This window comes from Varanus komodoensis, unplaced genomic scaffold (assembly GCF_004798865.1).
Source record: "Varanus komodoensis strain SLA01 unplaced genomic scaffold, ASM479886v1 scaffold15, whole genome shotgun sequence".
Lineage (NCBI taxonomy): Eukaryota > Metazoa > Chordata > Lepidosauria > Squamata > Varanidae > Varanus > Varanus komodoensis.
Window position 1 is genome coordinate 17,011,186 of NW_025335440.1, and position 72,089 is coordinate 17,083,274.

The window sequence follows — 72,089 nt, forward strand, 5'->3', positions numbered from 1 at the left end:
CCTGCAAACTTATCTCCAGAATTTGAAGAATGATGCTTGAGAGATATGGAATTCATCATGTACTTGATTTGCTTGGAGCATTCATCGCTCCATTGTCCAAAGCTACTGCACAGCATGAATATTTTCCTTTTGAATTCAAGCCATAAATTGTGCTCCCTTTAAATGACAGCTGCTCATTAGCAACACAATCATGCTACTTTCAGGCAGGGCTTTGGATGACTCAGAGATCTAATCATGCTGTACTATCTAGTATGTTTGTCTAGCTTCATGCAAGTGTCTGTCATTCCATCAAGAGATGAGGTCCATGCATTGTGTGTATTGAGAGATCCTCACAAGGCCCAGAGCAGAGAGCAGCAAAAGGAGCTTTGCAGAAGAATTGGCAGACTCTTGATGTTTACAGCCTTGGCTCTGCCACAAAACGAAATGGCCTCCCAAAGGAGAGGAGAGTGTTGGAGGCCCCTTGATGTTTCTTTGGTTTGGATTAAGATTAAAATCCAAGGCGAAGAGCACTCTCAAGGCTTCACCCTTGCCCTGAAGCGGTGAATCTGGGAACGCTGCTGATGGATGGCAAACACCCACTCCACTCGGAGGACTTCCTTACTCCAGGAGGAGATGAGATTTTGCTTGCAACCGCAGTTTATTTTTGGTGCAGATTTGAATGGAAGCTGCATTCCCTTGTCGCTACCCTTTTCCGTGCAGGATGCTTTGTGAGGCTGTGCCCAGAAAAACTGCTATGAGGAGACTGAGGTCGCTTCTCAAGCCACCCGTTGGCTCAAGGGATGCTCTCTGTTCCTTCTGGTCCTAGTTAATCCAAGGCAAGTAGGGGAATTCCCTCGACACGGAAGGGATTTTCCACAGAAATACTGAGAGGCCAGACAGGTGCTGAGGTCCAGACTACATGTGATGTGCACGTGATGATCCATCAGCAGAACTCCCAACATCTTGGACAGATATGACTTTAAGGGAACAGCCTTAGGCAGAAGAAGATCCTCTGGACATCTTCCAACTAGCCATAATGTCTGGGAGATGCTGGGGATTTTAGGAACTTTTTATGATAAAAACATGCATAGGATGGTACCATAAATGAATGCCTAGCCAGCATGTCTTCATTTGTATTGATTCTAGACTAAGTGCAGGATCCAATCCATACCTTCAAAGTCCCTTATACCCCGCAACCCGAGTGCTAGGAACCTGACCTGAGCTGAGACCTGAACAATTCAGGCTCTTCCAACCCTTCCCTGGTCAACTGTGGAATCCTTCTCGCAAGTGTTCCTTTTCGGCATTGGCATTGCCTTTCATTTCATTACATTACATTCAGTATCATTACAGATTCTCAGGGAATGCACGGCTTGCTAGTATCAATGTTCTCCCTTCAAGGGCTCACCAGGGAAAAGGCCAGTGGACAGACTTGGAAGGTTCCTCTTATCTCTGTATAGATCTTCAGATCTAGGAACAAACTGTTCTCTTTTCAGAAGCAGGTGAACCCCTTTTCCCCTGTGAATCACCATGCCCCTGTTCTTTACTTTACCTCCATTCTCCCCCCAACCTCATAGCTTATTCTTATTCTTGTTACATTGCATTACATTTTGGTTCACAACATTTTATGTCACCTGTCCAGATTTTAAGCAGGCCTGACCTTGCCTAACTTCCAAAATTAGGCAGGAACAGGTACTTCAGGCTATGCAGAAGAATAGCCACAATGCGCAAACACACTGCTTAGCATCAGGGATGTACAAGTAATTGGTTTCAGGTCATTTTCAGTTAGGATTTTCTCAATTTACTCAGTTTGCACTTTTTGGAGAAAACATGATCCTGGACAAATTCTTAAACTGAAGTCCATACAGCTTCAAGCTTGCAGTGTGGTTCATAGATCAAAGATGTGTTTGGCAACATGCAACCATTTGAAAATGTGCATGAGGAAATATATCCTTTTGGAAACCTGCACAAATGCACTTCACTCAGTGGGAGAAGAATGTGCACAACTGAGGGGCTCATAAGGAAAACTACGCACAGGAATACAGATGGATTTTTGCAAGGAGTGAAAGAATAAAACTGAGAACGTGAACCACTTTGCCAAGCTCAAAGTTTACTGATTTTCATGTCCCTACTTAGAATAACTTCTCCAGCTGAAGTAGGATATTTTGCACATGTACTTGGCACCTATTCCAGTCTCCGCTTCTTCCTATTTGGCATTAGGCTCTTCCTTTCATTATCTTCCCTTATAGTTAACTAACAAATTGCTGGTTCACGTTGAATGTGCAATTGATTTTTGCTATTTTGTAATAAAACTGTACCTTCTTGATTCTTGCCTGCCATCCAAGTGCCAGTTCTCTCTGACGTAAATACAGGCTCCTGTGACTCACCCAATGCATTTTCTTCTCATATACATGAGCATAATATGTGTGGGTGAGGACATGTGGGAAGAAGTTGGAGCTGCCTTTTTTCTTTGATGATATCTTTAGTGAACTATATGTGTACGGTCATTCATAGCCGTTCTGCATTACGTACTTTGCACATTCTTTGTACGGACCTCTACCTCTGTATCCAAACGCCTGCATGGCTAGCTCAACTGTGATGAGTTTCTGTAGACCTAAATAAAGTCTAGGGTTGCATTCTTCCCTGTGTGTCCTCCCACCCCTTGAGATCTGAGGTGGAGGTCCTTCTCTGGGAGCCTTCCTTGAAAGAGATCAGGAGGCTGGCTACCGGAGCAGGGCCTTCTCTGTGGTGGCACCCCGACTATGGAATACACTCCCCAGAGAGGTTCACCTGGTGCCAATGCTTTTTTCTTTTCAGCGCCAGGTGAAAACCTTTTTATTCTCCCATTATTTTAAGTGTTAATTGGTCTTAATTGTGGTTTTATAGTTATTTCTGAATGCAGTACCATTTTTTCTTATTTTAATTGTGCTTGTTGTAAACTGTCCCGAGACATCAGTTATGGGACTGTATATAAAAGCTTTAAATAAAATTACTTACTTAATTAATTAATTCAATCATTGCATGCAAACTATGGAGTCCCATGCCAATATTGCAGGAGTGTGAAACTTGTGGTATTCTGGGTCTTTTGGTCTGCAGGTGTCATCCACTCTAGCCAACACAGCCAATGTCTGAGGGATCATAGAAGTTATAGGGATCAAAGCATCTGGAGGGACATTAGTTGTCCTTTTCTGCAATATTGTTTACTCAGAGATCCTGCTTTCTACCAGCATGCTGTTGGAGATGATTGCATCCTGCTGGAATGGTCATTTCCTCATTTTTCTGTGTGCAAAGTCGTGAGATGGGAGTGGTTCAGATTGGTGCAATTCCTTATGTAATACATACTATATATTCCTTTTTTCTGGATATATGTAGGAAGGAAGAGATCACTAGCCTGCTCAACTAATATGCTACATTTGATGTTATAATAGAACACTGTGATTATACAAGATGAAGCATGTATTTTTAAAGACCTGAACTGGAAGATTACAGTTTTATGAAGCAATTGCTTTTGGAGCTGGTTATATCTAATATTTAAATGCATCGAGTGAAGTCTGAAAGAAGTGTCTGAAATTTCATTCTTCTTCATCTGCAAAGGATGTCATCTCTACTACTGAGCTACCATTCTGTACAAATGAAAAAAATAGCATTTTGTTGGAAATAATTTAAAAGTCTCCTGATGATGATATATTTAGAGTCTCAGAGTGACTCTCACAAGGCTAAATTCTGTCCTTGACATGCCTTTTCATCTTCCAGCTCTGCTTTAATGTATTGATACTTATTTCAAGCACATACACACATGCAAACCCACACGGTCCCACAAAAACATCATCCTAAGGGAGATCCTTTTTATTAGAGTGTGTTTTGTTTGCATTTGCAAGTGTGTTTGCATGTGCATTTGTGTGTTCCTTTGCTGGTGTTTGCATCTCTGTGTTTGTTTGTGTTGTCCTGTCTTGGCTTTGTGTTTGATTTGTCCACTGCAGTCTTTCTGTGTCTTTCAGCATGGCTGTCTGGGAAATATTAGGGGTTACAGGAATATTTTCTTTTTCTATTTAAATATGCATAGGATTACACTAGGGATGTGCAAGAATTTAGTTTCTGCTTACAAAACATGTCCTATTTGCAACCCTGAATGAAAGTGTGAGTGTGAGAAATGTGTGTGTTGAAAAAAAAATGCAAATTACACAAGATGCCTTTCTTCAGGTTTTGCAACCGTTCCTGCTCTATTTGAACAAATCTTAAAATGTACCCAGTTTCATCTACTGACATAATTTGTGCAAATTCTGATATTTTTGCACAACTGTCATGTTCAATAGTTGCTTGTTTCCCATTTGCACAAAGCAAGTGTGAGTGTGTGAAACAAGCAACGAGCTGATGTTCAGAAAATCAGCCATTCATCTGTCCCTAGAGTAGAATTTTAGTGAACTATCCCTGTTATTGCATCGGGAAATGCTGTGCAATGCAGGATCCATGCGGCAAATCCAACATAAACTTAAATTTATTGGCGCTCACTAAGGCCCATTTGCCCAGGATTCTCTTCCCCCAGTGGCCAACCAGTTGCCTGTGAAAAGCCTCCAAGCAGGACTTGCGCACAATTAATGCCTTTGAGAGACCCCACTGTTTACATCTTCCCATTTATTTTCACCTTCACCTGCATCTTGTTCTTTAAGCAGTTACTGATCTATAGCCAAACCTCTCTTCTTACCCTTGACTGCTTGCTTTGCTAAGGGGCCTTTGGTGAGGCTGCTGAGCTGATGGAAAACTGATGACAAAGAACATGTAATGGAACAATGACTGGAAAAAGAGACAGGGTGCGATTCTGTCTGGACAATATTTGGAACGGGAATAAATTTTCTTCCTGTCTGGCTAGAGCAATCACCCATTACAGTGCCGGAACTGGAAGGAAGGTGATGCAATCAAACAGACCAGTTTGGCCATCATGAGAGGTCTCATCCCAGAGATTCTGGCAATGAGGTCCAAACACCATGCTCCCTACACCACTGGGGCAGCTTATAGGCAGGTAGACCGAATGCCCTGTTCTTGCTGCTCTTTAGCAGCACCGCTGCAAATGGTCAGACCGTGATCTGCAACTTTCAGGTCCAGAAGGAATTGGGCTCCGAGAATCCAGATCACCTCTCTCTGTCCTGTGAACACCCCTTGCCCCCTGCTTCTTAGGGTAGACTGAGCTGCTACCAGTCTTCTCCCATAATAACCAGATAACAAAGCTTAAGCAAAGGAGCCCCAGAAAGGTATGTGCAGAAGTGTGCAAGTTGATTGAAAGCATTTAAGGCAAACAAGTTCTTTTCTTGAGCCATCTGAAGCTGCTAATGACTGCCCCATATCCCTGCCCCTTATTTGGGGGCATGGGAATGAGGCAGGCCGTGATATCTAATCTGATAGTTGGATGATGTTTAAGCCCTTTCATGAGAGTTGAATGTGGATGCTCGTAAGGCCTGGACCCCTTTTGATGTGGGCAGTAGATTATTCATGAATTTCTACTTGGTCTAGTGTCTCCTCAGTAGAGAAGACCTTCTGAGAGGAGGAAGAGGAAAGATGGTGGCCATGCATCCTATTTTGCAGAGGAGAGTCCTTTATTTGAAATGTTGTCAGCAAATACATGTCCAATTGAAGGTGTTTGAAGGGCTGCCCACTTTAACCTGGTTTAAAGATGAAGAAGGACAAGAAAGGGAAGTAGCGGACACTGCAGAAGTTGTCCAGCACCTGGACCCAAGACTGAACAGGCACAGTGTCTAAACGGCCACAGTCTTCCCTCTGATGAGATGTGCATTTCCAGTAATTATCCTAAACTTGCATTTTTCCAGATGTGAGCAGGTCATGCAAGTCCCTGCCATTTCTTTCCTTTTTGTTAATGCTTTTGGCTTCTCTGTTTTGGTGATGCATGTCTTCTTTTTGGGAAGGACTCCAGCCACATGCTGAGAATACTGGAGACAGGCAATACTGGCCTTCTAGGAGCAGTTCTGTTATAGATGAAAATATGTATTGGATTTCTTAATTCAAAATGTGGTAAGCCAATCCTACCGCTTTTGGGAGGGGGAGTCTTCCTGCTGATTCTGCTTAGGGGTTCTTGGGTGGCTGCTCAAGTGTCCTTCCCTCAAGGTACCATGGAAAATCTGCTCTTGCACCTGAGCTGGTGTAGCAATTGAGAAAGGATGATGCGCTATATTTCCAAGTACTGTGTATGAAATGCATTTACTTTTGATATGGCAATCTGCTTCAGGTAGATATGGAAGAGAAATTACTTCTGTTCAAATTATCTAATTTTGCACTTCCAGAGAAGTATAGCAACAGATCAGTTAAAATCTGCATTGCTCTGAATTAAGCAATTGATTAGTCCAGTGGGAGAAAAAGGTATACAGAAATATGTATGTTTGGGAAAATAATTTTTAAAATGCATTATACTGGGACATTTCTAGCAAAAAATGTATACAAACTTGCAGAATTTGGAGAAATAGGCACAAAATACTGAAATTTAAAAACAAAGCATGTCCCTCTTATTGTCTAAGTTTGGAGATAATAGTCAGTGTGGGATAGGCGATAAGCTAGGACTCGGGAGATTTGAGTTCTAATCCTCACTTTGCCATGAAGCTCACTTGGTGACTTTGGATCTGAAAGTAGCTACCTCTCAGCCTGACCTACTTCACAGGGTTGTTGTGATGGTAAAATAAAGAGGATGAAACTTTGCAGGCCATGTTAGGTTCCTTGCAACAGGAAGGAATGCAAGGTATAAATGCAATGTCATAATAAAAAAATTGAGATCCCAGAAATTTTCAAATTTGAGTCAAAGCAGATTTAGGATTAGAAAAAATGAGAAACCAGCGTGGACTGATTCGTCTCTCCATGGCTCCTGGATGGCTTTCCTCTTTCTGATATATTCTCCCATTTATGTTCAGACATTTTTATTTTTAGATTTTCATGATTCCATGGCAAGGAGATGTTTACTCTCCCCACCCTCACAAGGTTCATTATATGAAGCTAAAGTGATGAAATCCTCTAGGTGATAAAACATAATGTTGCAATACAAGAGGCTTACAACATTCTGCTAATAAGATTAAGTGAAAGGAATCAAAGCCAATTTATGTTTGGTGGTTTGGGGAATAATAACATTTATGTCAAGATGCACAGTAATCATCTAAACATGGGAATAATCTACCTCCTAATTAAACAACCATAAACAATTGTCAATAGTGCACAATTGTTGGGAACCAACAGAAGACGCTTTAATGTAAACAAAGATTAAAAAGAGGCTTCAGGAGGGGAGGCCAGGAAGGGAGCCGGTGCCCATTGATGCGGAACAAGTCTAGCATGCATCTGAACAGTTTCCTGAAGGTTAGACACTCTGCCTCCATCAGGACTTTCAGTAAGAAGTGTGGTCAATATTAGCCCTCCCCGGCTCCATTTTGTCCTGTTTCTGAACACTGGGGGATAAGGAGTTCCACGCTTGTGCCCAGGGCTTCTCCTGTATCCCAAAAGAACCCTCAGATCTGCTCTACACTTCTTTGGGTGCATCTTTTATTATTGGTTCAGCTGAATTAACGCTGCAATTGTTTCAGATATTTGGAAACTGCTGAGGGTGGGGCTTCAGGGAGATTCTCCTGTATAATTCCAGCTTACGCTCTGGACTCTGGTGTGAGTCCCATTTAATACAACTGAGCTTTTGTGGGAGAGGATCGTAAAGTATTTACGATGTGCCTTTTGGTGAAAGAGCAATCCTACTCTTCCTCCAAGCACCAGCCTAATGACATCGATGAGGGTGAGGCATGCAGTGGGTTCCGAGGCTAAGGAGGGTTTCCCCACTAATCACACCAGTAGAACAAACAAAATAGATTTATAATGCGATAAGCAGATCGGTCCCTTCTTTCAAACAGAGCTGTGCACAGATGGACTTTTGAAAATCTCCCTATTTTTGGCCAGAGAAATCAGGGTGCAATTGCACTGAATGTCTTTTCCCAGGAGGAGAAATTCTTCAACGCTTTTCACAGGTGGGCCTCATGATGGGCAGGAATTGTAGCACCACAACTGCCTCCCTCTTTTCCTTTTGGCTTTTGCTTTGGACACACACCGCCAGTGCAAGCGGCAGCGGCAGCAACTGTGTTGGTGGACTAGACCCCGCTCCGCATCTCCCAGGTGTGATCTAGTGCAATGGCTGCGTGAAAATTCCTGAAGGTTTTCTTCTCCTATTAAGAAGCTTCATTTTTCTGCTTCATTCTCAGAGTGTTCTATCATTTATTATGAATTTATTTTGGTGGTGGTTTGAGGCTTACCTAATCACGGTGAGGTACCTGAGGCTGCATGTGTTTCTCTTTCTCTTATACTTTCGCCCATGATTCTGCAGCCTCCTTGGCCAACTGCAATCTCTCAGCTGAAAAATGTCCATGAGAAGAAATTATGTCATGAATTTTTCGTCAGGGCTTTAATTAGGGCTGGCTCTGTCATTACATGGATTTCAGCACCCATTTCAAGCAGTGGAACAGGATGGCAGATTTCTCTGGAGAGCCTTCCCAGCCAGGCTCTTGCTGGGACAAAGGACATGAGGAGCAATGGTTGCAACTTTGAAGGAGTTTGAACATAGAGGGGATGGGATGGTCATGGCAGGACCTCCTCGTGGGAGGCAAAGAGCAAGAATCCCAGACCCATGAAAGCTTCTCTCCAATTTTCTTCTCCTTCAAATTCAAAAGCTACCTCATTTCTAGAAAATGTGGGATAGATTCTTGGCATGGCACTACTTTAAAGTGTGTTTTACTGTACATTGTTTTATAACCTACGCAAGAATTATTAATCTTATCCTCATTTCTTATTTATTTATTTGTGTATTAAATTTCTATTCCACAAATGACCCAAGATGGTTTTCTGGATGAGTTACAAAATATAATAATATATTAACCAAAATATATACAATGGACAATAATATAAATTAAACATATAGAGTACAACAAAAAATAGTAACAGTTACAGCGGAACCCCAGAATGCACAGTGCACCTCAGCTACTTTAACCAAAGCCAAAACAACAGCAGCAACAAAAGCAACATGTTGCTGTTGTTGTTGTTGTTAGTCGCGAAGTCGTGTCTGACCCATTGTGACCCCATGGACAACATTCCTCCAGGCCCTCCTGTCCTCCACCATCCCCCAGAGTCCACTTAAGCTCACGCCAACTGCTTCAGTGATGCCATCCAGCCACCTCATTCTCTGCCGTCCCTTTCTTCTTTTGCCATCTATTGTGCCCAGCATTAGCCTCTTCTCCAGGGAGTCCTTCCTTCTCATTTGGTGGCCAAAGTATTGAGTTTCATCTTCAGCATCTGGCCTTCTAAAGAGCAGTCAGGGTTGATCTCCTCTAGGACTGACTGGTTTGATCACTTTGCGGTCCAAGAGACTCACAGGAGTCTCCTCCAGCACCATAATTCAAAGGCCTCAATCCTTCAGCGCTCAGCCTTCCTTATGGTCCAGCTTTCACAGCCATACATTGCAACTGGGAAAACCATAGCCTTGACTATGTGCACTTTTGTTGGCAGGGTGATGTCTTTGCTTTTTAGTATGCTGTCTAGATTTGCCATAGTTTTCCTCCCCAGGACCAAGCGTCTTAATTTCTTGGCTGCAGTCCCCATCTGCGGTGATCTTGGAGCCCAGGAAAATAAAATCTGTCACTACCTCCATTTCTTCCCCATCTATTTGCCAGGAAGTGAGAGGACTGGATGCCATGATCTTAGTTTTCTTAATGTTGAGTTTCAAGCCAACTTTTGTGCTCTCCTCCTTCACCCGCATCAAGAGGCTCTTTATTTCCTCTTCACTTTCTGCCATGAGAGTGGTATCATCTGCATATCTGAGGTTTTTGATATTTCTCCCAGCAATCTTAATTCCAACTGGGGATTCATCTAGTCCCGCCTTTCTCATGATGTGCTCTGCATATAAGTTAAATAGGCAGGGCGACAGTACACAGCCTTGCCGAACTCCTTTCTCAATTTTGAACCAATCAGTGGTTCCGTGTCCAGTTCTCCCTGTTGCTTCTTGACCCGCATATAGGATTCTCAAGAGACAAATAAGATGGTCAGGTACTCCCATCTCTTTAAGAACTTGCCACAATTGGTTGTGATCCACACAATCAAAGGCTTTAGCATAGTCAATGAAGCAGAAGTAGATGTTTTTCTGGAACTCCCTAGCTTTCTCCATGATCCAGCGTATGTTGGCAATTTGATCTCTAGTTCCTCTCCCTCTTCGAAATCCTGCCTGTACTTCTGGTAGTTCTTGGTCCACATACTGCTGGAGCCTAGCTTGTAGGATTTTGAGCATCACTTCACTAGTGTGTGAAATGAGTGCAATGGTGCGGTAGTTTGAACATTCTTTGGCATTGCCCTTCTTTGGGATTGGAATGTAAACTGACCTTTTCCAAACCTGTGGCCACTGTTGAGTTTTCCAAATTTGCTGGCATATTGAGTGTAGCACTTTTACTGCATCGTCTTTTAAGATTTTGGTTAGCTTAGCTGGAATACTGTCACCTCCACTAGTTTTGTTGTTGCTCAGACTTCCTAAGGCCCATTTGACTTCACATTCCAGGATGTCTGGCTCAAGGTCAGTGACCACCCCATCGTGGTTATCAGGGATGTCAAGCTCTTTCTTGTATAGTTCCTCTGTGTAATCTTGCCATATCTTCTTAATCCCTTCTGCCTCTGTTAGGTCCCTGCCATTTTGGTCCTTTATCATGCCCATCTTTGCATGAAACGTTCCCTTCACATCTCCAATTTTCTTGAAGAGATCTCTGGTCCTCCCTATTCTATTGTTTTCTTCTATTTCTTTGCACTGTTCATTTAAGAAGACATTCTTATCTCTTTCAGCTATTCTCTGGAATTCTGCATTCAATTGGGTGTATCTTTTTCCCTTGCCTTTAGCTTCCCTTCTTTCCTCATCTATTTGTAAAGCTTCCTCAGACAGCCATTTTGCTTTCTTGCATGTCTATTTCTTTGGAATGGTTTTAGTTGCTACCTCTTGTACAATGTTGCAAACCTCCATCCATAGTTATTCAGACACTCTGTCTATCAGATCTCATTCCTTAAATCTATTTGTCACCTCTACTGTATATTCATCAGGAATATGATTTAGGTCATACCTGAGTGGCCTAGTGCTTTTCCCTGCTTTCTTCAATTTAAGCCTAAATTTTGCAATGAGAAGCTCATGATCTGAGCCACAGTCAGCTCCTGGTCTAGTTTTTACCGACTGTATAGAGCTTCTCCATCTTTGGCTGCAGAGCACATAGTCAATCTGATTTCTATGCTGACCGTCTCGTGATGTCCATGTGTAGAGTCATCTCTTGGGTTGTTGGAAAAGAGTGTTTGCTATGACCATCGAATTCTCTTGACAAAATTCTACCAGCCTGTGCCCTGCTTCATTTTGTACTCCAAGGCCAAACTTGCCTGTTATTCCAGTTATCTTTTGGCTTCCTACTTTAACATTCCAATCCCCCATGATGATAAGGACATCATTTTTTGGAGTTAATTCTAGAAGGTGTTGTAGGCCTTCATAGAACTGGTCAACTTCAGCCTCTTCAGCATCAGTGGTTGGGGCATAGACTTGGACTACAGTGATGCTGAATGGTTTGCCTTGGATTCGAACTGAGATCATTCTGTCATTTTGGAGATTGTATCCCAGTACTGCTTTTCCTACTCTTTTATTGACTATGAAGGCTACTCCATTTCTTCTGAGGAACCATGTAACATTATTTAAAATAATGTCCACTGTTAAAATATTAGATAAATAAAAAGGTCTTTGCCTGGCACCGAAAAGAGTGAACAGACGGTTTCTGGCCTTGCTGAACATGCTATATCACATCACAGAATTGAGGTTAGCCTCTCTTTTTCAACCCCAACCCTAAACTGGGTATTTTCCCTAACCCTAAAATATTGCCGCAGTGGCCAGTGCCAGACAGGGATTTCCGAAGTGTCCCTTTCCTGGTGCTTGTTCTGCACAGCTCATCCTTTACTGGGTTTACATCAGACTTTTCCACCGGGGGGGGGGGGGCAGTTGAAAGGTGCCAGGGCTGGGCGCGGACCGGAAAGGGGGTGCCTGCGGGGCACATGGGCTGGCACAGGAGTGGGGGTGGGGTGCGTGGGCATGCTGAGGCGCGGGCAGGTGGGTGCGCGTGGCGAGGGGAGGCGAGGTAAGGTGGGGCGTGTCTGTGCCGCGATGCAGCGGCTTGCTTGCTTGGAGATCATTTTCTCTGAGCGAGTGCAAAACGATCTTGCAAGCAAGCCGCCACCTCCCCGCGTAGGGGGACGAGGAGGGTGGCGGCAGGTGCACATGGCACATGCGTGGCATGCCGGTCTGTGCGTGGCTCGTTGAAAACCTCTGAGGCGGGCTGGATAAATGGCCATGGCATGCCGGATCCTGCCCCCGGGCCATGGTTTGAGGACCCGTGCTTTGCAGCTTCATAGGCATTGCAGGAAGTTTAACACTAAGCCTATGCTGGGCATTAGCCCGACCCCTTAGATTTGACAAATAATGTCCATATTGGCTTTTCCAAAACCTCTCCTTCATGGAGATTAGTTTGCACAGCTCATTCTGGCTGCTTTTCCTGAACACCCCGCAGGCCTTTACAGCATCATGAGAAGCATCATTTCTCCAACCCTAAGTTTAAGCTCAGGAGTAGCCTGAACCCTTTTAGGGGCCAAATGTTCCTTCTCTCTCTGCTGGCTTTGCTCTGTACAGTTTATTTCTTCTAGTGTTGTGAGGGTGGGCAAAAGGTCCACTCTACCACAGTGTGGTGGCGGACTCAGGCATGACATGATACATTTTGGGTGTCAAAGAAGCACAGCAAAGCCGTCTATATTTTTTTTTTAATCAGTCTTACATTCTCACTGCCAAGGAGGGGTGGTGGAGCAGAGGCATTTTCTGTGCCCTCTTGCCCTGGTTGCCTATACAATTGGCTTTGGACGTTGGACACCTCGACTTGCACTAGCCGGCATTTTCTCGGTCTATCTCTGAAAGCAGAGTCAAAGCACAATTGGGTTGTTTGTTTCCTTTGTTGGAGAGACGTTCTGTACCTCGACACACCACTCCCTCACTTGCTCTGAAGTGCTCAGTGTTTTGGCTCAAATTAATCCCAGGATGTGCTGTGCTGGGCGACCCGCTTCAGTGTCCTGGTCACCTTGGCCCACGCTGAGCCGCTGCCTTGCATGCCCAAGGCCTCTGTTGCTCTTCCAGCAACCGTGCTGATAAAGCTCCCAGGAAACGTCTCCTCTTCTGCAGCAGCCATTCTGGCAAGGTATTCAGAGGGGGACGAGAGGGGCAGTAAGGCCATCCTTTTCTGAAAGCATGCTCTGTGTCACAGCTTCTCAGACTGCAAGCCTGGGGGCAGAACTGCTCACATCTTCTCTGTTCTACACCGAATTTTAAGGAGGCTATCCATGGTGATGAACCACAACCCCAGACGGGCTCCTCACCATGGAGAGCTCCTTTAAAGTTCAGAGTGAAATCCAGAGTGGCTAGGTAGCCCTGTTGACACTGAAGTCACCAGCATCTGTCTCTGATTCCTGGCTATTCTAGGAGACTTGCTGAATCAGAAGCCTTTTTTTATTATTACTATAATTATTACACCCCCTTTCCTCTCTGTCAGAGGCTTCAGGCCTGAACTAACAAAACAAATCTCCTAGCCACATTATGAATTAAATTTCACTTGGCCAAAAGCCAACCAACATACCTGGTGTTATCTGGGAAAGGAAGCCAGTAATTTTATATTTGTGCCCCACCCATTGCCCAAATCTTACACTTCTACTGTCACAAGCAGTAAACTAGGACATTTTTAAAGCTGTTTCTGCCATTTATACTGCTAACTTCCTATGATGAAGTGATATCTTTATTGCATCTGTTTTATTCAATTCAAGACCATATAGCTGTCTCTCTCCCTTTTTCATTCTCTTCTTCTTCGTCTTCTTTGGTACAAGAAATAAAAAAGCTAATGTGATAATTGAGGAAATGTGATCCTGCTATTTTGAGAGTAATTAAAATGTATCACCAAGGAGACAACAGATGTGATAACATGTGACAAGGTTAGGGACTCCATGGGTGCTATTCACAAGCATATAGATCAGCCTCAAACCACTAATGAATTTGTATTCGTAGGAAGGAGATGACATTTCACGGTGGAGCATTATCCCCTTTGATGGGAGGAGCCACATGTTGTTGAGAAGGGGAAAGAACTGGCCTGCTTCCCCCCACTTACGCAGTGGTGCTGTGGGGCAGGAAAGCAGTTCCAGCGCTTCCATCGCAGCTGGAGAGACGGTGCCACAGAGCGCCGCCGGGAGCAGATGGGCCGCCTTGCCTCAGCAATGGATCTGGGAATGAGGCTCCCCACCCCCATTGTCTGTGACGGATGAGCCTAGAAGCCCTCAGCGATAGAGCACAATAATCCAGCAGAGACTGGGGATTTCTTTCCTCTTCTTTGATGAGCTTCCTACTTCATTCCAGCATTTTCAGTGGCAACCCTTCTTTGCAATATTCAGGGCAGGCCTGAGACATTTTGCTGTCTGATGCAAAGAAGGAGAGGGTGCCTTCTCCCATGTCAAAGGCCAAAAGTGACTGGACTGGCAGTGCAATCTGCAGGTAGCACTGACAAGGGGGCTGCATCCTTCCCATGCCGGAAAACAGCAGACTCTCTTAGGGAGCATAGGATGGGTTGTTTGCACCAAGTTAATTCCTCCGTTACCTTGTTGCGGCCTCCTGGATCTGCCATCTGAAACCGCTGCATCACTCTGCTTATGGTAAGGCCAGCCCTGGTGAGATGAGCCTTCATCAAGAGCCTTCAGCAAGGCTCACTATCTTTCATGAAGTGCCCCTGTGCAGGCGGACGTAATGGTCATTCTGTTAACTTTGTCAATGGCACTACGAAGAGGTGATGACATCATGAAAACTTAACCAACCAAAAACAGAAAGTGTCGAAAATGAGCCAATAGAAATACAGGGAGACTAAGGGCAGTGAAGGCAAAGAAAGAGAAGGAAAAATGGGTTGGGAAGCAGCAACCAGATAGTAAAAGGGCTCCAAACAGTATCAACAGCAATATGGATGCTCTGTGAGGTATTCTGAGGTAATATGTTTAGAAATGTACAAATCAGCAGATCCAAAGCTCACTGAAATTCTCCAGATCCCATCTTTAAGCCCATTCTCACTCCAGTCCACATCACACTGAAGGCTTTGCATTTTTATGTGGATTTTTCCAACTGTATGAATGAATTGTGTGTGTCTTGTGTGTGAAACACTCTTCTCTCATTGATTACAGCACATCTGTGCTTTTTTCACCTGTGTGCATGCTGTCACATGGCTTTTTTGGAGGGTGGGGGGCTTGTTCACACATTTCATTGCATGCTCGGAAAAATGATGGACTTCAACCACAGATTACATCTGTGTTCAATTCAGAAGTTGAACCTGGGTAAATTGTGATTAGAACTGAACTGAACTGGATTTCACTCAGCTCCCTGTGTTCAGTAAAAGTGCTACTTTTGAAATGACTAAATTGGAATGTATTCTGGACAGCCATAATAATTCTGCACACATTTATGCACAGGAAAGATGAACGTAGGAAGCCACCTTAGAATGGGTCAGCCTTGGCCCTTCAAGAACAGGCTTGAAGACGCTGATTAGCAACAGCTTTCTAGGAATTCAGACATGAGTCTTCTCTAGACCTATTTGGAAATGATGGGAATTGAACACTGGACTTTCTGCATGCAAACGAGGTGTTCCTTGAGCAATGTTACACACCCACCCACCCCTTATTTACACACTGCTTATGAATATAAGACTTAATATATATTAAAATACCTTTGTGCAAATTAGATTTTTGTTTAAGTGGGAGCAAGGGAAACCCCAGTGATTAATTTCTTCAATTAAATGTTAGCAAGTTCATGATGCAAATCTCACATGGCATTATGTGCAATATGCCTTTGCGTTCCTTACACCTAGGCAAAGTTGAGGCCTGTGTCCTCACTTGCTGAGGACATGTCAGTGCTGCCCAGCACAATGCGATGGGCAGGTTGGCATGCGCTGGACCGTTCAAATGGCTTCAACAAATCTTGCAGGTATGCTCATTGAACGCAATAGCATGTGATAACTTTGACAGCTGCTTAAAATATGGGCTAGGAGGATCAGAGAGATTTGCCACCCAGATAAATGTCATCTTGTACAAAATAATTCAACTGCAATGAGACCTGTATTGTGTAAGCCACATTCCCAATCCAGTCAATGAATCCGTAATGTGTAATTGCAAGGAAGGTACTCAAGCTAATCACTATGCGGTGAGTCAATGGGAGCACTTTTGTTCCTGAGACTTCATGTAGGATCAAGCATCCTGCTATAGTGAGGAATAAGCTGGGGAATCCCAGTCCTTCACACATGGGGCGGTCAGTGTTTGCAGGCAGGGGGAAGAGGTAGAGGGGAAGAGCAGGTAGAGGGGAAGAGCATGGAGATTCACACATGATTTAGTTCCAGTCTTTTCTCAAACTGCATGTTTTGGCAAAACTGGCAACATGGAGTCCCTGTTTTGCCGGTATTTTATTTTTACCTCTTCCTCGTCTTCCACTTATCTGTGATATGCTTATCAAAGTGGTTTCATCACCAGGAAAATAACATGACTTGCTGATGACCAGGAGACAACCAGGCTCCTAGTTTCCAAAAGACCTGGCACTTGGGGGTTTCTTCTGCTGAAAGATGCTGAAAACAGAGTTACAGATGGTGGGTCCATGCACAGAATCACATGCTCCTTTGCAAAGATGGCCCCGCAGCCTTTCTGTGTCCAATAACTGCATACAGGTAGGAGTTTGCAAAGATATCATGGAACACTTTTCATGGGCTTTCTTCTCCCCAGCGTGCACGCGCGCGCGCACACACACACACACACACACAATTAGAATTGCATGAGGGGGAAGGCAGGGCTAATCCTAATAGCTCCACCCCTTCATTACATCCTAACTAACTGTCCCTGAGTCCTTCCACATTTTAAAGGGATAAACTCTGCAGTGGGGACCTTTCTCTAATATTTCTGATTCCCAGTCCAGAACTGTCACCATGTTTTTGGATGCTTGAGACCCTACCCAACCTCTTCCTTTCACTCATTCAGCCAATCGAGCCCTTTTTTGCTCATTTTCAAGCTTGTGGAACATCTTCTGTCCTTCTTGCACTGCTTAATGGAATCAGTTAACTGGCATCCAGCAGGACTAAGTTATTTTTAATTACAGCAAAAACCATTTTAAATTACAGCACATTTTTACTGGCTTAGAGAAGCATCACAGCACTCTGATCTTTGGCCGCTTTGTGGCCAAAAGGGGCACTGGAGTGGAGAAAGGACCACTCTGTTGGCATTCCTGCTCCCTTATGGCCAGGCCGCCATCAGGGCAAAGTTTGGCTAGAGTGCATTGCTAATGAAAGTTAGCAAGGAAAAAGACTCTAATTTAAGCTCTAATCTTCAGCCACGATGCTGCTGCTTTCTACCTGTCACAATGCTGCTTGCCCCTCTCAGGAAGTCCCTTGCAAACTGTGGGCTCCTATACCCGGGTTCTGTGCTCTTGCCCCAGCAGTTCATGTGCTCTTGAACCCTCCTTCTTCCTGGATTCAAAACAGCAGGCTGGTTACAGCAGCAGAGCTCATGCAAGGCTGCAGATATTCAGCTCCCTGATACTGACGTCTCCTTGTCCCCACTCTCCTTCGCATGATTCTAGTCATCATGAATATCAGAATGCATCAGCATCCTTAATCCAGGCTTTTAGTGTGCATCAGTGGCTTTGATCCAGAACCCTGGCACTCACCAAGCTTTGAATTCAATGCACATCCCAACGTAATCATCAGCTCTGCAATTTGGGATCCATCAAGCTGAATGCAGACACAACCTGTGTTTTGGCTTTCTGGATGCTTGACAACACCTGCTTTTTGTTCTTGTTTTTAGGAGAAGTCAGGCATCAAGAAGAAAAATGGTTGTCAAAACCCTGCTGGACAACTCTTCTTGGCTAACAGTTTGTACAGGACTTGGCAAGCCACATGCTAGAAATAGGAATGAATTCTGGTTTCGATTCTAGTCTTTTAATCCACCCTGAACTTTCCCCTTTTACATGGTGGTGTGACAGACCTGTAGCTGATCTATAGCACCAACCTTCCAATCCTCTTACAAGGAATAACACTTCTCATTAAGATTTCAGTGTTATAGGATTCCAAGCCTGGGGAGCTTTTAACTGTATGGACCAGAGGTGAAAGGTCTGCATCTCAGCAATTGCCAGAACCTTTCCTGTTTGAAATGTGGAGTGCGAGTTAATAAGAGTTAGTCTTCAATGCAGGTTCATGACACTTCACTACGGTCTTTTAACGATCAAGAAAGCATGTTATTCGTTTTCCCATGTCACAACATTTACAATAAAGCACACTTGGTTTTGAAATATTTTGCCCTCTGGCGATCTGTGTACTCCTATTGAAAAAAAATCATCTTCTCTTCTTTTCTGTGGTTCTTTTTTTTTTCTCCCTTTGGCATTTTGTAATTTATGACATTCTCTGCCTGCATGTACATGCACCTTAGCATTGCATTGCTCTCTCACCCAGATCTGGGGGATATCATGACAGAACAAGTTTGCAGGAGTATGGCAATGAGACAACTACATACAAGGTCTAAACAGAGAGTCAAAAATTGCCTATATATGGAGAGGTGGCTTAGGAGCAAGAACGGAGCAAGGAGTCAAGAGATGTTTCAGAAGTTCTTATAGTAAAATAGGCCACCTACAGACACAGATCTAATGAAGGAAGATTATTTCTCTTGTGCAGTTGGGTAAACAAGAACAACTACAATATAGGTCATATTTGTGAAAGATTGCTAGCTTAAAAATAAAGAGAATCATTGTCTTACACAGTTGCCACTTTTGAATTGGCTATTTATGGATAGTCCAGACATTCAGTGCAGCAGAGGATCAAACTATATAGGTCATTGAGGGGCTTAGTGATATCAAGGAAGGGGATCTGTATATGAGGGGGTGTCACATGGAGGTGGGTAGAGACCTGTTCTCCCCTGCAGAGGAAGGCAGGATGCGTTCCAACAGAGCCAAGCTCAAGGAAGCAAGGTTCAGTTTGGATACCAGGAAGTACTTCCTGACAGTTAGGACCCCAAGGATATGGAATGGGCTTCTGTGGGAGGGGGCTGAAGCCCCATCGGTGAGGGTGTTCAAGGATAGGCTGGACATGCACATGGTAGGCATGTCATGAGCAGAGTCAGCTGGAGCTGGGGGTCAGACTAGATGGCCTGGGAGGCCCCTTCTGACTCACTCTATGTTTCTATGATAAAGGAAGACAAGGACTAGCATCTGAACAATCAGTCAATACTTTGTGTTGGCCCCAACAGTGGTGGGAGAACCACGTGAGGTCTGCTTCAATGCCTCGAGTTCACATTGTCTTAGGTTAATGTCGGTTTTCTCAGAAGAAAATCATATTGTCTTCAACAGACCTTACTTCCAACGACAGGAACATATCCTCATGCAAGTGGTGGACGGAATAAGGGACGGACGAACGAAGGGTGTTTGACATCGCTATGGATTTCCAAACATCCTCCCATCACTCATCTTGTGCTCAGTTCCCTGGTGTGCTTGGGATCACTGGTTTCTCTATGTGAGCAGGAAACTTGTGCAAATGAGGCAGCAATCAGATGGAGATCTGTGTAAATCTGCACCATATTTGCAGTACTTTTCCTCATAGGTCAAAGCAGGACTGATTCAGTCTACTGAGGAAATACGAGTGAATCAGTTGGAGATGAAGTGAGTGCCAGCTCATGTGTGATAATTTGCAATATTTTTAGGACTCAGACTTGCAATCGGAGCTTCAAATAAGGCATGCCTGCACATTCGCAAGCAGAACTGAAATTCTGATACTTTCCTAGAGGAAAATCAGTCAAGCAGATGTCATAAGTTTCTCCAGCTGGACTTTCCCCCACCTACCACCAAAACGGCCTACCATCAACTAATCCGTTAATATTTTTATTGTGATATTAGCATTTTTACATTTGCCTGTGATCTGCTTTGGTAGGATCTGCATCTTAAAGGTCCCATTTGGCCATACCTTAACTACAACTGGCCTTTTTTGTTTTTCTTTTCATGAGTTTGGACAGGGCCACAGACAGTCACTCTTCGGGTGGCATCGTTGTTTTCCATCGCACCTCTAGAAGCAGCCGGGCTTAATCAGGCGGTGGCCTTAAGGGGTAACTCTGCACAATGCTAAGCCACGTCTTCCATACTGGGGGCCTTCAGGACCACGAGAGAGTGCCACCGCCACTAGGAATGGGTGCGTAAGTGAACTCAAGCCCATTCAGTGTCACCCAATTCCATCTTGGAACTGGTTTCCTGTCAGCTGGTCTTTTTTTCTCTTGCATGAAAATTCATGTACATTCTCCCAATGGCTCCATTTTGACATGTAGATATTTTCCAATTGTTAAATATGCAGGGGTGCATTGTAAAACCAATGCATTTTTCAGAGATACCTTATGAATGTAAATCTTCTTTTGTTCCACGAACTAAGTTCAGACTTATATGCATACTCAGAAACATACAGACTTCTGTTCCAGATAGCCTTTGGGTTTTATCTGGTTCTGCAAGGTGTGAACTGGGTAAATTCTGGTCAAAAAATTCAGTGACTCAGTTTTCTCATAAGTCTCTAATTATCCCCATGCCATAACCATGTTGGAGCCCTTAAACCATACAAGACAACTCTGATTGCACAGCACCTGGATTACCCTGAATTCTCCAGGGCTTCAGTGAGAGGCCTCTGTGCGTCATTTTACAAAGTTTCTCATGCAAAGCCCTCTCCTGAGGTTTTCTCCTTTTAGCTGCTGTTGATTGCTCCTCTTGCTGGATACAAACATTTCCTTCTTACTAAAATCAAAATCAAAATGCACACCGGGGACACTCATCTGGACATGAACAATGGGCAGGCACAAGACAGCTGCCCGTTGCATGGGCCCTGTGTGTGGCTCGTGGAACTTGGTAACCGCAACTCAGAGTGCTTCCTTCTTACATAACTCTGGCTAACTGCCACTCAGCATTTATTTTTAGAATGCCCAGGAAGGGGGCCCATTGCTTGCTTTACCAAGAGCACTGCAGGTCAGTGAAGAAGGCCTCTGAACTTTGGATGCAAATTGGGCTGCGAGATAAGCTCACTTTGGCATTTGCTGACTCTGCAAGCTTTAAACTTCTGCTCAGAAGAAACCAGAAGACAGGAAATGCTGAACTGAAGTAGTGCTGAATTATTGCTGAAATCCATAACTCAGTGCTGAAAAACATAATTCAAAGTATCATTGCTGAAATTGGTAGCACTTCCTGCTTCTTCTGGGCTCCTGTCCTGTTTACTTAAAGTCCCTGAAGCAAGACAAGGCTTTTGCGGGGCAAAGGAAAGCCGCCCAGAGGCATAAGCATATGGAACATATAAACTGTGTGAGATAGAGTCAGAGTATTTGTCCCTCAAGTGCAGAATTGCATGTATCAGTTCTCTCCAACCTGGTTCCACCCAGATGTATTTGTCTAGAATGCCAGGAATCACCCAGCCAGAATGAGGAAGCTGTAGGCCAACATCTCCAGAGGACAGCAGGTTGGGGATGGCTCATCCACATTGACTTGGCTGCAGCTTCCCAGGGTCTGAGGCTGGAATCTTTTCTACCTGGATGTAGCATGCTTTGAGGCTGGTTTCTTCCACTTTCAAGTGTATGCTCTACCAATGAGCACTGAAAACAGCAAGGAATGGTCCAGAGACCATCCCTGACAAATATCACAAATCTCTTTCAGGCATGGTGGCTTTTCCTGCACTGGAATCCATCCTAAAATGAGGCTACAGATTCACTCATCCTAAAACAAGGCTACCTGACCCCATTACTTCCAAATATGAATTTGAGTCAGTGCTCAAGACCAGCAATGTGATAATGCCACCACTTGAACTGGTGGCAGTTTCTTTCACTGGTTGGGGCCACAATTTTCACCGTGTTCAAAATGGTTCCCGTACCACCCCATCAAACTTTATTCTATGCAACTCTCTTCCCCAGCATTTGCCAATGAAGACTGTTCATGACATCTTATGTTAACCTCATTCTACCTCCAGATCCATGATAGATAGGCAACATCACCTTATAAGGAGAAAAGAATTTCCGAGCAAACTGCTGATCCATCCAGGAAGCATCTCAAATATCACAGAATATGAGGAAGGAGAAAACAAACATTAGCAGTAAACGCACATCCTTTCCTGAGTGAGTTAAAAAATGCTCTCTACAAACTAATGTAATTGAGGCTGGGCAACACTGATCTCGTCTTTCTTCTTCACTTAGATTTATCATTCATTTTCCTCATTTACCATTAAGGCAGGTCCAGTGAGGTTGCAACTAGTTTATGGCCTTTAACAAATGGCCTCCTACGCAAGCCTGATTTAATTAGGAGACAAGCCTTATTATTTGACCTTAATGGACTTCCTATTCAAAAAGGCAGCCTCTTCCACCCCTCCTCACGCCAGATAATCAACCCACTTTTTTTCACGTCTGAAGTTTTGAAGGGCTATTGAACAGCATTTGAACCATAGCACAGAGCAGGGAAAGCAATGCTAGGCTCAAGGATCAGCTAGGTAGGCCAAAGCAAAGAAACTGAGACCATGAAGAAGCGTCCTGCTGAATCAGGCCAAAGTCCAGCATTCAGATCCCACCAGAAGCTTATGGAAAGTTGAGAAACAGGGTGAGACCTCAATAGCACCTCCCCAGATCTTCCCATTCATTTCCCCAGGCAACTGGTATTCAGAGGGATATTGTAGGTAGCTATGGATGGCATATACAGACAGCATCGTCTTTTGTGAATGTGTTTAATCCCCCTTTAAAACCACCGACATTAACAAGAATGTAATAGAAGCCTTGATAGATCAGGCCAAAGGTCCATCTAGTCCGGCACTTTCTTCATGGAGACAAAGCAGATGCCCACAGGATCCCTCCAGCAGGACGGGTGCAAGACTCCTCCTGCCCAGCTCCTGAGCAACTGGTGTATGTAGACAGGCCACTCTGGTGAAGGAGGGAGCATGTAGCCAGCTGGGCTAGTAGCCACAGAGAGCCTCCTCCCTCCTGAATCCATCCCATTCCTTTTAAAAGCCATTCAGGTTGCTTGCCATCCCCACTTCCCTGTGGCAGCAAATTCTGCAATTTAAGTATATGCTTTGTGAAGAAGTAGCAGCACTACCTCATGTGCTCGTGAATCCACAGGGTGCCTGTGGACTGTATACTTTTATCACACTGGAACGTCCCACCTTTCTGCTTCAATGCATGACTTCAAGCTTTAGTGTTTTCAAGGGAGGAAAAGATCTGTCTGTTTTCCCTACGCCATGCACAGTTATATACACCTCTTACCATGTCCATCCATCATTTACTTCTTTTCTAAGTTAAACAGTCCTAGACATGTAATATTTGTTTCTAGGGGAGGTTGCATTTAGGTGCTTCTTTCTGCACCTTCCCCAGCTCTGAAACATGCCCATTAAGGCACAAGGGACATTTCTGGACACAGTATTTTAAGCATAGTTGTATCATAGATCTGAAGGAAGCATGGTGATGCTAGGATGGTAAGAACAACAGACAGTGACCAGTAAATGGTTGTCTCTAGAAATTCAGGTCACAATCTGAAATATTTTGTCCCTTGAAAAATAGGAAGGCTTGTGGGAAGGATGGGGACCCAGGAGAAAATCTAAACAAAGTAGTTTTCCCCGTACCACTTTCCCTCCGAAGCCATGCAGAACTGTATATTATTGCATTTATTTATTAAATACATTTATTCAGATGTATACTCTGCTCTTAAAACAAGTTACCAGGGAAGCTCACAATAAAATCTTTAAAATCATGACAGAGTAACTATTCCATAAAAGGAAACAGCAGCAGCAAGAAAACAGCAGTTCTCTTAAAATACCCTAACAATGCTATTGTGTGAGCTAAAATGAGCCAAATCCACAGCCCAAGAAAAGTAAAAAGTGTCTGTAAGCCCCAGAAGGACTTCAGAGCAGATGCCAAGTGACCCCCTCTAAGGGAAATTTCTCAAGCTAACTCAGTGTCCCTGTTTTCCTAGGAACCACCTGCCATATTGCAGATGGTGGATGAATCTGAGAAGAGCACTTGATGGGATCACCACGCGCAAGCAGGTGCATGTGGGAACAGGTAACCCTTTTGGTCAGACATATACACTTTGGATAGTTGAGGGGACAGAAAAAGAACATCTTATGAAATGGTATATCTTTCAGAATGATGAAATCCTGTTTAAGGAACTAGTTGAAAAGAATGCTGTATGGCCAGTTTGCATGGCCACAAATCTTTTAGAGCAATGATTATAGCATCATGGTATGACTGCGACAGAGCTATGGAACTTGGATGGATTTCAAAACATGGGCCAAGCTACATATAGTGTTAGTTGCTTGTTTACATAAGCGTACTTCGTGTGGCCACTTGTCTTGTAGGGAAGGCAACTTTGGAGCCACCAATCTGGAATGGAACCTGCAGACGTTTGCTGCTGTTGAGAATTGTCCTATTTGTTTCCAAAGGTATTGTCTGCAGTAAGCAGCACTTTGGGGGCTAACAGGAATCAGGAGTGAGCAAGTTTCAACAGAAAACCAATCTGGGGCCACCAAGCTAGATTGGGAGCATGTTCCAGGTTGGTGACCTGGTTAAGCATGTTTGCTTAAATATTGCACTAAATATATATGACTGTTGGCAGATGTGGTTTGGCTCGATGTTAGAGGAAGACTTTCCAATCCTGTCAAACACAAACCATACCTTTGTTATATATGTGGATAGAATGAATTTTCTTGACTTGACCACATGGATTCTATTCTGTCACCCTTGCACTAGCACCAACTTGATCTGCCTTGAATCAAGCCAACATACAGGCCTCTGTGTTTAAAATAGACTGCAATTTCCATTTTTAACAAGCTGAAGAAAGTTATGCAAAATTCAGGATTCCATCCTGGAATTTGCACACATTTGGTGTCCCACATTTTATACAATAATGGTGTTAAATGTCAGAAAATTCAAGGTTGTTCAGACGGAGAGGGTGCATGTGCATTGGAGGAGGGTGCTTCCATACTTCTCATGTTAAATGTTGCAAGAACAGCAACAAGACCCACGACTTGGATCTAGCAAATTAACCCCAATCTGTGCAAATGGGTGGAATTTGTATTAACTGCACTAGAGGTAAATAGATCTTAGCTCCATATTTGAGCAGATACTTTGCATAATCTCTGCAACATGATGGCAAGGCCTTTGTTAGGATGAACCTTTACTTGTTTTTCTCTTGTTTGACATCACTCCATATTCTCCATCAAATGAAATGAACTGAGGATGTTCTATTTCTATCAGAATTTTCTATCAGTTCTGCTCTGATAAGAATTTAGCAAAATTCAGAAAGTTTTGTATGTTTGGGACGAAAAAGAACATGCGGTTTCAAAAAATGAAATGTGGGAAAAACAAAACAAATCCATCGATTTAGGCCCACGTCTTTGGGTACAATGTTCTTAAAGCTAAAGAGCTGAATTTCTGCATATTCAGCCACCTTAGTTCTGAATTTGGGCTGCCAGCTCTTCATTCTGGTACACTCCTCATCACAGACAGATATATGGTGAGAATTTTTTTGCTTCATTTTTGATAGGAATTTAGGGGGGAAACCCTGAAAGATTCATATTTTGGAGAGAAGTTGTTGGAGCGTTAACCAATTGAATGTGGGAATGACTGAAACTGACAGGTCGGCCCATAGGAACATGTGTAAAGATTTAAGAAACAGAAAGGTGACTTGTAATTCACCACTTTCATTCAGGTGGCACATCAGGATAGCAATTTTGATCCTGTCTTTTGAAGCCAGAAGCCAGATCAGTTCAACTAGTTCCATGACTGGGAAGAAGGTGCTATAGTGACAGTCTGTCTGTCTGTCTGTCTGTCTGTCTGTCTGCTTCCTTCCTTCCTTCCTTCCTTCCTTCCTTCCTTCCTTCCTTCCTTCCTTCCTTCTGTTCTCCTTCTGTTCTCAAATCTACAATCCACTACCCTTGAGAAAGCCACCATGTTGCTCTACTCTCAGCCTGATTCCTCTGAAACTCCAAGTAAATTCCAAGTAAAGATGCCTATAAACTTCTGAGACACTGATTCTGATTAGAAAAATAAATACGTTAGCTTCTTTCATAAATGTGTAATTCACTGGTATCAGGCAAGATACCCTTGAATGAATATATATGTATGAATATATATGTATTCTGCTTGTTTGCCATTACTGCAACCCTTCCTCTATACAGTGATGAAATAATATTGAACTCTTCATGTGTGGTGATAAAGTATAATTGGATATCCACGTTTACGGTTACCTTTCATTACATTACGACAACATTTATTTTCTGATATTCAGTCTGGAAAGATGGGCCCTGGATGCAGAACCTCATCAAGGTTTCAAAATAAATCTTCCTGCCTGAGAAGAGCAATCTGGTGATGTGCACAGTCTAAGAAACAACTTGAATGGATGCTGAGCTCAGAGCTCAAGAACCTTTATTCCACAGAGGATAATCAATCTGTAGGTAGTGACGTCAAATAATCCATTGTTAGCATTTGCATTAGCTGGCAAGAGCTTTATATCTGATTAGATATATCTTATGTGTCACAATATTCCACCCTTAATTGTCTGTGCTTACTCAGCCTAGGCAAAATCCTTCAGGAAGTTTCCTTTCAAAGCTCCATTACATGGATGTAAGAACTTGCTTCATACCGGCTGGGTTTAGACAACATGACAAGCCATGGAAGGGTTTTTTAAAGAATTATTCTTGGTCTGTCACATTGTCTGAATCAGTCATGGTATTTTCCCATGGTAAGTTTGGCCCTTAAAAACCATAATACAAACCATGGTTTCCATGGTTTCTCTGTACCACCATGGCTTGTTGTGTTGTCTGAACTCAGAGTCATGGTTTCCATGGTCCTGGTATACAACTAAAACAACTCTGGAAAGAGTGGTGGCTGCAGGAGCTGCTTCGGCCATCCAGTTTCTAAGTGGAGACCAGTGAGGAAGAAGCAAGAGACACTGGCAGGGAGTGATGCATCTTGGGATTGAATTTCAGGCAGAGTGGCTAATGAGGTATGGGCCAACAATGGGAATGCTGAGTGAAGAGAATGGAAACCATGATAACCAAGACATCTCTTGATTATCTGTAGGGCAGATCATGGTAGAATAAGCACAAACCATGGTGGCCACACAGGTTTACGAGGTGTGCTTTTTGACACAGCCACTGAGTCCATTGTTGTGGTGCAATATTATTCATATTGACAGGTGGGCAGGCAGGCAGTGTTTCCTGGCCTACTTAAGAGAAGCTGATTAAACTTGGGACTTTCCCCACACACAAAGCAAATGTTTCGCTGCTGAGCAAAGGCCTCTCATGACAATGTTTGGCAAAGCACAAGAGTCTTATCCACGTCCCATTCATCACAATGATGCTTGCCTCACTTACACAGGATTACGCTAATTGTCTCTGGTGTCAAAGCATCAGAATTCTTTGCTGAGTATCTACCTAATCTCACCTGAACTATTTATGGTATTTTCCTAGTGTCTGTCACTATGGTATTTAAAAATGGAAATGCCCCACCCTGCAAAAAAGGAAAGGAAAAATACACTAATTTTTTGCAGGTTTTCTCCAGACTTTGCAATTCCCATCCTTCCATTCCTACTTAGGTGCTGTTCATTGACACTGTTTTCTATCAAGTTGACAGGTATAAACAGCCAAGGTAAGGATTCATTTAGCGTGAATGTGAGCTAGTTGCCTCCTGCGCCAGATCAGAACTCAGCACAACAGCTGCAGATGGTCACAGTAGTAGATCAGCGCCTTTGATAGCAACGCGCTAAGACTTTGCATGGAAGCTTTTGAAATGACACCCTTTGGTACCAAATTACACAAAAGGCTCCGCTACTCCTTTGACTTTAAGACAATGGATTCTGCTTCACCTAAAATATTAAAACTCATGTGGCACTTTTAAGCTTGACTATTTTTATTCTAAATTCTAGGTGAATTTTGATATATTAGCAATACATGTGGAAATAACACAGGAAAGCATTTTATTTATTGTTGCATGCGCAGAAAATCTTGTACTTTTCCATGGAGAAATAGTGTTGGGTCACGTATACCATCACATTCTTCCCCTTTTGAAACATCTGCCTGAACTGTTTCCTACTTGTAAAATTGTGATTCAGCTGCAATTTGCAGTTGAACTGCTATCTTCTCAAACCGAATGAAGTGAATGAATGAGCAATATTGCATATTCCACATGGATCTCTTGTAATCTTTAGCACTACTTTTAGCCCACCCTGCCTCTGGGCAGTGTACATTTGTGCAATATTTGTGGCATGGTTGCGACGGTAAATGTAGCAGGCCAGCCTCTTCCAATCTGGTGGCTCCTGATTTTTCAAACCGAAGCTCCTAACAGCCCTAGGAACATAACGATACAAGAAAAGCCATGCTGGGGGAGGCCAAAGGTCCATTCAGTTCAGCCAGCACTCTGTACATATGGCGGCAAACCAAGTGCCCAGAGGATGCTTCAAGGAGGACGGGTGCAAGACCTCCTCCTGCCCAGCTCCCCAGCAACAGGTGAAGAAGGTAGCACAAAGCCAGCAGGGCTAGTAGCCACAGATAGTGTGGCTCATGATCGGGATACCAGGAGTTGATGTCCAACACATGTTGGGCCATGGGCGTGGGACTCGGGAATAAGAGCCATGGTGAGGAACAGGTTAGCAAATGTAGAACACAGTGGTCAGTTTCTATAGGGAATCAACAGATCCCTCCTTTTTTTCTCAGATACCATGTGCTCATTCCTAAATCCCCATTCTGTCTTAATACACAATTTAAAAAAAAAATCCGAGTTCAATATGTATTCCTGAATATATTTGAAAATACACCATTTCAAAATGCAATTTCAGGTGTTTTCTGATAATCATATTAGACTTGTGTGAACGCCATTGAATTTTTCCATTCCAATCTACATACATTATTGATTCATTGTTTGGTACATTTATAGCCCTTCAAGAAGTTCAGAGCTGGGTACATGATCCTTCTGTCCATTTTATTCTCACAACAATCCAGTGAAGTGGGCTAGGCTGAGACTCAGAGATGGCCACAAAAGCACCCAGTAAAGTTCATGGTCAAGTGAGGACTAGTCTAACGCTGAAACTCTAAGTATTGTGGTCCCACTTCCAGTCCTATTCCCTAACCACAACTCCACAATGTTTTTCCTTCAAGAATACCTACACTTCTCTCCATTCATGGGATGGACAAACTGGCCAGTTTTTTCAAGTATTTCTGAAATACTGTCTTGGCTCTAGGAATGGAACTGCCCCAAACATTCCAGTTCAGGAAATTCCACTTTTTTTGATCACCGATCCCATTTTGATGACCTTTTCACAGATGCCCCATCAAGCCACATTAACTTCTTGGGATCACTCTTTATTTGAAAATAATTTGTTTTTCAAAGGGCTTTTGGCCTGGGAGGGTAAGAGGGTGGACTGTTTCAAGTCAAACAAAAGCGAGTGCAGGCATGGAATGTGTGACAGGGAAAAGGAGTTATAAACATTTTATTGCTCAGTTTCTGGAATGTCCATGTTAGTCAGGGCTCTGTTATGCAGATTTTCCAACCTGAATGTCGATAAAAACTTTACAGCTTCCTGGACTGTCAGTTATTTCTCTGATGTCCATATTTCTTTCAAAGAATCTACATATCTCTACTGTATATAGGATTGTCACAGTGTTACCATGAATGAGGAACTTGTGTGACTATCACGGCGCATGCGTTCGACAAAGGTGCAGAATCTTTTTCAGGCTCTTTGGTTCCAGTTTAAACAAACACTTCAGGGTCACATTCTAACGGTGGGCACTGACAAAGGCAAACGTGTTGCAATTATTATTATACTATAATAATATAATAATAAAAATAATAATAACAACAACATAGAAAAAGGCATCTTATTACATTAAGGGCACAATTCTAGTCATGTCAATACAGGAAAAGTCCAGTAACTCCCATGACTTGCTAGGAGATGTAGGACTTCTTTCTAAGCATGAATAGGTTTGCACCCTAAACCTTTGACTGCCAGTGCTTAGAAGAAGCATTTCAGCCTTTTAGAATGGAAGAAAAACTGCAGAAAACCCAGGAAACCTACTGGAAGCTAATCACAAGGGGATTGAGGTCATGGGAAATTGGCATGCCCATCTGGTGAACCCCAGAAAGCCAGATTGGGAAACCAGACCTGAAATTCTACACTTCAATTTATGGTTTTATATTACATTTTAATGACTTGAACCAAGGGTTGTGACTTATTTGGTAAGTTGCTTCTGAGCGCAGAAACTAGTTTACAAAGCAGATCAACAGTAAAAGAATGATGACATCACTTAGGAATTTATTGGGTAGTTCCATGTAATCTGGGCATGGATAGTTTCCCTGTACAATATTCTACTTCTTCCAAGTTTGTACAAAGGGTGGCCCTCATTGAGTAATCTCTCCCTCTCCTGTTTTCATATGCTGTTCTCCTACATCATGATGAGTCAATCTGCCGCCACCACTGCTACTGCGGCCGCCGCCGCCGCCTCCTCCTCCTCCTCTTCCAGATCACAAGAAAACTGAGCAAATTTGTCAGCTTGGTCTATAGCTGCAAATTTATTAGTCAGCTGTTGTTTGGCAACATTCTCTGTCTCTAGAGGTCACCATGCCTGTATATACATGGAGGGAATACAGCAAATAAGTCAACAAGCACTACTTTGGTGTGATAGGTTCAGAGCAAACAGTTATCATCTGATGGGGAGAACAATGGCTCTTCAGAATGCTGAAACAATGTTTGTTATTGTTTTGGAGCATGTGCTCTGGGGTCATCATATGATAAAGCATACTGATACGGAAAAGGAGTGCATAGCAGACACCCTCAGATCAGCTGTTCTTATCTAATTTTGGCAAGCACCAGAAGGAAGCATTCGGGGAGGTTGCAGTAAGCCAATGCCATTTGAACTCCATTAATCATTTGCTTCATTGTTTGTCCTTTGTCAAAGGAGTTTACTCGTTCTTCCTTCTTCCTGCTTCAGGCCTCATCACCCCTAAAGCAGGACTCCTTGGAATGAGGGTTGATTAAAGTGAGCCATGGCATAACTCAGAGCAGCAGTGTGTGCATGAAAGCTGGAAGCACCAGAAGGAAGCATTCGGGGAGGTTGCAGTAAGCCAATGCCATTTGAACTCCATTAATCATTTGCTTCATTGTTTGTCCTTTGTCAAAGGAGTTTACTCGTTCTTCCTTCTTCCTGCTTCAGGCCTCATCACCCCTAAAGCAGGACTCCTTGGAATGAGGGTTGATTAAAGTGAGCCATGGCATAACTCAGAGCAGCAGTGTGTGCATGAAAGCTGGACAATGGGAGCAGGTTCCGACCCCACTGGGATTCTGGCCAGAAATTCAGGGAGAATCCTGGATGGATGGAGCCATCGATGGAAGACGTCTGGGGCTGGAAAAGGCAGTGTGCAATTGCCAAATGCGCTTGGCATTAGACACTGTGCCAATGAGAACCTGTGCTGAGTTGTGCCACCTGGTGGGCTGTTTCTAGTAAGGACCTCTATCTTTGCATTTACTCCCTTCAGAAAATGTATAATTATTCCATCTCTCTCCACAAGTGTGTGTGTATGCATGCTACAACATCAACAACAACAGTAGTGATATTGATGGCCCAACCTGAATGTAACTAAACTAACTTGAGAGATGGACAGGCTATTTTTCCTTAGTGGGGTGTGTGTTTAGTGGGGTTTGGAAACACTGCCCTATGAGGAGAGACTGAAAGCACTGGGCATGTTCATGCTTGAGAGGGGAAGACTAAAGGGGGACATGGCATCCCTCTATAAGTACCTCAAAGGATGCCACAAAGAGGAAGGTCAAGATCTCTTCTTGCTGATGCCTGAGTGTAGGACACCAAATAATCAATTCGAGTTGTGACAACCCAGATTCAGGCTGGACATCAGGAAGAGCTTCCTCACTTTCAGAGCAATACAACAGTTGAACCAGCTGCCTGGAAAGGAGGTGGGCTCTCCCACACAAGAGACATCCAAAAAGAAACTGGACAGCCATCTGAGCGGGATGGTGTAACGTGGTGTCCTGCAATAGCAGGGGGTTGGACTTGATGGCCTTCATGGTCCCTTCCAACTCTACAATTCTATGATTCTATGATGTTGTGCATATAGTATGTTGAGAACCCCGTGCTGGGGGTGGGTGGCCCAAATGCAAAAGTGAGCAGAGCCACCCTCTTTGTTCTCTGTTGTTCTTATATTTGGTCCTTCTTGCTGTCCACATGACACATGAATGAGGGTCACATAAGCTAGGCTCAAGCAGGGCCGATATCAAGGGCAGGTAGGTACAGTTGGACACCTACTGGGGCATTGCACCCACGCACACCCTTCTGCCCAGATGCTACTGATCTTGCCCAGCCTACTTGCGTTACTGGGCCTACCTCTGACGTATCTGTTCTGTGAATTCACCAAATCAGCTGCAGTTTGGTGCATTTACTTTTATTTTTATTCATTACATTTCGATGCTGCCCCATGGCCAAAGATCCTTGGGTGGTTTACAAAGATTAAATCCTTCAGAATACAAACATTACCCAAACGTGTATATAATGTTTACTTCCCAACAATGGAAAAGTGGGCATGTCATGCTGGCAAGAAAACAAATGACATATTTGGGTGATCATTCTGCATTCTATACCCCTCATGTCTTGTCCCCCCTCCTTTTGGGAAACCTAAACATTGAAACTTGTCTTTATCCTTACAGTGTAAACCTATGCAAAATTAGAAGAAAAAAGCCCTCCAGCTCCCAGGGCTGTTTTGGTCTGAACTTGCATAGGAGAGCACCCTTATTCATTTGTGATGATTTATACACACATCGGGTTAAGCTGCGAGAAAAAGAAGAAAAGTGGTATTGATTGACCTGTCGTATGGCGTGCACTACACCGCTAGCTACCTCAGGAATGCTTCAGTGGTCTTGTTGGAAACAGCCTCTGGGATATGGTGAAATTTCCTTGACAGTGTCGGAGGTCCGTCCATCAGCACCGGCTCCTTCCATGTCATATATGCTTACCGCAGCCTCCAGAGACCAACTGAGCAGTGCACAGAATAACAACGCCTTCACGACATGTGTGAACAGAGACTCACTCAGCATCATATTTCAGCACAAACGTCAGGGTCTTCACATTAACAAAAACTGCTGGGCAACCAAGGGGGTGCACCAGATTAAATGGCTGAGTGTGTCTTTCTATGTGTCTTTACATCTCTTTTTATCCTTATATAGCTAACGGGTTTGCATAGCTTGCTGCATGATAAGTGTTGAGAACCTGCCATTTCTATCAAGTGGCTCTTTTTCCTGCCAAATAGTTTGGACTTGTCTTCTTCTTGGACTTTTTTTGGGTGAAGCAGATTCAGGAAATATTCAAAGAACAGGCAGGAGATGCATTACTGCCTGCTTGTAAATAAATACTGCCTGTAAATTTCAGCGGCAGTCCTGGGGGCTCGACACTCACTGAGTTTCTGAGATTCTGAAGACCTGGCAGGGAGGGGGAAATGTGTCTCCCTGTCCTCAGATGTTCGAGTCTTTCACTAGATGGGCTTCAGAAGGAGAGGAAAGGAAACTGGAGGAGACTCGCTCAGATACTGGAGGACCACTTCCTTAAGCAAACACTGCTCCATATGTTCACATCTGAAGTAATTTTCGTAGTAGCCAGTGGGACACCCTCCACTGTGCCCACTGGCTGCGACTCTGGAGAGAGTCGCTCCTTCCTGCTGCAGACTGCAGGAGGCCATCAGAGAGTCCCGTCCTTCCTCTGTGATTGTGACCTGCAGAACTTTGATGTGAAGAATCTAGTTCCTGAGCTTGCTTTTTCCCTTCCTCCACACAACCCCCTGTTTGGTATCATATCCTTTAGATTGTAAACCTGAGGGGAGAGACATTTTTATTCCTTGTCTTTTTAAGATGCCCAGGAAGCCTATTCAGCTAAAGGGGAACATAAAAACACTGCAGACAAACCAATGAACAAGCTAACAAACCATTCTTCTGTTAACTGCCGGAAAAAAAGGATAGCTTTGCACTGGGAATCCAGCATCTATGAGAACAGGCTGAGGATCTGTTCAAAGGCTAGGGAAAAGTGAAAGAATGAAATGACCAAATAGACTTGTGAAAAAGAAGACTTTTATTTATTTATATTCTATTGGAACACTGCATCCCGAGAGCTTTTTATTTATTTAGTTATTTAATTTTTATACCACCCTCTAGTCCTGTAGGGCTTTCTACGAGGTGAACATGTAGAGAACAAGTTTGAAACATATAACAGTAAAGTATCTAACAGAACTTGACAGAACTCTGATATCCCTGTTTCCTTCCACCATCGTGCCTGAGCATGTACATAAACACATGTGTGTGAGCACACGAAAGCCTGGGACCCAAACCTGCACCAAATGGGTGATCGCCATGCTTTTGGCAATGCTTTTCGACAGCTAGCCAAAGCCACTGCCCCAGTGCCAGGTCCTTAAATAGGCCATGTGAGGTGGAAAGGCCACCTTCTCTGACAGGTCTAACAATGGTGTGCTCAGCTATGCATATGCAGTCATATATTGCCCTTTGTAAATAAAGTTCCCCCCTTTGACTAATAGATTATATAACATATATACATTACACAGAGGAGGGTTGGGAACAGTGGTAGAGGTGAATCAGCAGTCTTCTTCATTGGCAGAACTGGGACCAACCTCACTTGGTTTTCACCCCCTCCAGAATCAGCTTTCATTAGCAGCCATTCGTTTTCATCGTGCCAGTAATGGCACTGGAACAAATCTTTCGGCACAAAATTGGAACTAGCAACCCTTTCTTTTCACCGCTTGCTTTAGTCGTGTGTACTCTGTATGCATGTATGAACCAAGAAGGGGTGATACATCTTCTTAAAGGCTAGATGCTATAATAGAAAAAATGATTTCAGAAGGAAATAAGCACCATTAATTTTCTTCGAGCAGTCAGAAGTGAGATATTTTTAAAGCCTTTCTGTGGTTAATGCGAATGGTTCACAGTGTGAGTTCTTATCATCTCAGAGTCATATTTCTAGGATGAGAATTCGATCCTCTGCCTATTACCCTAGGAATCCCCTGAGCCTTGTACTTGGCCTCCATCTCTTTGTATTGTACTTTTATACATTATGCTTGTAAAATCTTGTACTATACATTAATGATTTGATTGATGTTTGCTCAAAGGGAACAGATCTAAAGCCCACGGATGACACCAGTGCTATTATTCTGTTCTTTTCCATTCTTCCACTACTTAATGTAGAAACTCCTCCTCCTCCTCCCCCATTTCAAGCACGCAACATGCATGATGAGGGGCCTCTCACTCTTTTGCAATTTTTAGTCTAACAGCAGTCACAGGCTGCTCATCATGTGGACCTGGAGGGAGACACACCGATCTCTGTTGGCGTCAAAAGACTCGTCCAATCTTTTCTGTAGATTTGAGACGTTGCGTGCCGATACAGGCAGGGAGGTAGAGTTGCGTTAATGACACACAACAATGAATGGCTTAAAGTGACTGGCTTAAATGAAGTGAGTTATTTTATTATTACTAATTCTTGGAGGATGCGCCTACCAATAGGCAAAAAAGGCTACTTGAAACCTAACTAGGAACTCAGCCTTGTACTGAGTCAGACCACTGGACCTTATAACTTGCTATCACCAGCACTGACTGGCAGTGGCTCTCCAAGCCAGTGATGAGGGTTCCAAGTAGGATTCTCTCCCAGCACTATCTGGCGAGGCTGAGGATTGAACTTGGAGACCTTCTGGCTACTCTTCTGGCTTGACATCTCCTCAAAGGAAATTCCAGCATACCATGGCATTTTATTGAAGGCAGCATGTCTCTGAGTGCCCATTGCTAGGGAGCATGATCAGGAGGTTCCGGCGAGTGCACCCCCTGGAGACATCAGGTTGGCCACTGTGGGGACAGAACCATCAGAGGAAGCATGGCAGGAACCACAGGTGCTGGGGGACAACATAGGAAGGAGTTCTTGCCTTCGTGAGCACTGCTGAAGAACCTCCTTGGAGCCTCTTGCTTGGGAAAAGGGCTGGGGTTAGGTGGGCCTTATGCTGATCCATCAAGGCTCTTCTGGTGCTCTTTGGATTGGGTAAGACTGTAACTCCCAATGCAGCCAGATGCAATTAGTGATATACAAAGTACTTGCATGGTTCCATTAGAATTCTGAAGGGCAAGCCCATTCTGGAGGGCTGGAACGGGGGTTACTGTACCGGCTACCCGCTCCCTGAAGGACACAACTGGGATTCAGAAGGAGGGAAGGGGGCATGCTGGGAGGTGGGGCCTTAGGGTTATGCTGATCCTGCCAAATCAGCCATCTAGAAAAAAAACTGGCATGAAGAGTGGCCATGGTTAAGTTATGGGTATAGGATGCATGAGCACCAAAACCCCAGAGCTTAGGGCTGATCCTTCCTGCCTTTGAATCTTTGTGCTGCTGTTAAATTTTATTTTGGGTTTTGCTTCTATTTATGCTGTGGTTTTAAAAGTTTCAATGTTCACACTGTATTTCATGTACTTTTGCATGCTTTTTAAGTGTTAGAGACCACCCTGACAGCTTTGGCTGTTCTAGTGGGATGCAAAAAGGTAATAAAACAATAAATACTGTCCAGAGTAATAATAAAATAGCAAATAATGTGCTAAAATAAATACCCGGTTCTCATTGTTCACATGCATGACTTCTCCAGAAAAATGGGTGGGGGGGGGACAGGAATAAGGCCCAAGAAATATTGTTGAAATTTATACTTTTTCTGTAGTCATTTTCTCCCATTGTAAAATTTGGCTTTTGCTTCTGTTTTCCTCTTTTTGCAGCCTTATTTCTTATTTATTTCATTTTTATACCACCCAATAGCCAAGGTTCTCTGGATGGTTAGCAAATGTTAAACATAAAATAAAATAAAATCACTTACACATGCACACATAAAAATTGCAATTGAATCAGCATAGGACCATCACAGTGGTACAGAACAAAATGCAATATTTTTAAAAAATGTAGTTAACAAGTTAACCTGGGAGAACACAAAGGTCTTCACCTGGCACTGGAAAGAATGCAGAGTAGGTGCCAGGCACACCTCTTTGGCAAACTCATTCCACAATCAGGGTGCCACCAATGAAAAGGCCCTTCTCTTAGTAAACCATTCACTTCATTTCCTTTGGAAGGAGTCATAAAGATGGCCTTAGGGATATGGGATGGGGCAGTCTTTCAGATAGTCTGTCCTCTAGCCATTTATGGCTTTGAGTATTAGCACTTGAACTTTGAATCTGGTCCAGACTTCAACTAGGAGCCACTGCAGCTGGAAGAGAACTGGTATAGTACGTCCTCATGAGCCAGCCCCATTAACACTCTTGCTGCCCTGTTTTGGATCAGTTGAAGTTTCTGGATTCTATTTAGAATATCCCTTTGATCATGGGATTTGTGTATCTCTCTCTCTCACACACACAAAGCCAGATACAATGACATTATTGGTGTTTGGAGAGAATAGGCCTATTCTCACTTCCCCCAGTCCCACTGAGTTATGGGAGGGGAGTGTGTGAATTCAGGATGTCATATTTTATGTATTTTTTAAAAATTACCCTGGTTAAGGATAGAGCGAATGACTGTGTTATCGGAAGTGGAACAACCTAGTTAGCTAATCATCACATTTCTGCAGAGTCGGTGCTTTGCAATCACGGCGAGAGCAGCAAATGGATTAAACGGGGGAAACAATGAGCACTGCAGGTTTGCCAGTTGGCAGATGCGTCCTGCTTTTCTGTGTGGGCTGCTTGATCAGCTCAAAGGCCTGCCGTGGAAAGAGTAAAGGCAGGTGGGGATGGATAGAAAATTTGCCTTGCAGGATTTGCCTAAAGCTCTTGAACTCACCCAACAAAATCCTTCCATATTAATGAGCATCTGAGAAAGGTGCCTGAAAGAGCTGTAAATTGGTTACATCCGCATATATTTTTTTTCACCTGTGGAATGAAATCACTAGCCTTAATGAATAAAATTTGCATGTCATAAGCAAAGTATGTGGTTGCCATATGCATGAAATAAGGTCTTCTTTCTGCCAACCGGAAGGTGAAAAGATGCAATGACAGAATAAGAACACCTCCCCTAGCACCGTATTTCACATTTGCAACTGCCACTCACATATCCAAAAGGGGGATATTTGAATCAATATTTCCCTCCAGAGGCTTAAGGGTTCCTATCGGAAGTATAAAATATGGAAGGAAGAAATGCAGGAGTGTCTTCTTGCAAAATTAGCATTTACACATGCTCACACATAGAGGTGCAGATGCACGCATGTGCCTCAAGACTTTATTTGAACTTGATGCTCAAGCATGGTTTTATTTTTATGAGTGGGACCTCTGCCCCACATTCTTTCCTGTAGTGGTGAACGTTCATGTAAGATTATTATTATTATTATTATTATTATTATTATTATTATTATTAACATTTCTATGCCGCCCCTTGCCGAAACCTCGGGGCGGCTTACAACATGATAAAATACATTGAAATACAATAGTACATAATAAATTACCATTAAATATAACAATACAAAAAATACATTGATTTACAAATACAAAATTAAAATTATCAGTATAAAATAAAAATATAGGAGGAGAAAGAGAAGGAAGAAGAAGTTGTCCAGGCCAGATCATATGTTTTAACAATTGAAATGATGTTTAAATAAAAAGGTCTTTACCTGGCGCCGAAAAACCAGTAACGACGGTGCCAGGCGGACCTCTTTGGGGAGTGAATTCCATAGGTTGGGCGCCACCGCGGAGAAAGCCCTCCTCCGGGTACTTACTCTCCTAATTTCTTTCATGGAGGGTTCCCGGAGAAGGGACTCTCCCGCAGATCTCAAAGGGCGGTCGGGCATATACGGACGTAAGCGCTCGTTCAGGTAGCCAGGACCCAAGCCGTTTAGGGCTTTGTAGGTCATAATCAACACCTTGAATTGGGCCCGGGCTTCAATGGGAAGCCAGTGAAGCTGATGGAGGACTGGAGTCATGTGAGCATAACGCCCCGTCCCCGTCAGCAACCTGGCAGCTCTATTTTGCACCAATTGAAGTGTTCGGACTGTCTTCAGGGGAAGCCCCACGTAAAGCGCGTTACAGAAGTCTAGGCGGGAAGTCACCAACGCGTGTGTCACCGTCGCCAGGCAGTCGTATTCCAGGTAGGGGCGCAGCTGATTAATCAGCCGAAGCTGAAGGAAGGCGTTCCTTGCTACCGCTGTCACCTGAGCTTCCAAAGAAAGCTCCGGGTCGAGGAGTACTCCTAAGCTGCGGACCTTATCCCTAAGAGGGAGTGTTGCACCATTCAGGACCAGGTCAAATCCACCCTCTCCGAAACCCGATCCGCCAACCAACAGGACCTCCGTCTTGTCTGGGTTGAGTTTCAGTTTATTGGCCCTCATCCATTCCCTTACCTCGGCCAAGCACCGGTTCAGCACAGCCACTGCCTCACCTGGATTAGTGGAGAATGAGAGGTAAAGCTGGGTATCATCAGCGTATTGATGATTCCGCAGCCCACACCTCCTGATGACCTCTCCCAGCGGTTTCATATAGATGTTAAATAGCAGAGGGGATAGAATGGAGCCCTGTGGTACCCCATGGCATAGCTGCCATGACGTAGAGACATGGTCCCCCAGCACTACCTTCTGGAATCGACCGTCGAGATAGGAGCGGAACCACTGCAAAGCAGTGCCTCCAACCCCCAATCCCGCAAGTCTATCCAGAAGGATACCATGGTCGATGGTATCGAAAGCCGCCGAGAGGTCCAGAAGAACCAACAGGGATGTACTCCCCCTGTCCTTCTCCCTGCACAGGTCGTCAGTTTAACAGGTCATCTGAGCCATATACCATAGCTGATATGCACAAAGTTTAGAAAACAGTAAGTAATGCAAGTTGGCAACTGGATTATTTATTCATTCATTTATTTAGTATATCCCACCTTTCTTCTATTGTGGAACTCAAGTTCCTAGGTGGTTCTCCTCGTTTCCATTTATCACTGTTTCGTGTTCCATAGAAACTCTAAACTATGTTGTTTCTATATTTTATTGAAACAAGCCAGGGTCATAAACCAAGGTATGATGTTGGCTGGTTTGGGTAAACCAAGAGAAGGCAACCAAAACTGGAATGGAGTGGGCATTACAAAGCCCCATCAAGTCTCTCCTGGGGTGAATGATGTCAAATGCGGTGTGGGAATACCCAGGGCATCGTTTGGTCTCCCAGTGAGACCTTTGGAAAAATAATCTTCACACCGGTTTTGCTATCTACTGCGAACTGGCATTGCTGAATGGGGAGGGGGGTTCTCCTATTGGAAGGGGCTCATACACAATAAAGCTGTGTCACCTGCACAACTGCCCAGCCATATCACCTGCTTTTATGTCCAGTCTATGAGACTGAGATCAACCCATTTCCTGGAGGAATCCAGAAAAGGCCCATGGGATGGCTGGGAAATCAGCACAGGCCAGATGAGGTCTATGGGTTGAAGCTTGGTTTCTCCTGCACTATCGTCTGCCCAAGTATGGTATGGACATAATACTAAAGTGTATTTACTTAAGAGAAGCGTCTCTGCTCCAGAGCTACTGTGGCGCAATTGGGCAGCATACAAATGTTTTAAATAAATAAACAAATAAATAATGCCTGGATCTTAATTAGAAGCCATTTGTTCCTCTCCTACCCCAAAAATGTTCAGGAAGACTTTGACTTACATATTTGTTATTTCAAAACCTCACATTGATCAATTTAATGATTGTCCGATAAATCTTGCTACTCATATTTGTGTTAAGTTTTTGGATTAAAAACCACAGCAGAAAAAATTCAGTCAATTTCTGTGAGTATGAATAAGGGTGGGGAAGAATTCTTTTTGATCAAGGTTTTGAGAAGGTGTTGTGGAATTTGTACTTTTTTGAATCATAATATGCAGACCAGAAAGCAGTTATCCTCTGGTATTTAGACTGTGCAGAACTTTGCAATGCAGTCCTCTGAGCAAAACATTTTTATAAAAATGCCTACTTTAGGAAAGACTGCATACAAAAATGACTATATTAGGGAATAATAATGACAAAAGCAGAGCGCACGAAGGAAAATTGCTTGTAGAAAACATCTGTATTAGGTAAACATGAATACCAAATCATGTATCTTAATGAAAATGTGTATACAAATCGTCATGTGGGCTTTGTTCTAGTCACAAATAGACATGGAAATAGTTCACAATGAACTTTGGGTGGGGAAAATGAAATGCACGGAGGAGGGCATGGCGTGGCTTAGTGGCACCGCCTCTGCTTTGCAAGTGGAAGGCCCCAGGCTGACTTTGGCACCTCCAGGTGGGACAGATAAAATTCTGTCCTGGCTGCAGCCAGTTACTGTCACCAATACTGGGCTAGACCAGTGGTCTTCTTCAGTGTAAGCCTGGACCCAGTCAGCAAAACTCAGGCTCACCGAAGTTCTCCGAATTCCATCTGGAGGCTCATTCAGATTGCAGGCTTGAATTGTTTTCTCTCACAAAGATCTATCCATATTTTTGGTGCATTTTCTCAAATGTGTTGTTGTTAGTCACGAAGTTGTGTCCGACCCACCGCAATCCCATGGACAACATTCCTCCAGGCCTTCCTATCCTCCACCAGCCCCTGGAGTCCACGTAAGCATTCTCAAATGTACCACCTTGGAAATTTGGCATTCTTCTTACATTGATTAAAGTATATTTGTGAACATTTTGAAAATGTACATATTTTTCATGCACAGCTTTGAAATATGCTCGCTCTCTCTCTCTCTCTCTCTCTGCATGTGTGTGTGTGGGGTGGGTGGGTTGTAAAACACTTTGCGAAATCAGAAAGGTACAGACTTTGCCTACAGATTGTGTTCAAGCCCAAGTTTGGTCTGCAAGAGACACACTGCATAAATCCAGATGAGGGAATACCTGGAATTAATTTCTCACTCTTACCAAAAGTTCCTGAAGTACCTTTTGGTGATGGTTATGGTAACAGTTACGGTTAGGCTTAGGTTTAGAAAGAAGAAGTTCAAATGTGGAAACTGAGCAAGAGCTGGGGAAAGAGGAAAAGAGTAGGGCATGATTTGAAAGCCTCTGAAGCCTGCAGTGTTTTGTAGCCAGAAGAAGTAGAAAAGGAGTCATGGGTATTGAACACAGTGGATCATACCGGGTGTAAATGAGCTTCCAGGCGGCAGAAAGTGCAAAGAAACATTATGGCTCATCTCTCTTAGAAAATGCAATTTTCAAAACCAATCCCTATTTAGGGCTGCTCTTAATAGATGATTAGGTTTCCCAGAGATGTTGACTGTCAGGCTTAGGAATATTTTGCTACTCACTTTAATCCATGAAGCAGTTACTCCTGTAATGTTTTTGTATATCTCAAAGATCAAGGAAATTCTTTTTCCTTAAAGTAAATGGATCCTATAAAATATGTATGTATTAAAGAAAGAATATAAAGAAGGGGAAAAGCATAGAAATTATTCTGATTCACCAGGCAGAACTGTGATGGTGAGAATGCTAAAATTATGCTTAGTAGGAGGGCTGTGAAAAAAAAAATGTCTGGAAAGTGGAGGAGAACAGCCAGCAGAAGAATAGACAGATAGACAGAGATATTCCAGGGCTGTGCATCTTGGTGAACAAGCCAGCCTCTTCTTAGAAAATGGGTCAGGGCTTTTCCAAGGACACAGATGTATGGCAATTTCATTTCAGGTTATTTTTTAAACCAGGATTTACCCAGTTTGCACCTTTGGGAGTGAACATGGACTCACATAATCAGAGGTTGAAGTCCATGCATGTCTGTGCTTGAAGTGATTCTTAGAGCCCATCAATTCATTCAGCAGGACACATAATTTGGACGTGAAAAACATGTATGCAGCTGGCTTCAGCTCTTAGATGTCCTTCAGGAAAATACTTTGCAATGGGCCTCTCCTGCATTAGTGGACGTCACAGTGCAGGTGGCCACAGCGCTCTGAGGACGTCGTCATTTTAATTTCCCACAATGAGCCAAAGTGATGCTGCACTGGGGCATTGTGGGAATCTAGAAGGTCAGCTCCCAGACCTGGTCACTGGCTGCTCATTGGATCAAATGTCAGCAGTGGGCCCTGATAGGGTGTTCAGGTGCAAGCAACTATTCAAAGATGCTACCAGGCATGTTTATGGTGCTGAGTCCAGTGGTTTATGGGCATGTTGAACCACTAGTCTAAGTCAACCCAGCAAACAGCAGCCTATATTTTAGAAATATTTGGCTACCTTAGCAAAATTGGGTAAGTTATTTCAGTTCAGTTTTGATCAGGATTTACTCTGTCCACAAGTTCTGACTGAGCTTGAATTCAACCTGCCACATCACTCATGCACTCCCCTAAGTGAATTTGACAACATGTAACATTTGAAAAACGAGCATGAAAAAATACATACTTTGGACACATGTGCTCAAATATACTATACACGACGACTGAAGAATGCATAAATTGCAAAGGTGTGTACAACTGATGCAAATATTAGGGAAAATGCGCATGAAAGTATGCATGGACTTTCATGTGAAAAAGGGGGAGCCAAAAAGCAAGAAAGCAATCTGATATGCTCGAACACTTACAATCTGGTACGAGTTAAATGGAATCTGGATAACTATGGTGAGTTCTAATTTTGCTGATTCACATATACCAGGGCTGGGCTGTGGGTGGTCAGGTACACTCACTGCTACAATTGTGTGTGCAGGGACAAATGGGAGCCTGTCAAAAAATTTAAGCAGAGCTGGTGTCAACAGAGGACAGTGATAGCTGAGCACCTGCTATGGCCCACTCACACTGGCTCTCCTCCAAGATGATGTGAACAAAGGGCAAGAGGAACCAAGGGAATGAGCAATAATATCCACATATTCCAGAGTAGGGTCTGAAGGTACATAAGACCTTCACCCTGTTGAAGACAAGCAGGTCTGGGGCTGGCCTGAGCTCAGAGGAAAGACCACATGGGAACTGCATGTGGCCACCTTGAGTTGCACAAAGGGAAAGAGGGGGGATAAAAAATCTTAAGATCATAAACAAACAAATAAAATTGGCTTCTCTCTCTTCCCTCAAGACAAGGCCTACTCAAGTGACTGGGAACCAATGAGAGAAACCGGGCAAAGATGCCTCTAACCTGAAATAGGTTCTGAGTTTATCTCTGCACAATACTAAGATGCTCAGTGCTCTAAACTGTTCTTCTTTAAGGGTTTCTAGACACGCTTCTATTTCTGTAGTAACTGAAAAATAATCCAGCCCTGCTCTTTACAGAACTAGATGCAAGTCTAGTTCAGCATTCAAGATAATGCCTTGAATGAAACCTCCAAAAGTACATATTCTAGGACTCAAGATTAGGGATTTTGGCAGACAGTTTCTTCGATAGTCTAGAGACCTATTCAGTCCTTCAGTGCATTCTTTTGTTTCTGCTAGTAGCTAATCCAGGGTTGAGAGGAGTAAGTCAAAGCCAGGGCAGCGAACTCTCCTTGTTTTGCATTCCACACATTACTGGGAGAGGAGAGGGGAAGCGTGGTGAGTTTGCTCCCATGTTGTCCTCCTCACCTCTTTCTAGGGCAGACACCACTCTTTCTCAGTACAGAAATTCATCAGGATAATAATAGCTTCTCCCAGAAAAAGGACCTTGCTGGACATCATGGGTGTTTGCAAAACTCACTGGAGTTTATCACTCTGTGCCTAATGCTCATCCCATAAGGCTGCAGTTTGTCTAGCTTGCCAGCCACACCTGACCCTGTGCTATTTCCATAAATGTGCACATGAGGCTTCTGGCGGTTCTATTAGGATTCCATGAGCTGAATTTGCACTTCAAGAGTCAGCTCCCTGTGACTCTTTTTCCAAAATACTGGATCTAGGTCAGATCATACTTACAGCAGACCACGGAATCACTGTGGGTTAAGCTAGCCCTAGCCCTAGCCCTAGCCCTAGCCCTAGCCCTTACGTGCATGTGCTCAAATCAGTATGCCCCTCTCAAACTCCTCAGACATTTACCTTTTAGAGAGCCTGAAACCTGGAAAAGAAGCAACTCTACATGCACATAACAATCATATTCACAACAGGAGCCACCCTGCTCAATAGAGGAATCTGTGGAGAGCGCACAGTCTCACTTAGCATTCTGGCTTAGGCATTCTAGCATTATGTTTTGGTCAACCATCTTGGACTGCTGAGCAAAATGCCTCCTCTCCCATGAGCCCATGCAGACCTCTGCATTTGTATGCCTGCTGATAAGTCACGGCGATTTGGAATGACTAACAAACAGAGGCATCCTATTAGCTTGCATAGCTGGTTACTGTTTACAGTAATGGAGATGGCCTGGATACAAATCTAGGAATTATCAGGAGGTCACAAGTCTGCTTTATATCTCCGGAGGAAGATCTGCATTGTACCAGATGGACCGCAAGCCGATGTACACACACACGCTGGGTAATAGGCCTTAATGAACTTAGAGGACCTTCCTTCCTTCTGAATGAGCATGCTTAACATCATGTCTTTCTCCTTTTGACATCTATAGACCTATATATCTCTGTCTCTATCTATATCATCTCTATCTATCTCTATATCTTCTATCTCTATCAACTATCTCTCAGATACAGAGAGAATTATCTCCTATGTTTCTAGGCATAGAGAGACCATCTAATAGAGAACACAGGTGACAATTATGACCCCTAAATAAATATCATAACCACTTGATCATGAGCCCTTAAACATCCAGTGCATAAATTCACACATATTTGCATTTGGGTATAAAGAAAGCATTTGAATGGGGAAAGCATACTATGGCCTAGAAGAGTGGCAAGTGGTAAGCGTGTGGGCCCAATACAGATCAGGAGCACCGCACTAGAATAGGAGAGGATTAAGCTTTCCCACTCAGCACGTTCCCAAGCTAAGATCACCCTTCCACCTGCTACACATGCATTAGGTTGACCCCCCCCCACACACACACACCAAACTCTGCAGACGCCACTGAGCTGGAACAGTGGGCTAGTGTGCAAAGGCCTGAGTGTATATTACAAAACCTCAGACAAGGCTATTCCCAAACCACTTTTGCTGTACTAAGCAAGCCAACAATTGCAAGCCAACAACTTGGATTGAAAGTATATGTTAGGGGATGACCATATCATGTCCCCCCTCAGTCTTCTCTTCTCAAGGCTGAACATGCCCAGTTCTCTGTTTCTCCTCACAGAGCAGTGTTTCCAAACCCTGGATCATTTTTGTTGCCCTCTTCTGGACTCTTTCTAATATTCCTGCATCTTTCTTAAATCTTGGAGCCCAGAGCAGGACACAGTATTCCAGATGAGGTCTGACTAGTGAATGGTATAGAGGAAGAACTACTTCACGTGATTTGGAAGTAATACTTCTGTTAATGCATGCCAGAATAGCATTTGCCCAAGAGGTCTGATCTGAGTAATAAGAACTTGCCAATCTGCATTGAATTAGCCACCCATAAAGAAGTTCTTAGGGGGCAGTTTACACAGAAGAGAAACCCACAAGCAAATATTGCTCCACAGTATCGCTCTGCTCTGTTTATTTTTTATCCACAAGGGAATGGATACAAGTTCATGCTCTTCCCTAAACCATGAAAAGCTCGAGACTTTGTAGGCTTATGAGAGGAGACCTTCCTTTATTGGATCAGTAAAGATTATAACTACTTTGCTTTGGAGTGAATGCAGTGATGGCCCTTATATAAGTCCTCAGCTAAAATGTGTGTACTGTTCTTCATGTGCATCAAGACCCTCAGAGGAGGCCTTTCACTGAGTACCATCACTGAAGGAAATGTGCCATCCATCTACAAAGAGATGTAGTGGTTTGGAATGCCCCCTGCAATTTGGAATGCCCCCCGCCCTTCCCACAAAGAAGACACGGGATGTCTCTATTCGCCTCACCCACTTTCCTTGACTGGACCCAGAGGGACAGGGCAAGTGAATGGGCAGATGAGGAACAGGTAGACCAGCTCAGATAGGGGGCCCATTGAGGTCATCTTTCCCAAGGGCCTCCCAGAACCCAGAGGGAACCAACTGGCACGCTGGTGCATCCAAACATGGACAGCTCCATCTATTCTGAAAGCTCCATGAGAATTGCCATCTTAGCTGAAGTCACACATGGATAGCAAGGTTTGCATGCATCTGTGGTCACAGTCAAGATGATGGTCTCCTGGTAGAACGATTCACCGGGATACAAGTACTTTTTTATTAACGAAGCTGTTGGAGCATCACTGTACAGCTGGCAAGAGAACAGCCCCACACGGAACTGCCTTTGAGAACTGTGCTTCTTACAACAGAGATCCGGCCACAGGGAAAACATCTGTTTCTCCTCAGCTACCACTTAGACAACAGGAAATGGTTAATAAAGACCTCAGAGAGAACTCTGATTGTGTTTTCCAGTTTGCTGAATGGGCAGATTTTACTTTTTGTGCAAAATAACAAAAGAGCTTCTTCTGGCTGTATGCAGGGTGTCTCCCATTGTTCAACTGTCACATGCGTTTTCTTTCGCTTTTGTGTTCTCAAGGTTTCCCGCATGTTTGACTCTTCCTCCACAGTTTGAGGTTTCAGTGCATTGTGCAGACCACTTGTATGTAAAATATATATGAGTGGCGTATTGGAGTGGCTGGAAAGTGGCTGATGGATTTCTCTAGCAGTCTCAGTGTACCTGAATCTTTGCACTGAAGATTTTGCTGACATTTCTTGGAGCTAAGCCACGTGTTTACCTTTGCTTCTGCATGGGATGCTGTATAACAAAGCCAAACTAAAATCTTGATCAAGATCTACTATGCCCTGCCCTTTGACATCAGAGAGTATACCCAGAACCTCCTCTACCACACCTTCCTTTTCTTTCTCCTCCTTTTTGTAAGCCAGGATGATGACCTTTATATCTGGTCCTACAGGTTCCCTTACGGATGCCCCCTTCCCCTGGACACCTCCCTTCTTCCACAAGTGCCAGTCATTGGGTGATCTCCCAGCTTCCGCACAGGTATTTCACATTCTAGAGGGATGAAATGCCTCACTTAAAGCTGCATCCCTGGAAGGAAAATCTTCAGACTGAAGCACCCTGTTATGCACTGTACCCGACTCTTTTCCTTTTGGCCTCACCACTGGAGTGCAGCCCTGTGAGCTTCTCGTTTCTGTTCAGCCCTTGGGCTGCATCAAGTTCAATGCCCTTGCTCTGCAGAATGAGCATTCTGAACTTCAGCTTTCCCGTGGTTCTGTGTTGTGTGTAGCAGTGTGGTTCATCTGTTCCTTGACAGGTCTTCAGAAGGAAATCCCACTTGTACATTCAGTTTCCTTTGAAGTTTTGAAGCAGGCTCTGAATTCAGGATGGCCTGTCCCCGGGCAGTGAAAGCTATATGTGGATAAGGGAGCCTTAATTGAACCAGCCTGACTCGTCTTTCTCATCTGCTCGTGTTTGTGCTTTTGAATGCAAATCACCATGGCCAATCACACTGATTTGCAGAATAAGACACTGTTTTTCATGGGCAAAAGAGAGTCATTGTGGGGTCATGGTTATGAGAGCAGGGCTCAGGTGATCGGCTTCTAGTCCCTGCTCAGCCACGGAGCCAACTGGGTGACTTCGATGCAATCACAAACTCTCAATCCACCTAACCTACCTCATTGGGTTGTTGTTGTGGGGATAAGATGGAGAGCAGCAGGAGGAGAATGATGTAAGCTGCTTTGAGTTCTTTAAAAACTAAAAGGGGGCTATACATCAAGTGGATAAAAGGATGTACTAAGGTGCCCTTTCTCATAGATCTCTATATCAGTAAGGAAGTACACGTTGCTAATACACATGTTGCAAGATTGTCAGGAAGATGGCAGGCATGTGAAGGCTAAACGGTGAATCCCTTAATGGTGTAAATAGAAACTAAGAATATCAGAAGGGCAAAATGCAGTGACAGCATCACAGGTAGGCTTAACTAGGCATGGGCCAAAGGCCCCCAGCCAGCCAGAAGCCTGCTAATGGAGGTCCGGTGCGCTTCCCATTGTGCTCTGCTTGTTCACTTGCACCTCCCCCCGGTCCAGGCCCGGCGGTGGTGGGAAGGCGGAGCTGGAGAGGATGCTTCTCACTCTTCACCTGCTCTTCTGTCTATCAGTCAGAAGCTGCAGCAGGGATGAAGAAGGGGCAATTGTAGCTCATGCCAAGGGTGGTGACAACCTAGTGGAGGGGCCCAGCAAAGGGCCCTCAGAAACCTGGGGCCAGCACTGTTGCGCATGTCTCCATTTCTGAACATGCACAGATGAATATGTGGAATACACCACCCATCCGGTCTTTGTCAGGGCTGCGGGCTGAATGCAGAAGGGACTGCTGGCCAAGCCAAGGCGGAACGCCAGGATTTTAGGATGCATAGCAGGTCTGGCTAGCCCAGAGGTTTTGTTCCCCAAGAGACTGATGCACAGCCCTACTCCCTTAAACGCCTGATTTCAGGAAGCCCTGGAGAGGATATGATGCTCTTAGTCTATTATCTGTTAGAACCTGCTAGGCCAGAACATACAAACATATACTTTTTGCCAGGTCGTAGTTGCATCCTTTGTCATTATTTTGTATTCCAGGGAAAACTAGCCAGCTAGAACAGAGACTCCTGATTTCTGCTAATGTCTCTCGCCAAAACAACAGTGTGCATTTAAAACTGATGTTGCAATTCACCCTGGATCTCTGTTACTAATTTCATCTCCTTTTCTTTTCTTGTACTCCCGATCCAGTTCTAGAACAAAATGTCCTAAACATGCAACGAAACAACCACAAGGGTGAAAGATCTGACTTGTCAGTTTTACAACATCCAGTCAGTGTGCTACTGTTGTGTGGGTCTTCTTGGCTGGAGAAATAGCACAAACCCATTCTGGCATCCTCTGTCACACTGCTGAAACCTGCATCCCTGCACAGAACTGACTCTGCTCGATTCATTGATTCTGAAATATAGCCCTCCTTGCTCTGTTTTAAAGATCAAGAAGTTGTATCTCTTTTCACTTCAAAAGTGAAAACAGAACTGTCCTAACATCTGTTGCTGATAGTTCAAAGGGAGTCCTCCAGTATGGAATATGGCAAGCTCACTTACAGCAAGAGTGAGGAACCTGTGGCAAACCACATGTTACTGGTTCTCAACTCGTATCAAGCCCATGTAACATAGCCAGGGGCTGGAGATGTGGGCAAAATTCCAACAGCATCTGCAAGGCTACAGGTACCTGGTTGACAGAACATTCAGTAATAGGAGTCCCCTGTATTTTTCTACTCAGATCTGAACCTCATCACATTCAAAGGGGCTTAATCTCAGGGAAGGGTCTAGTGCATATCAGCATGATTGTGCATTATAGATTCCCTAAAACCCACCTATTATTTAACTGCCCTAATGCATGCATATGGAATAAAATGGGGAAAACCCATAAAAATCTATTGAATTAAGTTGTCCTATCTCTGCCTTGAAGGGAGGCATGAGGATAGAAGGGCTACAACTTTGGCAGCCTCCTTTTGCGTATTTCCAGTGCAGGCACCTCATTGCTACAGGAAGAAAACAGGGGAAGAGTCCTTAATTGTCTTATGGATAGCACCGGTCTGGCTCCTTTAAGGCTACAGGGTTGCACCTCAGTCACTGCAAGGGGCAGGCACTAGGAAGCATCTTTAGCCAGTGAGGCTGCGATCCTAGTTATGGACAGAGCCCTTGGCAGTGAGATGCGGGAACAATTCACCTTTGCTTTTTTCTAGAGGGAGGAGCAATTCTCCAGCAGTTTTTCAGGGCTGGGGAAACCCTGTTTTCCAGCACCAGGAACACAGCTTCTTTCCCCGGCCCTCTCCTCTGTCGCCCCGACAGCAGCAAGGGGCAGCAGCGCTGGTGGTGCAGGCCTGCTGCCCACTCGTCTCCATTCTCCACATGATCAAAAGCAAGCAACAACCAGGGAACTGGGTGGAGGAATTGCAGGTAGAGGCAGAGGCCGCCTGAGACATTTTGCTGCCCAAAGCGAACAGCGAATGGTGCTCCCTTGCATTTCACATGCAAGAGTTAATTGGATTGGAAGCTGATTTTTGTTTCGATTGCCCCACTGCACCCAAAAGTAGCAGACTAGGCTATGGGGAGCATAGCTGGCCAGACTGCACACAGCTTTCTCTCCAGCCCTTGCTGCCACCTTCCAGGAACTGCTGCTTGAAGTGACCACCTCTCTCTAATTAATTATAGAAAATGGCTGCACACGCACACATGGACACACAGAGAGAGAGAGAGAGAGAGAGAGAGAGAGAGAGAGAGACTGACTGGCTGTGGGAAATGATTCAGATGAAATCCTCTGAACTAGTTGAGCTCTCAGCAACAATGGAAACATCAATTGTTCATTAGGAATGAAAGAGAAAGTTGTTTGGTTCATATTTTAATGCGAATTTACCCAATTTCTCAATTTTAAACCATGATGCAAACCGAAACGCAGTGATCTTTTGACACTTTGCTTCTCTGAATTTTGAAATGGAATTCTTTTGGGTTAAGGTTAGGAATAAAGTTCAACCATGTATTGCAGTAATGTCCACAAATGTGCAAATGTGCCAAGCAATGTTGTAAAACATCTCAAGGTTTGGGATGAACTCAACTTAAGCGTGGGAAATTGTTTGAGACTTAGAAAAATCAGGAACTGAGACTGAAAAAATCATCCAACCCTACTTTCAATCACTGTCCATTACTGATTTATGAAAGAACAGCAATTTCTCTGTTTGACACACTTCCCATACAATTGGAATTATGCTTCATTTTCCTCTGAGAGCCAGAATGATAAGATTGGTACTTAGATTTCCTACCATGTATTAAGTGTATCTGGTTTCTTGCTAATACATTTGAATTTGCCAGCTATCTAATCCTGTTCCCATGGCATTTCTGCTTGAGTTCCCTGCCACCATTATTTCTATGAAGAGAGAATTTCTTGGCTTGGATACTCCAAGGCAGCATGGCATGTGTAAAGCGCCCCCCCTCCCTGGTTTATACGGTAGAGCTACTCAAGTAACATATGTTACCAGAACTTGTGCCAACCCTGGGCTCTAATCAGTGTGAGAAAAACTGGAATTGTTTCCCAGCCAATAGTTTAATGGAAGATAACAGGTATGCCTTGGTTTGATGGAGGAAGGTAGATAAAAGGTGTAAACACTTACTGAGTAACCGTTTGTTGCAGTTCAGCTCCATGCCCTGGAAATGTATGATGGGCATCATTTCCACCTGCCCCCATATTTGTATTGGCGCTTTTTAAAACTGTGTTCATACATACCTTGGTTTACTGCTTCTTAGTGCACATATTTGCTTAACTGGTTTAAAAGATCTCAACAGAACAAAAAGCATTGCTATAGCCTCTTTCTCCTCATTCATTTCTCATTGCTGCAGCTGCAGCTCCCCTTCCTCCTCCTTCCATATGTAGAGAACGTGCCTCTTGATTGGGCAATGAATAACCTTCCTGTTTGTGTTGTCATTTTAATATAGGCTCTATATGCAGGCAGTCCCTGAGTTACTATCATCTGAGTTATGAAGAACTCTTTCTTATGAATGAACTGCCCTAAAGTGGATTAAATTAAAAAGAAATATACTGTGGAAAATTGTCATCACCATAGAGAGAGAGGAAGTAAAGCAGGAGAGATAGGGCCTCCAAAGCAGCACCATAGAGACAGGAGGAGTGGAAGGGGCGTGAGGGAGGGATTCCAAAGCATCACCAGATAGAGAGAGGAAGTGAAAGGGGTGAGAGGGAGGAGCTGAAACAAATTTACCATTTATCCTTAATGATATCAGAATGCAGGGTTTGATCCAGCAAGCTGCTTACGCTCTCATGTATTACATCATTCTGCTTATCTATAGCCTGAGACTCAGGAACATAATTTGTCATAGCCTATACATCGGGGACCTATATAAAAGGACCCTGATTATTTCTCAGTTCCTGTGACCATGAAAGGCAGGTGAAACACATCATCCACCACAGTATGAGTGGTGCTTCCAGGTTATGTAATCATTACCATCTTCCGTTTTCTGTTTGGATGATACACAGGGGACCACGAAGGAGCAATAGAAGGGGCAGAAGTTGTAAGAGATTGGGAATAAGCTGCCTAATGGTGGGTGAGTCTCAGCTGGTACCCCCTACTTGTCCCATGTAACCACGTAAAAGGGTGATGCAAAATTGGTAGGGACAAAACTTCCCCAGGAAGGCTCTTCTCTCCTTCTCCCTCTCCCTCTCCCTCTCATGACAGTTATGCATTCATCTGAGAACACACAGATGTTGATTCTTCATTCAGGCCACTTTAACTGTGACACATACACCCATGAAATATTCACTGCAGTGAAGCATCATGGTGGATGAACTTAACCTCCACCCCACCAAGTTCTAAAATGGATCCTCTGCTGTCGACTTCCTAACATGACTGTTTCTGATAAGAAGAGAAATGAATGTTCTATTTATTAAACCTTCTAAATTCTTAATAGCCATTGTGGGGTGGAGTAGACCAGAAGAAAGATTTATCTACCAATAGAAGAAGAAGGAAAAAACAGCCTTCAACATTACATTTACAAACCCTCCATCCCTTATTGTAATGAAATTTGTCTTTTGAGTTTTGAAAATTCATTTATAAAGCAAGAATGTATTCTGACCCACTGTCTTTGAGATGAATAACCGCATTATTACTTGCCTGTCAACTCTAAGTAGGGCTGTTAATAACATACAGAATAGCTACTAAAAATTCTGAACAGGGAGTTTCCTTTAGGAAAGAACGATGATACGAACCAGCAAGGACTCTTTCTGATACCCCAAGGAGAACTAGGAAATGGATTCCCAATGTGAAATGTTTCTTTTCTGGTGAACTACCTCCCAGTGATCTATGGTAGGTTAGATCCAGAATCGATAAGGTTGGCTGAGAATTTTGGTTGTTCAGTTTTGGAGAACAATGTCTCCGAATTTGAACATTTCTTCTTGAATGGAACAGAGAGAAGTTGAAATCCAGTGTGGGAGAAAGCAAAGCTGACAAATCTGTCCATTCAGAGCAATTTGACTTGAGGGCTTAGTTCCTAAAAGTCTCAGATTGAATCACTGCATATTTAGCCATATTTTTGGTACTAAAATAGGGTGGCCATCATCTGTCCATCAGTCCTTCCTTCCTTCCTTCCTTCCTTCCTTCCTTCCTTCCTTCCTTCCTTCCTTCTTGTATATAGATAGCAGGCCAAATATATACAAGATCAAATGTGAGAAGGATCAGTTCTGTAAAGGGAGTAACATGTGAAGGCAAGATGATAATACTATGGAAAGTCAAAGACAGAAGAAGAAGACTAAATAAACTGAAGCTCAGTCCAGACAAGACGGAGGTCCTGTTGGTTGGCGGATTGGGCTTCGGGGAAGGTGAATTGAACCTAGTCCTGAATGGGGTTGCACTCCCTCTTAGGGACAAGGTCCGCAGCTTGGGAGTACTCCTCGACCCGGAGCTTTCTTTGGAAGCTCAGGTGACAGTGGTGGCGAGGAGCGCTTTCTTTCAGCTTCGGCTGATCCAGCTGCACCCCTACCTGGAGAACGACTGCCTGGCGACAGTGACACACACGTTGGTGACTTCCCGACTTGACTTTTGTAACGCACTCTACGTGGGGCTGCCCTTGAAGACAGTCCAGATACTTCAATTGGTTCAAAATAGAGCTGCCAGGCTGCTGACGGGGACTAGGCATTATGTTCACATGACTCCAGTTCTCCATCAGCTTCACTGGCTTCCCATTGAAGTCCAGGCCCAATTTAAGGTGTTGGTTATGACCTATAAAGCCCTTAACGGTTTGGGTCCTGAAGGAGCACTTATGTCCATATATGCCTGCCCGCCCCCTGAGATCTGCGGGAGAAGCCCTTCTCTGGGAACCCTCTGTGAAGGAAATTAGGAGGGTAAGTACTTGGAGGAGGGCTTTCTCTGCTGTGGCGCCCCACCTATGGAATGTGCTCCCCAGAGAGGTCCACCTGGCGCCATTGTTATTTGTTTTTTGGGGCCAGGCGAAGACCTTTTTATTCAAATGTTATTTTAATTGTTAATATTATTTATTTATTTTATTCTTTGGGCAGGGCGACTTAATTTATACTGTTAAATTATATTGTTTTATATTATGTTATTTATTTATGATTGTGAGCCACCCCAAGGCTTCGGCAAATGGGGCAGCATAGAAGTTCCCTAAATAAATAAATAAATATGAAATGGATCAATTTCATCAAGGAAGCCTCAGTCTTAAGTTTACAAGAGCTGAGCAGGGCTGTCAAGGACAGGCCATTTTGGAGGGTATCCATTCATAGGGCCATGATAAGTCAGAGATGACTTGATGCATTTGTCAACAACAACAACACAGCAAAATCAGAGCAGGCAGGTGCAACACAATTATCTCTGTGTTGGCCATAGCTGTACCTATTGAATTTGGCCAGTGCCTGTGGCTGAGAATTTTGTTTGGTTCCTTTTGGAGAAGAGCTTAATTTATTTATAAATTAGGGACAAGGAACTCAAACAAGATGAATTTGGAGAAAGTGGAACTGACAGATGAATCTGTCCCTAGAGTATGATCCCCTCTCATACACACACATTCACACCTACAACTTGCACGGTGGCCCAGATTCACCTCAGCCACAGAGTAGCAGTGGTCAGAATAAACCCCAAAGCCCAAACTACACAGTATGGTTTGGCTTTTATTACACATTGCCAGAGCTGGAACCCCAACCTGAAGCAGGACCCTTGTATTAAACACACACACGCGCGCGCGCGCGCACACACACACACACACACACACACACAGTGCACATTTATTTGAAAAACATACATTTTCCAAACACAACTGCAAATTCAAGAAGGTGTTAACATTTCTCCCTGTTTGCACCTGGGCTTGAATGGGACTTGATTTGTGAGCAGAAATAACAGTCTTGTACATCAGTAGTGTACTAGCTCAGATATTTCCAGCAATAAGTGTGGTTAATACATCATCTTCTGCTGTGTAAATGCACTTCAGGCCACTGCCAAAATTTGCATGTGTGCTAGAATCAGAATCAGTTTTCTCCTTCTACTCTCTCTGGCTTCTCTGTGACCTTGTTTTGGCTATAATCCTGCTGGCATTTGCTACCTGAATACTGAATTAGAAATAGTATACCAATGTAATTATTATTTTAATATAGCAATTAATTTATTACTATGGTCTTCCTTTAAGGCATTTTCTGTCTCGTCTTTCCATTTCAAAAGTCCTTTGCTGCTGAATTCATTCAAAGTTCTCTCCAAATGAAACTTTGTAGAAACTTTGTTTCTGAGGATTCAGATTTCTTTCCCGGAAGTGAATCTGTTAATTTATATATCTTGGTTATTTTAGATTTCATCCCACACAAAAGGACTTGGGATGAATTGATAAGTGGAAGGGGACTGGTATCTAATAAACAGGAGTTGAGCTAAGAGGCTAGGATTACCAGCGTTCTCCCTCATCCATCTTTAGTTTGATGGCCAGTTTTGGACATCAAACTATTCATCCCCTCCTCCAAAGGAAGAAAGGCTAAGGGACAGTCTGGATGCTTCACAAAGGATGCTTACTCCTGTCCTCCCTGGCCCAAGAAGGCCCCATCTCAGCAGCTGCTGTGAAGACAGTCTTCCATCTTCAGAATTTTCACTGGCATGGAAAGGACCATGCAGGCTGCAAGGACAGAGGATGGGGCCTCCAAAGACAGAATTTCTACAGATTCCATCATCACCTGGGAGAAATTTTCTAAGGTCCCTAGCCCAAGCCCTTGCCTCAACCATAAGCCTAGCACTGGCCCTCACTTTAACCTTGCCCTGGCCGCCAGCATGATGTTGCTCATTGGCTGTAGGACTGTGCTCTTATTTAGTTAAAATAGTTAGAAACAATTGAAAGGAAACTCTGAAAAACCTTTTCGCCAAGCCAGCTGAGCAAACCAAATCACCATAGATGTTGTTCTCACTGGGATCTAGTTATAGGAAGAATTGGAAGATACCCATAATGTTATAAGATGACATTATGAAAGATTTTATATAATTGTTTTCTGTACCCTTTCAAGGTCTTATATTGGGAAATAGTCACATTTTCAGCTCACGTTGCACAGTCTGGCAGATAATACATTCAACTGGACTTCAACTAGGTTAGCAATTCCTTTTGCTCCCTCAAAACCTTTTCCCCGCCCCCATCTTTCTTCCCCGTGCAGAAATTTCCTTTATCGCTTTAATGGATGCTTGTTTCTTTTTTTGCATTGCAGTCGTTGGAGCCGGGGACCCTTCCAAGGTTACGCTAGAGCTCTTTTGTAGTATTATCTCCCAGCCTTCAGTCAAACGGATGTGCTTTGGATGATTATGCCTCACACACATTTAATAAGGCGAAGTCTGTGCAATGTGCCAGTTCATTGCCAAGAACTCAAGATGAACACCAAGGAAAATGTCCTTGGTTAATCAAAGGCTTGTTTTATGAAGACTCATCTATTGATCAAGTATTACATGCAGGCAGAGGCTTAGAAGCAGACTGGAAAGGAGTACGATGATGCCAACAGATCCTCAGCTATTCCTGTTCGTAAATCATGCCCCTTCCTTCCTTGCATCAGGTCTGTGGGTGACTGGGGGGCTCTTCGTCACACCCAGCTGGTGCCTCAGGGGAGACTAGAGGCTTTCTCCTCTCCCTCACCCCCATCTTCAGTCTGGTATCTATCTGTCCAACTTTTTTTTTGCCCAAGAAAGAGATATTCTGATTGCCAATTTTAACTTGGGATCACTTGGGACTGTTTCATTCAGGGTCCAGATGGGCTTAAGGGCCCTCCAAATCCCCCCAGCTCTTCCCACATCCATCATTCTGGCTGGGGCAAATAGGATCAGATGTGTCGCTTTGGGAGTAATTGTTAATTGTTGCAGCAGACTGAGTGAGTGTTAAGCAGAAGAAGGGAGTGCTGAAGACAACACTGGTGGGTATCTGAAAGTGCCTTCTAGGATAAGAGGTATCAAATCTCTTGTGATATAAACACGGTATTCCCTTTTGGAGACTCTCAGGGGCTACTTTCCACTGGCAGGCCACCCCAAGGTAAAAGAACTGGAGCTAAAATACCATCATGCAAGCATGCCTTAGCTTAGAACTCTTCCTGTCAGTGGCTTAGCCTTAGGACAGGAAGATTTCAGCCTTTAGCGTAGATGGACAGCAGTGATGGAGTGGTGCAACAATCAGGAAGCCACCAAATGAATGGTGCTCAGGGATAGGGGTGGCCTTGTGAGGGACTTCAGAAGGCCAGATTGGACCTGCTTACTGGTTCAGATTGGACCTGTGGGCTCGTTTTGACCCACCCCTCTCAAAATGAAGGGCTGCATCCTCAGACCTACCCAAACAGTGTACACCTGGGCCACCGATGAGGACAGAAGCCCCGACTAACCCACTGCAGGGAGGTATGAGGCAGACCAAATTCCCCTGCTGGTAAGGGAAGACAACTGCTCTGAAGATTCCCACCAAGAATTTGAGATGTAAAAGAATGTTCCTCTACCTTGTATATTTCAGATCATTTGAATTTGATTTTTAAATTTATTTTAAGAATATGCTTATACTGTCTTTTTACCTGATAGACTCTTCCGGTGGTATAGTGCAACATTTATGAATATTTTCAATAAATGTAGAAGGTATGAGAGTAGAACCAACAGTGGACATCCTATTAACAACCATCACTGAGTCAAATGCTGAAATGGGTATTTATTGCCTGATTAAAAGTAGGAAGTAAAAGAGCTGGTCTAATTCCACTAGGAAGAATGTTCCACAGTTGGGGTGAATTGTATTTGGGAAAAAAGCAGGTTGCTCATTTAATAAACCAAACTGTTGCTGTGTCTCTCCTTTGCTGAGTACAATGACATAGAATATATATATAAAGCATGTAGCATTTTTATGAAAAGTGGGACATAAGTCTAGAAAATATATGTTCTGCAGCCTTCCATGTATGTGCTCTTTCTTGTCTCAGGAGCTCTTTGCTTGCCATTTCCCCAAAGTATCTGGGTAAAGAAAAGTTTGATACAGAAGACTAAGAATGTCTAGGTGGTATCATGTTCTCACTGGAAGATTCCACCTCAGAGTGAGGTGTAAGGACCAGTAACTACCTGCCATCAGAAATTCCCAGAATCTGCCAGTGGACCAGGAGAAGCCTGGACGATCAGGGTGACGTCCATGACGGCATCAACTGTGCAGACTCTGCCTCAGGGAGGTCCACTGTCCACAAGAGCAGGAACTCAGAAGAAATGATCTACTGAGCCAGAGACCTGACAGGAGGACTTTCCAGGCACTAAACAGCTCACAGCTGAGACTTTTGCATGGCTATGAGAGCTAGTGATAAAAACAGCCATCAAAACTTCTGCATAAAAACTTGCAGGAAGTAATGCTGACCAGATCTTCCTAAACTATCTTCCCTTGTCTCCAGACTACTTCCTGATGTGAGACCTTCTTGTCTGACTTCAGCCTCTCCTGCTTGTTTCTTTTCCATTTTGTGACTTGGGAACCTCTTTGCATGTGCCCCAAACTGTGGAGAACTTCCCTTTCCCCTGATCCCTGCTTGTGCTGAGCACTTTGGAACTCTCCAGTCTTTGAACCTGCAATGGTCAGGCTCAGACTGGAAATATGGCAGGGGAGTAGCTTTACTAGTCTGTTAGATCTAGATCATTGAGATTCAGAAAGGAGGAGGGCATCAAGGAGGAAGATGCATCACTGACTATGCAAGTCACATCCCAATCACTGCCTCCTTAATTGTGTAATGCATTTATGGCGTCTTCTTGTGTTTTATGGCCCAGTTCTTTGAATAACTATTCAGTTATGGCTCATGAGCACATATTTCAGATTCACTGTGTACAACATGCGCTCTGATTCATCAGCCTATTTAATCCCAGGCTAGGCTTTAATGCTATTTGTACTAGCATATTTTGCTGCACAGATGGTCTGTGGCTTCGTTGGTCTTAGGTTGCTTTTGTATCACTTCTAGACTGTGTCTATATCAATCTAAGATGAATCACTGGTGGCACCCATCCTTAGCGCCAATTGACCTGTGTTCTGGCCTTCCCCAGTCAGTTACATCTTTCCCCTAGGTCCACTGGTCTGTTCCTAAGGAGTTTCTGTCCAGTCCATCTGCTACTCATAGCATTCTCCAACTTTATGACTTAGATTACTTTCCTGGAGTTTGACACTTTATTTTTAGCCTCTTGAGGACCCTGGCTTGAACCTTTGCTGCACAATTCTTCCACATCGACTCAAAGGTAAGTCTCATTACACTATGGAGTTATCGTGGAGAAACTATGGTGGAGGAACTATGGAGAAACTCTGCTAGATGACACTGAGAAGATGCAGTGTTGGTGGAAAAGAACTGCCTCTTTGCCACCCTCAGTGCCACAGAGTTGGCTTGATGATGCACCCTAATTCATGTTCAACCAGGGTCAGCACTAATTTTTCTGGGATAGCTGTGAGGTATCTAGCCCCTCTTCTTGGCTGGCTTGCAAATCCCACAACCTCTCCCTATCTGTGATTGCAATGGGAGCACCACCTGGCTTCCCAGAGTGACTGAGAAACATAATTAAAATACATATGATAATAACAATGAAAACCCTAAAGCAAATTGGTTGCTGCACCTCAAAGCTGATCAGTAGTAACTCCTGTGAGACTATCCTCTTTCCCCCACAAGTCCAGCACCTGAGCAGTTACTGAATGGGCACCAAATGGGCAATGCCCTTTGGCACCACCCTTGGTCTGTTGCTCCAAGAAGTAGCTGCTGGTTGTCAGGCCCCACCTCAGGAGCACAGCTGCTGCCTCTGCTGCCGGGGCAGGCAGCCATTCCACAGGGCAGGCGGGCAGGCGGGCAGGCAGGCATGTGAAGGCAGGCTTAACAAAATAGTAAAAGCAAAGAAACCATTCTCAAAAAAGAAAAAAAAACTCTAAAAGTTAAAGTTCATAAGCAGACAAAAAAACAAAGCAAACAAATTCAACATTAAAAGCCAACCAAATAAGAACTTGCATGCAGATTGTGTCTGAGTCTGTGTTCAGTCTGGAATGAGTGAATCTCATCAGTTAAAAATGCACTGAGTTTTATTTCACACATTCTCACTTGTATGCCCCATCATCTTTGTCCAGAGTTCTCATACACCTGACCACCTTAGTATTTAGGAATACTAATCTTGATTGAACTTTGCCTGTTTGTCTCCTAGAGGTCAGTGATAATTTTGTTCAGTTTTTCCAATTTACCAGAAGTTGAAATTCCTTCATATTTGGGAAGGATGAAGCATTCAGCATAAAAATAAAATTGAGAAGGTAGAAAGTGAAATGGACAGGTTGGTCCATCCATAGTCTTTCCTGCCTATCTCCCCCTTCTGTCTAAGATTACCTGTTTGTGGGCCATCCTTTATCAGAATGTGACAGCTCAGGTTCAGATAGGTCATTTTAAAGGCATTGAATCTCTAAACCCTAAAAAGGCAACCATCCTGCTTCAGGCAGCTGGCAAGGGAAACTTATTCCATGCATTAAATGCCTCATAAGATATTTTTCCCTAGGCATTTTACAATAAATGTGTGAAGTTTGACTGTAATCTTTGGTCAGATGCATGGTGCACAACAAAGGCCAAATTGTATCACTGAGCCTCTGAATTACAGGCCAAAGTGTTCCTCACAAGGAGTTTATCAAAAAGTGATGGAAGTGCATATTAGTGAAACAGAAAGGGATGTCCGTCATCCAGAGTTGCTCTTTGTTCAGCTAGATGCAATTTCAAACCCAAAAGACTAGCAGGGGACTTAAAATATCTTTAGACTGCTCTAGCTTTTTAGGTGGTTTTCTGAATGCAATGCACAGTGTGGAATTAATGGCTTGTGTTGATAGGTTAACTCTAATATGTCCTTAATCAGGAGAATGCTCCAGAAGCTTTATTCCATTAATACTTGTATGTGTGTGTTTCCTTTTTCCTTCATACAATTTTAATCTACAAGCACCCCAAACTTACATTTGTATAACATCAAAGTTTCACAGAAGGGTCCTCCATGCCAGCACTGGGCAATTTCATACAATATTTTCAATGACTATACAATCAGTCAGCTGGAAAAAGTCTCTTGTAGCTTTCCAAAATGCTTGCGTCACACATTCTAAGCGACGATGGTGGTGCCAGGGCGATCGCATCAGCACTGTGCCATCTTTCCCCATCTTTTCTTGCTCCGTAGCTGAAATGGACCTAGTGGGAAGGTTTCTTGAAATTAACATGCAGTTACCATCAAAGAAGAGGCTATCACAGTTAAGCCTTAATTATTGTACTTTGGCCATTTGGAATATAACCCGTTGAGCTCTTCACATCATGCCTTTTAAAATAAGCGTATGCTTGGTTCATGTGTGGTGTGGAAACTTGACTCTGTGCTGGATGGTGGCCTCGTGCTATGCATGATGTGGGCACCTCACATGGGAGCACATCGTTATGGGCTGAGATCAGTCATGGCCTCAGTTGCAAGGATGTGGCTTGCAGAAGCACATATCTGTGGCAATCTTGCCTTTATTCTCTTGACTTCTGATCCTCTGATCTGACATGATAAACAAGTGATGCCCCCTTTTTGTGGGGGGAATACACAGTATCTAGCAAGCCCTAAATTTTGCAATCTTTCTCTCAATTCAACAAAGGAAGTAAATATTTGCATTACTGCAGAAACTTTGTAGGGAAAGATAATTTAGCTGACACCACATTCCCTGGCAGAGGGCATGTGGCAGAAGAAACTAAACTAAAGAAACTAAACACTTGAAGAGCATGAAGTCAATTTACGAGAAATATTTGAAAAGGGATTATATGTTATCACGAGTCCTATGATGAAGGTCATTCTGGATGAGCTACATCATTTCAGAAGAAGCTGGGTGGAGGAAGAAAGAAAAGGAACAGGCTTTCAGGCCAGTATCTTTTCTTTTTCTTTTTTAATAAGCAGCTTTAGTCAAAGCCTTTTCACTTCAGTGCAGGGGGAGCCCTTATAGTCTTGCCAGAAACACAAGTTACGATTTGGAGAGATGGGCTTGCCAGGAAGTCTTCTACTGTGCTTGCTAAGGCCCTCTGTGAGAGTTTTCTGCTGCCCTCTGCTGCAGTGCTGTGCATTCAAGATTAATGGGAAGCATGGGGGACCAAAAGTGTGAGAAGATTTGCCAACTTACTTGGGGAGTGCAGTTAATTATTGTGTAAATACACTGTAACTCATGAAGGCCCCAGATTCTTGGAAGATCTACACCAATGCCAGGGGGAAGGTTAGAATCAGAACTGAGGCCAAGAAAATAATTGCATTCTTTCAGAGGTAATTTCTCAATCAACAGAAGGTTTTCACTTTGCTTTGTGCTCACTGAAAAATGCAAAAGATGTTCTAAGGGGTGAAGAAAAATGCTGGCAATAAGGAGTATTACCATTCTTCAGCAGCAGAAACGCATTGTGTTATGCATGGAAGTGCTGATGCATGAAAACCTTCGGATCAGCTTGGAATTGACTTGTTTATAGGCATTTTCTTAGTATGTATTTGGTAAAATCACATCTGCTTTTCTGGGAGTTCTTTTCCTGGGGGTGTCATGAATATGCTCGTTGCCCCTCAGAAATTGTCCTTTGCTGTCATGCCCTGAACCCAACCTTGTTACTAGCTGTAGTAGAGATGCTGTCATGCCCTGAACCCAACCTTGTTACTAGCTGTAGTAGAGAGCCAGTTGGGTGACCTAGCCTGTCCCTCATGCAACCAATGTACCCAGGAACATCAGTGGGTTTTAGACATAGATAAGGAGGAATAAGGTTATACTCTGTTTTCCAGAAATGTTCAAAAGAACTGAACCAAATGAAAAGATATTATCCAGACAGAAGGCAACAGGATTGGGTGGCTTGGCCACTCAGTTTACACCAAAAGTTTCATTGAGAGTAAGGGGTTAGCAGGGAAAAAAGCACCTTTTGCATAAAGTAGCTGTCCGCTAAACAGTGATCTGTGCATCCAGAGAATTTCATTAGACATTTCCAGGCAAAGGAAAACTTCAGAAGAGCAAAGAAAGAATGCTTTGTTAATACAATAGAGTAGTGAGAACAGTAGTCAATGGGTCTGCCACACTTTCACTGATTCCATTACATTAGCAGAAGTGAAACTAGTGCAAAGAGGCTTCCTGCTTCTAAAAATAACCCCAGGAAAATGCATTTCCAGAATGGGGCCTTTCATCCAATCCCACTTCTGAAAGCTCTGTATACATGCCCCATCATGGCAACCAGTGTTTCTACTCATTCCATTTTAATTTTAGAAGCACAAAATCCCCATTCCACATTTCCACAGCACAGGAGGTTGCTACCCCATGGCCATATTTTCCTGGGTAATTGTGAATTTCCATAACAATCAGCAGTAGCATGGGAGCCACATTCTGTAATTTCATGCTATGCTTTGAAAGCGTCGGCACCACATGAAAAGGGTCAGTCGCTACCTAATGGTCAACCCCAATTCTGTCCAGGCATGGATTTATGCAATAGTGTCATCTGACTTTTTCCTGCCCAGAAAGTGCAGCTCTGTAGAATCAAACTAAGGGAAGATACTCTCCATGACACTGTAATATCTGAAGACTAGCAAGGAGGAAGTATCTGAAAAGGTACCACTTCACTACTTTCTGATGCTGGGACCATCTCCTGTCTCCAAACAGAAATTGAGCAATCATGTGGGTGATGCCAACACAGAAACATAGACTGGAGAGGGTCTCTTGACCAACTAGGGGATTTATCAGAACCAGTAGCTGCTACAGTTCTGTTCATGGCTTTATTCCACCATGGAAGTACCTAGGCCTCTTGTGTAAACTGTGCCAAACTGAGTGGTTAGCACAGAGGAAGATAGCATCAGTGTATTCTTCTGTGGCACTCAGCTCTGCACATTACAAACAGCTTAGAAGAGCAAGTTCCAAGGAGAAAAGCATGAAAGGAAAAGCAACCAGTTGATCAGCCAGAAGGTCAGACATGGAGGTTGTTGACAAGTTTTCAAGGTGTCTGATAAGCTTCCCGAAAAACGAGGGAGGGAGAGAAGGTACATATATTTGATACACTGTGGAATAACTGGCAGATCTAGGCCAACAGGTAAGTCAGCCCCAAGGAATTCTTGCATCAGCTGGGTGTGTTGAGAGGCCTCTTCATAATTATATGCCAACAGGTGCTGCCACCTGCATGAAAATAAGTTATTTATCTTGTCACTGAGTATATTACTGAAGATGCTCAGATATTATTCGCATTTTCCATCCTATCTTACTGTATTCTGCGAATGGTGGCAAGCTGTTCAAAGAGCTTTGACTATGGGGTGGGATAAAATAAATACATAAATACATAAATATTATCACTATGTGAAAATATTTAAGGGGTGAACTTTTATAGGATCTTTACAAAACCATAAGTGAAATGATCCTCATAGAGTTTGTTTCCTCACTTTCTTCTTAGGATGCATATACATCAAACAATACACACCAAACTATTACAGGAAAAAAGAGTTCATATGTTAACCTGTCCATCCTGTCTGCACAAGTTGAGTTATTTGACCAAACTGTTTGTTGTTTATAGCACAGAGATCAGCAGAAAGCAGTCTATCATTTGACAATACATAAAATACTACCCATGGGACACAAGCTTACATCCGCTCATGCAGAAGGATGAGCCACACTGAGTTCAGTGGGATTACCTCTCAAGGATGAGAGCCACTGTCTGTGTGCAGCATATTCATGGGCTGGATCCAGATTCAAGCTGAATCATCTGCACTGGTGGAAATGGACTCCCTGCCCCCTTTCCCACAGCAGCCCTTCAAATGTCACACAGAGCCAAAAAATCCTAATGAATGGACTGAGCTGGTACTTGTGCAGAACCTCAAAAATCAAGTGGAGGGGTCTTCACTACCAGAGCCCTTTTTGTTGTGGAAATCAAAGCTTGGATCCAATCCCTTGTCTTCTAAGCATCTTGCATACTTATCTGATGTATATTCCCTACCCCTTCTGTTCGAACTAGATCAGTAGAAAACTAAATTAGAAACCAAGAAGGTTTTGTGTAACTGGAAACAGACTAAGTTTCATTTCAGTTCTACGTTTGATGCAAGAATTGACCAACATTTCTTCATATTCAGGCTGGAGGGAAGTTGAGATTTAAAACATCAGAGGATATGACTGAAACTGATCCATCTCTAAAAGTTCCAGCAAATGGAAAACAACCAATCTGCCTCCCTGTTGCAGTACTTAAAGAATTTAATCTATGAGGGCCAATTCAATGTACATTCACCATATACATATGATCCAGCAACTTGCACAAACAGATTCCATCATTCAGTGTCATACCCTCTACATTCACACACCCCAACAAAGACTCTTCTGCTGGAGGTTTGTTCTGTGTTTCTGCTTTAACTAAAAGTTGCAAAGCATTTTGGACAGATGTATATGCTTTGTAAGGTTTTTGTCCTGTTGGGGCTCTTGTCAGACTTGAGCTGAAATTTCTCAGAAGACATTTTTCTGAGAAAATCTGAGATTTCTCAACCCCTAGAAAAAGAAGGCCAATACGCATGCCTTCCTCTGAGTCTTCTCTTCTATTTTGTGGCAGGTGGCTATCACCATTTTCCAGGCTCATGTGAAAACATAGCCACCCGATAATCAAGTTGCGACTGATGACTGCTGTCCTGAACTTTCGGATGAAAGTATAAAACTGCATCATTGCCAGTCCTAGAGGTTTTCACCCACAAAGAAGTGTTGGAGAACTTCCTCCCTAGAAGATTTGGAGGAAAATCTCTCCCCAATATCTCTGACCACAAAAAAGATGGATGAATTCAAGAAGCCATTTGTACGTCGCTTTTGTGATGATATATGCCTAGAGCTATTTCTGCTGCAGTTGAACTTGAACTCTTGAATGGAAATACAGCTCAAAAGAAGGAGAAAATCCTCTTATATCTGATTTATAAGTATTTGCATGCAGTTTTGTAACTACATGTTGCTGACAATTAGCAATTCTTATCATTACGCCAGGATATATTTCTCTAAAACCGGCACATTTTTCCCACTATGCAACTGACTTTTCTTTCAATGATTTCCAAAAAAGAAAGAAAGAAAGAAAGAAAGAAAGAAAGAAAGAAAGAAAGAAAGAAAGAAAGAAAGAAAGAAAGAAGAAAGAAAGCCAGCCAGCCTGCGGAAGTTCAAACCAGATAGGAGGACTCTCCACTACCGCACTCAGATAGTGAAAATGGGTCAGTACAGCATGTTTCAAGAAGCAAGGAGTAAGAGGTACAGTGGATACCCTTTCCCTCTGTGACTTAGAATCTTCTGCTGCTGCTTTTTATCTTTCTTTCCTGAACAGCACAGCTGCAAAATTCTGCATGAAAAAAAGATCTTCAGTTCCGCATCCCTAGACACAAGTCAGTAAATATTTTAAATGGGCTATTATTAGTTTCTTAAATCTTGCTTCCCATGCTCTGCTTTACTAAGGGACCCAAGAAGAAATGTCAGGAATAATTAACCAACATTTGGTGCAATTCCCCCAGGAGAAAGATTGCAGGGCTGTAATTCTCCCAACAGGATCTATTTTAGAAGGTTTTCATTACATTTTTCTTTAAAAAAAAAAGGAAAGGAAAAAAGTAAAATAAATCCTTGTAACAAAATGCTGACATGATTCTGCTTGGAGCATTGCAGCACCCTAGGTATTACCCAGCTGTATAGATGTTTCTTTTTCATTTTCAGTTCTTTTATTTTTACAAGAGGTTAAGCCAGGCCTAGGCAATTTATGACATCAACCATGCATGGAAGCCTCTGAGATGCTTGACTGCTCAGCTGTTTGTGTAGTTCAAATAAAAGGTTTATCAAGCAGCTAGACAGCACCACTCATGGCTGGTGTGCTGCACTGGAGTTGGTGAGACACACGAGCTGGGCAAGCGTGTGCTACAGTGCTACTCAAGCCAATGCTTTAGAGCTTCATGCTTTGAGCTTTGAGCACAGTTTCCTGGACTTTTTGTCCAAAGCAGACTTCTGCAAACCATTTTCTGCATGTTCTACAGTTCAGAATTCTATTTTCCATGACATGTACATTTTAAAAATTAAGATAATTTAGATGCATTTGCCAGAAATTAGTGCATGGAATTACTTTCTCTGCCATTAGTAGCAGGTACTGGGTCAACACTTGCAAAGCAATCCAAATAGCTATCCGGATGTATAACCAAGAGGAAGACCCAGTAAGCCACCTAGGATTCCTTGCAAAAGCGAGAAAAGCAAGGGAAGGCAGTGCAACAACCATAATTAACCTCTTTCACCATGCCTATGCTTTGTTCAGTTGCATGACATGTGCAATGTGCTCAAAGATGGCAGCATTAGGAAATGTGCAGGTTTGTACAATGAGCCACAAAAATGTTGCTGAAGGGACATAACACAGATGATAAACCAAAGTGGTCATGGGACTCATGCTAACAACTCAAACATATCCGGGTTACTTCAAAGCAACATGTTTGAATGAAAGCCCTGAACAATTGTGACTCAGGATGTGATCATCCACAGAATGTTCTGTCGGTGGAGATGGGCTGATTTTGGTGATGCTTTGCTAAATTATGACTTTTTGAGAGGAAGACTTTATGCTTCTTCAAGGATGACTTTCTTGACCACCAGCGGAACTACCACTTCAAAGTGCTTGATGGTCCTCTAATGTTCACTCTCAAGGAGAATAAGCCTTGGATGACTCTCATTTTTCTCTGCTGCAGACAACTGTCAGAAGATGTGCTTGAAGAGAAACAATGCACCCCATTCAGATGGGCAGAAAAGAGGAGCAAATGTGCATAGGAGAACAAGAGGGAGTGCTTTTGTTTCTTGGAGTAGGCACACATGGTACCGCTGTTCTATCTGCTCTGAAAGAAAGCTTGTCCTCCACCAAAATGTGTGGCCATGTTAACACAAGAACTAGAAGACCCCTTTTTTGTGAAATTCTCCTTCTTGACTTTTGCTTTTTTTCCCTTTTCAAATCAGCATGTTGTTTGGAGGTAAGCCCCATTCAACTCAATGGCTTACTTCTGATTAGACACATGCATTGGATAGCATCTTTCTATGCCATTCCTCTCCAAGGCATTGGGCATTGTTGAAAGTAAACCTTTGGGCATGCTTTCAGAAAAAATAGCTTGGCAGTGGAAGATGGCACAAAATAGTCTTATCTTTAAAAAAAGTCTAAATGTGCAACTACATCCTGCAAGTTAGCAGTTAGCAGTTTTCATTTATAATTAAGAGAACTATGGAACACTGTGAAGCTATGGAAGTCACACTGTGACTTCATATGTTTAATAAGCCTGATTGAGTAACTTTCCTTTCTTTGTAGAGGTATACTGTGCACCCTTGGATAAACAATCCGTCAATTCTCTAAAAGTGGGATTTCAGAAGATATGTGACTCCTGTCCACTACAATAGCCTTCCAGTGAGTGGGAAAGAAGTAGCCATTTTGTATTTCTTAATCGTAATCTTTGTATTTCTTAAACACTTCAAGGAAAGTTTTTTTGGGAAACTGACATGGCAACCACTCTGATTAACTTCTTCCCTGGATAATACAGTTCCCTAAAATTGATTCTGAAGTGGGTGACGTGTCTGAGAAATGGGCCTATTGAGTAGTTGTCTACAAGTGATGCCAGAAAAGTCCACAATAAATTCAAGAAAGTTTTGATTTTTATGAATCTGACCCATTTCTAAGACTTGAATTTCACAAGTCATACCAATTGCACAGACTTGTGAACTGGTGCGTTACTTTCCAGAACTTTATCATAGAAACATACCAAACAAACAAACAAACAAACAAACCTTGACTTAAATGTGCTCTTATCCCTATAGGCTATAGTGTAAACATGCAGAGGGTTTTAAAAAAAAATATGTAGGGTTGTACAGTTTTGGAAGTGCAAGTTTATTCAGGTGTGCAAAGAATATGTAATTTGCATACTTTGCATGATGAAGCTGCTAGAGCATTTTGCAACTGTTCTTGGCTTGGCTTGCTATCCCTACTACTAGTAATCCTGAAGGTGAACACACTGCTCATAAACGATGAAACTGAAATGGCACTATCTCCTCTTTCTCTCACTTTCTTCCAATTCTTTCTTATTCTCCTTCCATTAACTGTTTTTTCTGTTACTCTCTCCCCCCCCCCCCACTCACCCACTCTCTCTCCAATCACTCTTAATAGTTTAAGAGGCTTGGAAATTAGGGTGAGGGTCATATAACAACTTGCTTCTTTATTCAAAAATCGTAAAGCTGAACAGTGAAAAAGGCCGACAGGAAGAGCATTGAAACAAGGTGCTGAAGGAGAGCTTTGGGAATAGCCCTGGGCAGACAGGATGATAAGCAAGGGGAGCTACATCAAGCCAGATTTTTCCCTGGAAGCAAAAATGATGAAACTGAGGCTGTCATAGTTCAGGTGCATCATGAGGAGGCAAGTTTCTCTGGAGAAGACCATCATGATAGCAGACTTCAAAGGCAGAAGAAGCAGAAGACCAGGATGAGGTGGATCAGTTCCACAAAAGAAGCTGCAGCCTTGATTGTACAAGAGCTGAGCAGGGCTGCCAAGGACCAGATAGTCTGGAGAGCACTCGTTCCGAAGGTCTTCATTAGTTGGAGATGACTTGACAGCAAGTCACAGCGGCAAATTATGCTGAGAACCAATTTGGTTGTGGTAGTGAGAATGTTTGACTGGGGACTTGGAATGTGAAGGTTCTAACCCCCACTTGGCATGAAGATCACTGGGTAACTTTGGCCCAATTAATGAGTCTCTCAGCCTAATTGTGATGAGGATAACAATGGAGTGGAGGACAACTAGGTAATCAACCTTTGGTTCCTCACAAGAGGAAAAAAGGCAGGATATAAATGAAATGCGATAATAATGTTCATAAACCAGCACTGATGTAAGTCTGGTTTTATTTATATCACTTTTACCATTTTGTGTATCCCACTTCCCTTGCTGAAAAGTTAGGTTTCTGTAAGGTTATGCTGTCCTGTGTGTTTGTCTACCATTTTTGCCCTCCATTTGGGGCAGTATAAAATTCTGAGTAGCTGAACCCAAAGCAACTTAAAAGAGACAACTGGAAGCAAAACTGGCATAAAGTAACATGGAAAAAATGCTGGTGGAAATCATTCTGGATCTGTTGTGCATGTATAATCTGTATTCCCTTCCCAATTAAAGAATGTTTCTCTCACATAAACTAGGTTCTAAATTTTTAAATAGTTTTATTGGAATTCTAAAAACAGAAGGAGGGAAGATTAATCGTGTTAATAATTAGGAAGCTGAATGCTAACATTCCCCCTCCCTCACCAATGCCTCACAGGACCTGCCTGAATGTTATTTCTCTCCGAGTTAATAGAGATTTCATTCTCTGTGAGAAAAACAGCTTGCATGTGCTTTGATCAAAATGTAGTTAGAAGTAATTGGAAAGTTAATTTTAAGCGATTTCGGAATTGCATCTTCTGCTCTCATTGGACTAGAAAAGAGTGATATTTGTTATTCTAACCAGTGGAGACCACTTCTTCTATAAACCCCTAATTGACATAGATGATTTAATATAAAGACTGATGAATGTCTTGCCTATTTCCCTTTTTGTATGTTTGCATATATTTATATCTAAATGATCTGTACATATACAGAGAGTGAGAGAGATCTATACATATACGTAAAGAGTGTGTGTGAGAGAGAGATCTTAAAACATCTTGTTTATTTAGATTCCATGTCACTTTCAAACATTTTTTCCTGTAATTCAATTTTTCCACTGATCTGCAATATTAAAGGCATCCTTTCCAAAGAACTTTTAAAATAAGGGGTCTATTCCAGTGTACTAAAGGGCTGGAGGGGAAAAGTACTAAATCTGATCTCAGAAATAGGGAAGGGTGATTTTCATTATGCAGAGGAGGGCATGTTGGATTGGAATCGGTATACTGATCTAAGAAGTTTGGATGGATGATACTATTTTAATAGGAATTAGACAAGCCTGAATTCCTCAATCTTCCCTAATTCAATAAAGTCACGTTTCTTTGCCTGAGAACTCCCAGAAGCCCTGTAAAATGGAAACTGGGAGAAACTATGAGAAAGATCAATACTTTTTTTTTTTCTAAGAGTAACTT